Consider the following 72,089-nt stretch of genomic DNA (forward strand, 5'->3'; position numbering starts at 1 on the left):
AGATTTGACACCTTGCATTGACGTTATCGCTTCATATAAGGCCTTGGATCTGTCTTCCTTCCTTCATAAAAAATTGCCCAATACAACATGATTTGGTGAATTTGATTTCCTTCTTTCTTCTAATCGCTTCGTATTGGGGGCTTCCAACAAAACGGGAGTGAATGAGCACTGCGGACGAATGGCACCTCTATCGATCGGATACGTCAGTACTATCAGTCATACGATAGTCATGACGTAAGGATTTGTCAGATGAATAGTAGTGGTGACGTAAGTTTTGAATTCACACTCCCACCAAATGAGAAGTTCTTATATACTTGGGTTGCTGATGTCCACGTGTCACATTCTCATTCACCATGATATTAGGATTTTTTGAATGTTCCTTTTTCCCCTTCGCACCTATTTAAGCCCACTCACAAAATTTCACCCCTTTTTCCTCCTGATTTTCTCCTACGCCAAATGTCTTCCTCTCTGCCCTGCTCGACGCAACGTCTTCCTCTCCCCTTGGCTCCTTTCCCTTCCTAATCACAGACGCTCGTCTCCATCTCCATCCCCTTAAGCCTTAATCATAGACGCCCATCTGTCCATAATCCCATTCCCCTGACATCACCCACTCCGTCGCCCCCACATTCTGTACTCCGTCCATAATCCACGTCCAATATCATTACCAACCCACACGTCATTTCATACGCAATCCATCGTAGAACTTCCTCGTCCTCCACCCCTATCAAAGTCATCTTTCATGCAGGCATGAGAAGATTCCCAAAGTCAATCCCCAAGGCAATGTACAAAAAAGCACCGTGGGTTCAAGAAGGCAAAGTTCTTCTGCAATTTCCAAAACATCGCGATAAGGTGAATAACAAGGGTTTTATCTTTTTCTACTTGCGCCGTTTTGATTTTCCCTTTATCACATCATATTCACGTATTGTCCTCCATTGCACTTCCGAAAGGCAAAGTTCTTTCACAATTTCCATAACAGCGCGATAAGGTGAATAACAAGGTTTTCATTTTTCTCTACTCGCGTTGTTTTGATTTTCCCTTTATCGCATCGTATTCGTCCTCCACCAAAACAAAGCGATAGGGTAAATAACAAGGTTTTCATTTCTCTCTACTCGCGTTGTATCAACCAGACCTCGCGCAAGGTTTTCTCACACACATGTCTTTCTTTTGCATTGTAGTGTAGAATCCCAACCGACTTCTGAACCAGAATGGCATGATGGTGGAGTTTTGAGGTTCGTAAATGCTTCTATTCACATTGTAAAAATTGATCTTTCAACACGGAGCGAGGGTTGCACTTCAAGACCTCTAAACGTTTATATTCACATTGTATAAGCAAGTGGTCTTCAGAGCTATTGATTCAAGATGTCAAGAACAGAAATGTCACACATATCTGCCTCCACATCTATAAAGGGTAAAAGAGTCCTTGAGCCCACAATGACAAAGGAGTCAGTTGCTTCAGATGTTTCAATAGCATCTCATATGTCAGTGAACAGGTGAAGGTTCAAGGAAGGCTTCAAAGAAGGGAAAGGCTTCAAAGTCTCCTGTGAGGGTCCCAGGGCTTTCTCAAATTATAGATGTTACAGCCTCTGAGAAGCTCTTGGATTTTCTCATAGAAAACTATATTGACATTACATTTTTCAATCCAGAGTGGGACCTTGATCAAGTTCTTAATTTCTCAAAGGACTTTTGTAATGAAGATTTTGTAAAGTTTGAAGAGTTGGCATATCATGTTGTTCAGTTGGATTACAAGGAGTATGTTCACACCCGTGTTGGAAGGTCACGCATTGAGAAGTCCTTGTTTACCAATAAATGTGGTTATCAGTCTCTTGATAGATTTATGCAGTTGAGTTATGCTCTTTACACCCAAAAAAATGCAGGCTTATGCTTAAGTCTACTGCATTCATTGTATTTGCCCTTGTGGAATACCCTCTAAAATCTGATGAAAAGCATAAAGAAACCTCAAAATTATCTAGTTGTTTCCTTCTTAAAGAGATAGTGGATGAAGTTGATGTTGAGGAGCAACTAGACACCTAGATGGAAGCACTAGTTGCAAAGGACCTAGATGTTGCTGAATTTAAAGCAGAGACTGTAATTGAAGAAACCATTATAGAGGTTGATGAGCCATCTGACTGTCCTTCAAGCCTTATTGTTCCATCTTTGCCTACTTTCCCAATTAAAGACAAGGAATTTAATGTTATTGTCTAATCTCCAAACTCTTTTCAATTTGAGAGAAGATTATTGCTTGGCAGTTAATTGCAGAGGCATCTGTAGATGCAAAAGGCATAGTGGATGTTGAAAATGAGTCCAAGGAGGACTTACTTAAATTAGATACTCAAATGTCCGATGATATGTTTATAGATGCATCAAATGCTTTATCCTTATGTTTAAGCAAGGTTAAAGATGTTGAGAGAGAGTTGCTAGCTGCTGACAAGCAAGGTTAAAGATGTTGAGAAAGAGTTACTAGCTGTTGACAAAGAGTTTGACCAATTTCAAGAGAAGCTTGGAATTTCCAATTTTGGAAGGGAGGAGTCAAAATATGTAAAGGAGCTCAAGGATATCAAGGAGACATCAATTAGCTTATGGAATCCAAGCAAACTTGAGAGTGATGAAAATCAAATGGTAATGCATTTTTTTGTTTTTGTGGAATCACATACATATTTTCATTTTTTTCATTCTGACTGTTGCTTTTACAATTGGAGATTGCAGATGTGGATAATTTCTTGGGAAGAGACAAAGGATCGAGAGTTGGTGGTAGTTCTCTAAAGGATGTTGCACTTGGGCATTACATATCTAGGATTGATCCCAATATTCTGTTGGTTTTGCATAACACTTTCTCAGAGGAGATCTCATGGCCAATTGTCTGTGTTAAAGCACTTACAAGGCTTCTTGGATACTGAGGTTTGCAATACAATGTGCACAAAGCTATGTTTTTGGAAAAGATAGTAACCATCCAAATATTTGGTTATGGTCCCGGCTTCTCTGCCTCCAGGGCTGGATACTTCCTTGCATACTCATCTTATGTTTTAGTAGCAAACAAAATAGATATCAAATCCATAGCTAGATACAAGAGAAGAAAGTTTTTACATTATAGAGGACAAATGCCCGAGGAGGAAGAGGATGTAAAGGCTCTTAAAAGCTAGCCATGTATATAACATTTTGAAAATGGTATCGGTGTTTTAGATTCCACCGTATTTATTGTGTTCTTTGAAGTTGTCTTCGGAAAAACCAATTGAATAACTCCTGAAGGGCATTGGTTTTTGTTGCTCCTCCTCCATGTCTAGTGCTCCGAAAGAAACACATGCGTGCTTGGTAGTGAGATTTCTCCATACCTTGGCTATTGTAAGTTGTTAGGGGCCCTTGCTCTTCCACACAATAAGGCCCATGAATAAGAAGAATCTGCTATGACAACCCAACAAGCAATAATCAGTTTAAATCATTAAACCTTGTTTTCAAAACAAAAAGGTTCAAATTTATGTCCATCTTACCAAGTAGAAAGTAATATCCTTTTCTCCCCAAGCTTCCTTGATTGCTGGAATAAGATTCACAATTGAACATTTGTACTCTTCCAAATAGTTAGATCTTTTGTTCCCTGAGCATTTTTAAAAATATGTCAAGGTGTCTCCAAACCTCCATTCATAAAAATGCAATTCATTGTGTGCTAGCCACATTTGTTGTGATTGCACACAACTCTCTCCAACACTCCCACAATGCGTTTATTTGTTTACCAGTATGATTTCTTAGAAATCGTCTAGCTTTTGCATCCCCCATAGAGACATCTACTAAGACCTCTCTTGTTTTCCCCGAGGCTTTTGGATCCTTTCTCAAGTGAACTTGACCTCCATGAAAACCCATTTTTGACAGTAAAGCCTCACATTTATCAATACAGTCATCTAACAAAGATACTGGTTTTATTGAATATGCATAGTCAAGATGCAATCTGAGCAACTTATCAATTATTCTAATCTCTGCATGTAATGTACAAATATGAATGTTCCTTAGAGAGATTGAGAGAATGGGATCCCATAAGCCATTTACGTTTTTGAACTTAATCAAATCTATAGAGTTTCAAGTTGGGGCTCTTCTTGCTAGCCGCAAAGTATTCCATTCTTTGGATCCCAAACTCTCCATGCAATAAATACAAGGATATTTTGCATGGCCCCATTACTTACTCCAAGGATACATTTGATAGTTTTTAAGTCAGCATTCATATGCCATTCCACATTAAAACTACCAACACCATCGACTATCAACATTTTACCTTCACTTTGAGACTTTATAATATCAGGAATACCTGTATGAGAGAATAACCATTTCAAGATTTCATGACTTTCAATTGGTACTTGGGTTGCACCAATCCACCAAAGCTCCATCTCAAATTGTATCTTAAATTGTTGTTTTGGCTCCCTGTCGGTACTGTAATCCAATGCCCTGTTCATTATACAGATGGTGACTCTTGCCATCTTTTGTCCCTTTTGAATATGTGCTTCATCCAATTTTAGTGCAAACTTCAAAATACCACAACATTCTTGGATAATAAATTTATACACATGGACCATTGCAATCTGGACTCCTTTAAGACCAATCCAAATATTATTAGATGTGTTGTATTCAAAAAAGGCCTTTATTTTATGTTTTTCATAGGGCATGGATCCTTCTATATGAATATACTCCCCAAAAACATCTGGGATCCTACGATTCATAGTTATCCTAGCAATTGAAACTGCGAGAGGCCGAGGCAAACCAAATGCACTTATTCTATGACATTTAAGATTTGTAAACCATAATTTAGAGAGAGCAGGATAACCTCTACGACTAATACACGTACTATCACATGTCTCCACTATTTCATCTGGTTTAATTGTTCCTTTTAAATCTTTCACTAACTCTTTCAGAGTTTGGCTTCTCAAGTCTATATTTTCAAGTGATTTAAGAATCCTTATAATGTCCTTCTTTGTTATGGTTTCTTTAATAAGCTTAATCCTCTCATCATTCTCTCAAAAATTAATACGTGAAATATCAAAGACACATCTCTTTGCAAGATTTAGTCTCCTTTTCTTCACCCAACTACACAAGTCCGTTATATTTTTAAGTGGTCTTTTTCTCTGTCTAAACCCTATTGGAGTTTCTTTCAAGCGCAGTAATTTTTCTTGCAATGACTAATTAGAGTTTTCTAGATTATCAACCTTGTATGTTAGCTCAAAAATAGTTTTTTGTGCCAATGTTAATGCTTCCTTCATTTAGTGCATTTGTTCTGTAAATGTAAAAGATGCAGAATATAACCTCATGCAATAGCCAAGCATCCCATCACAACCATCTCCAACATACCTTATGAAGTTGTGAATATTGTAAAAAGGAGGATGCTTACCTGTAGAAGGGTCCGGAGGATAAATGTTTCCATCCGTCCATAAGTCTATATGCTTCTTTCCTTGTAATTGCAACCTGTTAACTTCATCCTTGTCCAACAATGCTCGATGGTGTATACTCCTCCAAGATGAATAGACAGGATCTAATTGAATAGTAAGTTTATACTTGCGTGGTGGAGATGCGCTTGTATTGCTAGAAGAGGTACTGGTAAACATTTTGGTAGGGAACCCTAAACGGGACAACAATATCACAAAGAAGGAAATAAAAACCACAGGAAAGAGAGGTGCAGAAAATGAACATCGAGGAACACAAACGAGTGACGTCTTTTGGTGAGAAAATTCAAAAATACAAGATTTTACAATTTTCAAGAGAATAATATTGAAAAGGTGACACTTAACGTCCATTAGAGATTGAAGATATTTAATATCCGACCTCTTAAATGAATCATATATTCTCTCATTAATCACGTCCATGCAGCCAAATTTGGAGGGTTTTTCTTTTCTAAACCTCTTCTAATTAGCAACTTAATCATTTTCTTACGAGTGTCGTTTTGAAACGTTTTTTACCCTAATGAGTTAGGAGGGGGTGGATAGTGTTAGTGTCCATGGTTCAAAAATATTAGATTTTTGGATAAGTTTAACCCAATTTTTGATATTCTAGATATTATCTCTTGTAAAAATCCATAAAACTATAGACAACTTCTAGATTAGGATGACATGTAAAAGAAAGCATGTAGCTTTCAACCAATTTGAGAGGATTTTATGTAAAAAGAGAGGTTGGCCAAATTGTATGACACACGATCATTGTTTTCAGGCAGTGAACAACACTCCAAAGTGGGAGATGAAGAAGGAGTGACTTGGCTGAATTTTGGCTAGGTGTCCTGGTATTTTACCCCCCTTTCGGAGCCAATGAATGTTGAGATATCGAGCTCCACTCGTGATACGCCAGGGTGACCGTTGTGTATTTATGTCACCGACTTGTCAGTTGCAGATGCGGTTGGTACACCGCCCCTGAATAATAGCTACATGATAGCTATCCTTATCTACTCTAGTTCGTGGCTCAGTTAGTATGCCACCTTAGTTAGTTGAGTTTGGTTTGAGACCCATATCTAGGGTTCTTCTATTTCTTTATACTTGAGTTCTTTTGGCTTACACAACTAAGAAGAGAAAAACTGTTTTCAGCCTCCACCTTTGTGTGTATTCCCCCATTGTGCAAGCAAGAAAGCTACAAGTGAGACTCCTTCCTTCTCTCCCACAATCTTGACATGGTATCAGAGCCTTGTTCGTGGTAAGGAGCTCAAGAAAGCAAGCCAAGCTCGCGGTGTTCTGGTAAGAGGAGCAGTGTTGCTTTCATTTTCTGTTTTGGGAGCAGATCTCTGCAGATAGCACAGCCGGAAAGTGCAAGAGTGCATTGTCTCAGGTTGAGACGCCCTTCGCGGTGAAGCAAGAGGGCAGTATATGCTGCGGGCGCGGGCTTTAGCCCTCGGCGACCTTGTTTTTTTTATTTGAGGCCATTTCAGGGTCTGTTTTGGAGGTGGAAGTTTTCTGCATGCATTCAAGAAAAGGCCGAGTTTTATGCTGTGCAGCCACTGTTCTACAGGTCGGTGAATAGTTACTGTAAAAATTGCATTGTATGCTTGTGCGCAGAGACATTGGGAGTTACAGAATCATCCCTGTTGCCTGTTGATGCAAAATCGTCACTAGGAAGTGACTGTGTGGTCAAATACCACTTTCGCCAGTTTTGCAGATTTTCCCGTATGAGGGTGAAGCTGTGGTTTTTGCAGTGACAGAATTTTTTGCAGTCTTCTGTAATGGCATCTGATTCTCTTTCACAGATTGTCACTGAAAAGCTTGACAAGAACAACTTCCAAGCATGGAAGTTTAGAATGACGAATTTCCTTATGGGAAAAGGATATTGGGAATTTGTTGCAGGAAATGAAGAAGAACCAGTTCTTCCTGATGTTCCCAATCAACAGCAAATGCAGGCATTTAAAGCATGGAATGAGAGAGACAGGAAAGTTATGTATTGACTGTCTATTAGCATTTCAGACTCTATGATTGTGCATATTCAGGATGCAAGTACACCAAAGGAGGCATGGGATACTTTGTCAAAAATGTATAGCACAAATACGCAAGCCAGGAAAATGCAGCTCAAGCAAGAGTTGCACAATGTGCAAAGAGAAAATATGAGCATCAACGACTACCACATGAAGGTGAAGAAGATTGCAGATGCACTTGCTTCCATTGGGTCACCAGTGGAAGATGATGATTTAGTTTCTGTGACCTTGAATGGTCTAGGAAAGGATTATGCACAGTTTCGGACATCCATTTCAGTTCGTGAAAGATTTCCTGATTTTGAGGAGTTGATTGCTCTTCTAATTTCTGAGGAACAGAGAAATGGTGGTGCATCTTCTTCAGGAGGAACTTCAAAAGAAGCTGTCTTCCACTCAAATGCTGGAAGAGGTAGAGGCAGAGGTAGAGGAGGCCGATTTGGAGGCCGTGGTAGAAATCAGAATATGCAGCAAACTCAAGAAAACCAGTCCTATGGAGGAGGACGTGGTAACTCTAGAGGCAGGGGGAGCCAAAGAGGTCGTGGTGGATGGCAAAGAGGTCAAAATGCAAACAGTAATGTTGAATGCTACTACTGTGGTAAAATGGGTCATATGGCTAAAGACTGCTATAAAAAGCAGAATGACATCATGAATGGAAAACTACAACAAGGGAATTATGCATCTTCTAGCAGACAGGGTGATGACAGAAATGAGCATTTGTTCATGGTGCAGCACATGAACAATTCTGTGACAAGTGCAGAAGAAAGCAATGATGTATGGTATGTTGACTCAGGTGCATCAAACCACATGACAGGTCATGCAGAATGGATGGAGGATGCAAGGAAAATGGAAAAACCAGGATTTGTGGAGACTGGTGATGATACTGCACATCCTATTGTGCAGATTGGAAAAATTCCCTTGTCTATGCAGGATGGGAAAAAGAAATACATGTCCGATGTATTTCATGTCCCGAATATCCCCAAGAATCTGGTTTCTGTCGGTCAAATGGTTGAGCAGGGCTTGCAGGTCAGATTTAATCCTCATGGATGCTTTGTTGAGGATATGAAAAATAAAGGTCGCTTGATAGCAAAAGGAAAGAAGAAGGGCAGAATGTTTACGTTGGATCCAGACATGTCTGAATTGAGTGCAGCAATGTTTGCACATGGGACCGGTGTAGTTGCAGATATTGATATCTGGCATAAACGCATTGGTCATGTTAATGTACAGCGACTTAAATCAATGCAGGCCCAAAATATTGTTGCAGGATTGCCAAAATTCAAGGTTGCAGAAATGCATAAGGTATGTGAAGCCTGTCAGTTTGGAAAACAGGCAAGGAAACCATTTCCTAGACATGTTCAAGAGAGTGAGAAGCCATTGGAATTAATCCACTCTGATGTGTGGACTACTAAAGCTGCATCTCTTAGAGGCTGTCATTATTTTGTCACTTTTATTGATGACTATAGCAGAAAAGTTTGGGTGTATTTTATGAAAAAGAAAAGTGAAGTTTTTGGGCATTTCAAAACCCTTAAAGCTATGGCTGAAAAAGAAACAGGTCTGCAAATAAAATGCCTAAGGTCAGATGGAGGGGGAGAGTACCTCTCAAATGAGTTTGCAAAGTTCTTGCAGGAGCATGGCATAAAGCAGCAATATTCATGCAGTTATACCCCACAACAAAATGGAATTGCAGAAAGGAAAAACAGGCATATTGGAGAGGTATCTCGTGCCATGCTCAATGAAAAAGACTTGCCAGATTTTTATTGGGCTGAAGCAGTTGCTACAGCAGTCTATATAATGAACAGGACTCCCACTGCAGCAATACATGGGATGACTCCAGAGGAGAGGTATACTGGTAGAAAACCAGATATTTCTCATTTGAAAATTTTTTGTTGCATTGCCTATGTACATGTGCCAGATGAGTTGAGATCCAAGTTGGATCCAAAAGCTGAGAAGTGCATCTTTATTGGTTACTCTCTACAGCAAAAAGGGTATAGATGCTATAACCCTTCTACTCGTAAGTTTAGAGTGAGCAGAGATGTTGTTTTTGATGAGATGAGTAGCTGGTATAAACCAGTAAATGTGATTGATGATGTAGATGCACAAAATGGTAATGCTGCACAGAATTCACAGCAGGAGTCACAAAATATTAGTGGACCTGGAGCGTCTTCTAGCAGTGGTTCACATTCTTCGCCATGGACAGGCAGATTGAGATCAGGAGAATCTTCTCAAAGCAATGCAGATAGTGGTATGCAGGTATCACGAAAAGGAAAAGAGAAGGTTGATCAGCCCATGTTTGATGTGAATGCAGGTCACTCTTATGTGGATGGTGAATCCACTGGCTCAGAACAGAGCATTGATGATGAGTTGGGTATTCCTTCTATTGTTACACCTGGAGTAAGGAAGACCAGGGATGTTTTGAGAGCACCTGGGAGTGAACCTACTTTGCGCAGGTCTACGAGAGCTAGGTATCCTGTGGATAGGCTGAAATATGATGGATTTACAGCCATTCACTATGCATATATGGTCAAAGTGATACAAGAACCAGAACCCACATCTTTTGAGCAAGCCATGGGAAAAGAAAAATGGGAGAAAGCCATGGATGAAGAAATGGATGCCTTGGAAGCAAATGCTACATGGGAGTTAGTACCTTTGCCTAAAGGTAAGAATGCAATTGGCTGTAAGTGGGTTTATAAGGTGAAGCACAATGCAGATGGTTCTGTGAACAGATACAAGGCAAGATTAGTAGTCAAGGGGTATGCACAAACATATGGCATTGACTATGAAGAAACATTCAGTCCAGTTGCAAGGATGGCAACTGTAAGAGCAGTCATTGCTATGGCTGTATCAAAGGGATGGTCTTTACATTAGATCGATGTAAAGAATGCCTTCTTGCATGGTGATTTGCAAGAAGAGGTCTATATGGAGCAGCCACCAGGTTATGTGCATGTTGTTCATCCTGAGTTTGTTTGCAGGTTGAAGAAAGCCTTGTATGGCTTGAAGCAAGCACCTAGAGCATGGTCTGACAAGATAGGACAGTATCTTGTCACTATTGGCTTTCAGATTTCCAAGGCAGATTTCTCACTTTATGTGAGAAAAACAGAGAAAGGTATTATGCTACTTGTCATTTATGTTGATGATTTGATTATGACAGGTGACAGTGATGAAGATATCCTTCATGTGAAAATGCTATTGAAGCAGAAGTTTGAGATGAAGGATTTGGGAGAGCTGCGTTATTTCTTGGGCATTGAGGTGATTAGATCACCAAGTAGGATACAGCTCTTGTAGAGGCAGTATGGATTGGACATGCTGTCCAAATATGGGATGACAGGCTATAAGCCTATTTCAGTTCCTTTGGAGCAGAATGTGAAGCTGAGCACAGATGCAGGTGAGCTTCTAGAAGACCCTACTATGTACAGACGCATAGTAGGAAGTTTGATTTATATGACTATTACCAAGCCAGATTTGAGCTATGCTGTTGGATTGGTAAGTCAGTTTATGCAGGCTCCAAGGAAACTACATTTGGATGCGGCTAGACACATACTCAGGTATGTGAAGTCCACATTGCAGTATGGACTATTTTATGAGACTGGGGTTCAGATACAGTTGCATGGATACACTGATGCTGATTGGGCTGGTAGTATTTCTGATAGACGATCTACCAGTGGATATGTGTTCTCTTTTGGGAGTGCTGCAGTCACTTGGAGCAGCAAGAAACAGCCTACAGTTGCCTTATCGAGCACAAAGGCTGAGTACAGGGGTGCAGCAATGGCTGCATGTGAGGTAGCTTGGTTGCATAAGCTACTTTATGATATGCATCAGTCTTCAGATGGGCCAGTTGTCATTTATTGTGACAACATGAGTAGTATACACTTGGCAAATAACCCAGACTATCATGCTAGAACAAAGCACATTGAGGTGCATTATCACTATGTGCGAGAGAGGGTTTTACTAGGTCTTATTGATCTAGTTTATGTCAGCACAGAGGATCAAGTAGCTGACATATTCACGAAGGCATTGGGCGCAGAGAAGCTGCGTAAGTTCAGAGACCTGCTTGGTGTGCAGGAATTGGGATTGAGCTCGAGGGGGAGTGTTGAGATATCGAGCTCCACTCGTGATACGCCAGGGTGACCGTTGTGTATTTATGTCACCGACTTGTCAGTTGCAGATGCGGTTGGTACACCGCCCCTGAATAATAGCTACATGATAGCTATCCTTATCTACTCTAGTTCGTGGCTCAGTTTTTAGTATGCCACCTTAGTTAGTTGAGTTTAGTTTGAGACCCATATCTAGGGTTCTTCTATTTCTTTGTACTTGAGTTCTTTTGGCTTACACAACTAAGAAGAGGAAAACTGTTTTCAGCCTCCACCTTTGTGTGTATTCCCCCATTGTGCAAGCAAGAAAGCTACAAGTGAGACTCCTTCCTTCTCTCCCACAATCTTGACAATGAAGGCATAAGATTGGTGATCTGAGTAGCATAGAGGAAGAACATGCAATTGGAAGCTCTATCAACATCTTCAAGGACTTAGCTTGAAACCTTCAACCCTTCTCTCATCTCTACCATCTCCGAAGTCTAAGCTCGTGAAACCCCATACATTCTTCTCTATCAAACCCCTATGATTGACCGTGAAGTATCTCTTGAAACTTAAACATTCACTGTAATCTACTTATCCCTTGAAAACACATCTCTATCTATCTTGTCCATTTTTCTTGCTAAACCCCTATGGTGACCTTCAACCCTACGCGCTCTGCGACAACGAATCTGCAAGCCCAAAAAGTAAGATAGATGACCTAAATTGGTAATGGAAAATGCACTGCTAAGTTGGGATTTGGCGGCCAAAATAAGATCAAGATGAGAAGCTACAGTGACACAAAGCCTCAGGTGAGGTAGGGTGGGGTGATTCAGATGAAGTAGAGAAAGGGAAAAAATGCAAATGGGCAGCCATCGATGGGTTATAGGATGAAGAGCGAGAGCCAATAGAGGACCAGACAAAGGCAAAAAGTCTGAGGAAGTAAAAGATGTGGCCAACTGGCTAGGTGGACTAGTTAAAGAAGAGAAAGGAGAACATGTGGTCATTGGAAGAGAGGCAACTGTAGAGTTTTCTTGGGTAAGTTACTCATGAATATATGTGTGCATCACGTGGGTTCAAAATAATGTATTTTTAAAATACCATTTTGATACATTTTTTACATACAAAGGGGTTATTTACAGATTGAATAGAAAATGGTTATGTTTTATTCAGGTAAATTTTACAAATAAGGATATTTATAAATAGGCCTTGAATGCATATGATATAGAGGATATATATATAGTAACTTCCCCGAGAGCGTTTTCAAGTTTGGTTAAGGGTGAAGACGTGGGCACATGAGGGCCTCATGGAATAGTGTGTTTTGAGGAAGGAGATCCACGTATACCTAGACTCATGCTCCATCCAAAATCAAGACATGTAAAGCGAGAAAACACTGCACAGTTTTGGGTTGTGATGAAGATGGTTTGGGTAGAGACAAAGGTGTCTTTAGGGTAGTAGAGCTGAGTTCAAGCTGCAGAATAGCGGTAGGAGCACATATAGGAGGAGGCCTTACTGGGGGAATGTGATGGGAGCTGGTGGAAGGGCTGGAACTACAGGAATGGGAGAAGCCCACCACAGGATAGAGTGTAGTTGGGAATTTTGCTCTTTGATGTCATTGGTGATGCCATTGGTGAGGCAAGGCAAAGATTGATTATTGGATTGTGTATTTGCAAGTAGAAAACAAGAGGAAGAAATCAAGGAATCCTCATCAAAAATAAGGATCTGAGTAAAGAAGAATCTTCACTTATGTGTGTCATAAAGACCATACCCTTTAACACCACGGTATTCTCCATATCCCACAAATATCGCCTTAACAACATGATCTTGCATCTTGTGGCAATCGTCTCATGGAATAAAAGAATAGACAGGTGACCCAAAAGCATGGAGATGTGAGTAGTCGGGTATAGTCCAAAACCATTTTGTATAGAAAATTGCTCCAATGCTTTTAGATGGAACCCGATTTTGTAAATAACATGTTGTTGACTCTTCTTCTTTCCAATTGGACAAAGGAGGACCTGCCACTTCTTTGAGCATACTGCGAGTTGCATCCATTAAAGTACGATTGCAGTGCTAAGCTATGCCATTCTACTACTAGGGATTATCAAAAACACTAAAGCGTTGAGAAATGCCATGATTTTGACAATAAGTACAAAATAGATGAGAGGTATACGCCCACCCGTTATTAGATTGAAGAGTTTTAATAGTATATGGAATTTGATTTTCAACTAGGCAATGAAAGGATCGAAAAACTTGTAGGACTATGTCAGAGGATTTACTTTTTAAGGAAGAAAACTATGGTAAAGCATGTATAATCATCAATACATGTGATGAAATACTCATTATGAGTAATAGATTTAATTGGCATGGGACCACATAAATCAATGTGTATAATTTGTAATGGATGTGGAGGTAGGATGCCAATGTTTAAGGAATTTAGTATCGGCTAATTTGCCAAAAATATAGCCCTCACAAAGTGGGAGATTACTTTGAGAAGGCAGTGTATAGTTGAGAGTAAGTGGAGATTTAAAATCTATAACATGGACCTATGTGGAGCCCCAAGAGGAACACCAAGGAAAAAGTGTTTCTACTGCAAGAAAATCTATCTTGTAACATCAACAAGCTTTTATTTCATCCTTTAGAGAACCACAACAAGGAAAATAACAAATCTTCACGCAGCATCATAGTAGATATCTCCCACGGATTTAATAGAATCAACCATAATCTTCAACATCTTCATAGAGTCCAATCAATAGAACAAGAAACACAAAGGAATACACCATTTTTGAATAATCACATAGTATTCATCTTCATTGTCTTCATAGTTCTCTCTCTTAATCTCTCATAGATAGACACATTGTTTTGATAGAATTGGCTATATCTGACTCTCTCTCTCTCTCTCTCTCTCTCTCTCTCTCTCTCTCTCTCTCTCTCTCTCTCTCTCTCTCTCTCTCTCTCTCAAAATAGTACATCATCTCCTTACTACAATACTCAATAATCACTCTCAATAATCCTTCTTAGGTCATGGATGCACCTCCCAAGAGGCATGGGAGGTATGAAAGGGCACTAGAGCCACCAGAGTGTCTATTCATAGCTCACTTCTGTCTCTGTCACTTCAATCTCCTCTTCAGTCTTCAGCAGCTACTTCTTCCATTTGTTTTAGCCCTTTTGAACTTAGATTCATCCTTTCCAAAAGTTAGAAAACTTTCCCAAAGTCACACCCTCATTTCACAGAACACTTACAGAAGATCTACAGAACAGAATAGAACATAAACAAAGCAGAGACAAAGGCTCTACAAAAGCTCATCAGAGGGTTACAGAAGGTCATCAGAGAACATCAAAACCTCATAACTTATACTAAAACCATTCCAAACTATCAAAAACTATTCAATAAGCTTTCAAAATATTTCAACCTTCATCAATCATCAATCCATGCTTCATACAGAAGAAAATCAGAACAAAACAGAAGCTAAACAAAAGGTATCAAAACCTCAACAGAACATATCAGAACATCACAAAGCTTCATATTTCTACTGAGAATCATCATGAGCTTCCAAAACATGATTAATATCATCCAAAAACATTTCAAACACTTCCAAGACAACCAATCATCACTCAAAATCCATCAAAAATCAACCATTCATGCCTCAAAAACAACAAAAATCAGTCAAAAATTCAGTCTTTTTCCACTCTCAACATATCCCCACACTTAGAAAGGAAGCGTCCTCGCGATTGAAGGAAAAGAAGAATATAAGTTCAATAAAGAGCTCAATTTGATCTTCTTTAGCATCTTTAATAATCACCCCAACCACGACCCCAACTTTGTTACCTATATCTAAGAAAGAATACAACTAAAGGAAAACACCATTATGTGAGAAAAGTCATACGGATAGACCTATCATGTCAAAACACAGTTCTGACAGAGATAAGACCCGTTCACATGGAAAAAACCAAAAAAATCAACCCCGAAACGGAATGCAAAAATTAATATAAAAAGATATGTTCACCGGAACGAAGGGCACTAAAAAGAAAAAGGTTCGGGGAAAGGGGACTGACAGGGTTGGCACATTAAAATGCATATCCATGGGAATGAGGAGGGGTTCGCATGCAAAAAAGGCAAAAATCGAACCCAAAAATGCATTCGGGAATTAATATCAAAAAATCCATGAGCCAAAACGAAGGGAGGAAAGAAGGAAAAATGCGAAAAAATTTGTGCCCAATAATCCTATCACATCAAAACATAGTGCCGAGCAAAAAAAACCCCATTCGCATGGAAAAAACCCAAAAATCGTATCCGAAATGGGATTTGAAAATTAATAGTGAAAGATCCGTGCACCAGAATGGAGGGCAGGAAAAAGAAAAAATATCGAGACATATAGAATCTTCAAGGTTATCACATCAGATCATAGTTCGGATGGGGTTAGGAGGCATTCACATGAAAAAATAATAAAATAGAGCTCGATAATACCAACAAAAATTAATAACAAAAAATCAAGAGGTCAAAACGAGACAAAGAAAAAAGGAGATTTGTACAAAAAGGATGTCCAGATAAGGAAATCCAATCAAAATTGAATTTTGAGGAGAATAGGGCAGGTTCACATGGAAAATGTCAAAAACATACGCGAAAAAGGCACGAAACTACACAAAAATTAATTACGGATAAACTATACATCAAAATGATTGGTGATGAAAATAAAAAATATCCAAGGGAAAGCATAGGAAAGTGCTAGTATGTTAGATCACTATTCCAAAGCGATAAGGGCGCGTTCGCATGGAAATGCATCTAATTGTGCAAGAAAATGTTCAAAAATTAATAATGCAAAAATGGTAAGCCAACATAGGGGGATGTAAAAAGAAAAAGTGTGTCATTCAAAGGGATGATCAGGGCTATAAGGTTGGATCGGGAGTTTGGTGAATGTAGGATATGGTCACATAGAAAAGAGAAAATTTACACAATAAAAGCAACCGCAAGGAAAATGGTCTCGAGGACAAGGGGTACGAGGATGGTGGGTGAGGAAGGGACCCCATCATGGCAGAACTAGTACGTGGTAGACACGCATGATTGGGTAATGACATATGCATGGGGAATGCACAGTTAGACGAGCAGGGGCGCATCCCCACACTTAAGACCTTACTGATTAGGGTAGATTGATCGACACCACCATGGACTTGTCAACCGACTAGACGCTGGCATCCCCACACTTAAGACATAACATGCACTTGCAAACAGAAAGGTAGGGTTAGGAACACTTGGCCCATTTCATAGATGATTGAAGGAAACCGTCATTGTTGATGCAAAAAGATCAAAGCTGTCGTTGAGTGGCAAGAGGAACCAAGGCGCGCCACAGAACACGTCCAACATGGTAGGGACCATGCAACAGCACCTAGGGACGTATCTTTGTTGATAAAGTCCGTCGATTCAAGTGTCGATTGATAAAGAATAGAACTCTCAGTTCTCACGGGCACTCAAGAGGATGATAGAACAGTCGCTCACCCCATGACGCCCATCGCTCAATGAATAAGCATGAAATCCCACAACTTATGGCCGATTTATAATTGAACAAGGGGAAAGTGATTAGGAGGGAGTATGCCAGTGTGCACAATTGATGGTGCATTCATGCGTTCCACGCATTTGGCATAGCTACAAGCATGAAGGCTAGGGAGTCGTATTATGTAGTGTACAAAATAGGGTGGCATGGCTTGTGATGGTGGCAGAGACCTGTCCCGTGTGTGTAGAGAAAAACAGAAATGTACCTGACTCCAATTGTCGTAACATCCCTCAATCTCACCTCTCGCAATTGATTTGAGGAGAAACACCAGTCACACTTAGTCGACCCTCTATCTCATGCTCTATTGAAAGATACAGAGGGCAGCCCATTCTTGAAACCTATTGATATAATCCTCACATTCACTTGTGCAAAGATTGTATGTCTTGTGCGCATTTAATGGTGCAACCGTGCATCCCACCCTGTGCCGGCATACGGTGCGAGAAGGAAGGCCAGGGAGCCTTATACTGCAGTGCACAGGAACAAATCGTGCTTTGTGCAGTGAGAGACCCAACTCGTGTGTGCAACACTCCATTCACACATTGCACCTCTCAATTGAATTGAAGGAAAAGGACAGGTCACTCACCCCACCCTTTGTCTCATGCTCACTAATAGATACAGAAGGCAGACCATACTCACATCCCCATCCGGTTAGGATGAAAACTCATATCACTCAGGGGGTTGTCGATGAAGATCATTGTGTTTGTTGATGAAGAGGCATACCTAGGGAGGTAGCCAACAAATCGGAACGGTATATTGGATATAGAACATGTTGTCTGCTAGAAGACCGCTCGGCAGAGAGGCGCAGGACATAACGCACCAAGGGAGGCGGCTTTGGAACTAGGTCCTAGAGATGTCAACTGATGGATCAACTTTCTAGACTGTTGGATGTTACCACCTTTTCCACAGCCAGCTTCCCGCCCCAAGGGTGTTTGCCACCTTTTCTTAAAACGAGACCTACTATGACAGGGAATTGCTTCCTTTTCTCCCATAGCAGTTTGTTTGTTTTTTTTTCTTTTTCTTTTTTCTTTTTTAATAAAGAGAATGGAAGAAATACCATGTAGCAGGACCATTCTCATCGCCACTGCTGGATTAGATGAGAAGAGAACAAAGTAAGGATGTATCTGAGCGTCTGTGTGACATGTATGCGTGCATGCACTCCATCATCCAGCCTGTGGAAAACCTATCTGCTACGTTGGGTACCAGAAACTCCTCATGCAATGATGCTACTATTTAGTCCTTTCTCCCCTCCGGTATATTCTTCCAATGATCCAAGACGTTGTGCCAAAAAACTTGTTGGCGCAACTCTCTCCTATGAGCCATTACCCTCCTCCTCTCATCATTCATGATGACGGCTTCTATCCTATCATCTACAAGGTATCCATACCCTTATGGGGTATGTCTAAGATGTGTCCTCTGCCACCTGCAACTGCACTCCTGGGCATATCCAAGAGACCCTTGTATATCTAGTGTACCCACGGGGGTGGTATCTCTCGGAGTAGCACCCATAGGGGTGCCATTTATGAACGGTTGAGCAAAAGTTGGAGTGACTGGAGTAGACATCCCCACAGGTGTGACAAATCCCATAGGTGGCACAACTCCAACAAAACGACGAGATGAAGACACTGCGTCAGTACCTCCACAACAACCACCTGAGCCACCATCTCTCGAACTTGCACGAGAGCAAGGAGTAGCACTTGTATCTCAAGCCGACCATGGGCTCACCACATCCACGTCTCCGCAACATCCCCCAAAACCACTCCCTACATTTGGCCCAAGTTTGGAGCGTCAACTTCGTCTATTGGAAATCAAAGCATCAGAACGTACCAAAGTATATCTAACGGAATGGCCTGATGGTGTTCAAGACAGCTCTTGGTCTGCCATATCTCTGAATCGATCCATCTAATCTGGAGACATATGTGTGAAATTCTCATGTAGCTCCTCGTCGCTCATCCCTCAACTCATCATGCGGATCCAAATATCCACAAAGGTCACCTCCATAAACAAAAATTGATGTTAGCATAATCAATATAAATCAAGTAAAGCATGATAATATAAATCTTTAAAAAATGATCTTAGTTAAAATTCATATTCTAGAGTATCCTTATAAACTATTTATCAACAATTTGAGTAGGTGGATGCTCCAAGTATGACGTACCCTATGGTTCCATGTCAATCTCCTGATACAACTCCACATACACTAGAAGGTCGATAGAAAGGTCACCACAAAAGGATGAGTCCACCTCGTTCTCAAATTGGCCTCCTGTCTTTCTATCATTGTTACTCGATTTTGCCTCCTCTACATGCTCCAAGCTTTGGGCGGTCTCCACCCCTTGCAATATCGACCCCTCTATCTGCATACTGTCCTCATCTACGCTTAAAACATTGCTTTTATCATATACTCTCACACTTCGGGGAGCTGATGGTACAACATACCACCCAGGGGTTTGGATAGAAATTTATATATTCAAAACCACATACAAGAGAGATTTAACATTTGTGACATATACTAGGTCGTAATAAAATTAAAAAAAAATATGAGTTCATGCACATGCTTAGATGAACCTCATTGAACAATTTCCTCGGCTCCTTCCAGTACCACTTTGAACCACTACACATCGAATAGGATCATGGAGAAGCTACGGTAGTGGGCTTGAGTTATAGCCCCCAAGCTTCTGGCATTCGAAACATGAGCTGAACCGAAACCAAAATTAATGAAGAATTTGCTATCGTACATCAATTTACAACCTTCCATGGCTTTCAAAAAGCATTTAAAATGAGCTCAATAGATCCCAAATCCGAGCTCCAATGGCTCTTCAAATCTGTGTACTAGTTTCAAAACGATTAGATGAGGATTGTACCTGATTTAATGGTAGACAACAAATTTTCAATTTGATATAGACCTTGATTTGTTGTACTTCTCAATCAGCGGTCCTACTCTGATAACAACTGAAATGATTTGATATAGATGAGCAACGAAATGGGGATGGCACAATATATGGAGGCTCAATTAATCTTCTCCTTCTTCATCTTCATTCTTCTCTCTCCTCCATTCAATAGTCTAATCACAAAGTATCTCAGTAAAGTGATAGATATCTTTTGACTCTAAAGTCTTTTTACACATAGCCTCTCTTTTATTTAGTGCATACATAGGATATAGACTTAGCCTATTTTATATTAGGATGCATGGAGCAACTTGAGGCCAGATCCACATGTGGTGAGGCTTGTCCATGTCTAGCAGGCTCCCCACAATTGACCATGCTCGGGATTAGACCTTCCAAAATCTACATCTCTCCCATTTGCTTCTCTTTGCCAACATTTACTTCCCCCCTTCCTCTTTGGCGGCACTATTCACATATCTACCAATGCATCAAAACATAACCTATAGGAATAAGTGAGAATGCATATAACGTGCATGTATTTTGTGATTTTGAATATTAAGCTCAATTGCTTAAAGAGATGGGAATGGTTGTGTAGCTTATTTGGAAAATATCACCTCATCTCGTTATGATGAAGTGTGCTATTAGTAAATACAATGACATAAGCAAATAACTTTACTTGATTTAAATAACCTATTGAAAGAGTGATGCTAGTCATCCACATAGATGTACTATGTTAATATGTACAATAACAATTTGGTAGATTTTACCATTTCAAGAGTTACATGAAGACATTGATTTTGATCATGTATTATTTGAGTAGTTTTGCAACATTTATAAGAGGCTGCATGAGGGAGAGGGTAATATATACACATGGCCATATTATAGATTTATGGCCCTTTTACATTGTGTGATATGTGTTATGTATTCTTTAATATCAATGCATCACATTTGTTATTGTGGATGTGTGAATGAGAGAAACTTAACATCTTTGCATCTTTACATCCTTTGATTGATGATGCCCTAGATAATATAACTTTTAAATGTGTTATGTGCATGGCAAATAAAGGGCATTAAAAACAAAGATATGCAAAAGTGGGATTAATTCAATTAATTATGCTAATCAATCTTTTATATCTAGCAATGCAAAATAAAGTATCACCTACACAAACATTGCCCCTTTCACTTCATCCTTGATCCTCTGTCAACATTATTTGATGTTTTCGTTATATTATCTTGATGGATCTACACAATATAGTCCCCCCAATGTACATGTGATCTTATGGAAAGAAATTGTATCAACGATAATGGGAACAATTTATTTGAGCTTTGTCTAGACTTATGTAAATAAATTATATAGACTTCAATAGGGATCAAATAATATGAGCTTTGGCTATTGGGTGCAAATAACTTTACTACTTTGTGGATACTAATGTATATGAGGACTTATGACTATGAGTACATTTTCTCTTTAATTTCAAATATCCTTTTATGTAGGTTTCCTATTGATAAGTGGTTCATTTGTTCTTCTAAGGGTTGATGACCATTCACATAAAAGCATTGGTGTTGACCATTCACGTAAAAGCATTGGTGTTGGAATTGCCAATGCATAATGTCATAAATGGTGCAATGGTATTGAAAAATGTGAATTTGTGGGGAAATAACTATTCTAAAAGTTTTTTTGTTGTTTCATGTCTTCATTTTTTGGCTTTCTTAATGATCCATATGAGTGTGCTTAAGGTTGTAGTGTTTTTGTATAAATTTAGCTTTATATGATCATAGCCCATTTAATGATTGTAGGCCGCTTTGCGATAGCTTTAATGCCACAAAGCAACAAGTGAAGTTGCACTCAACAATCCATTTCTCCTCTTTCTCTCTCCTCTCTTCCCTCTATGTTTCTATTTTTTTTTCTCCTCCCTCCCTCCCTCCCTCTATCTCTCTCTTTGCCCCCCTCCAATTCCCTATGTCTAATTCTCTCTCTCTCTCTTTCTCTCTCTCTCTCTCTCTCTCTCTTTGCTTTCTATTTTAGTTTATTTTTCTCCTCTCTTGGTTCTCTCTCCTTGCTTTTCTTCTCTCTCTCTCTCTGTGTCTCTTTCTCTCTCCCCCTCTCTCCTCTCTTTTCCTTCTCTCTTCCTCTCCTCTTTTTTCCTTTTCTTCTTCTTCTTCTTCTATCTCTTCATTCTCATTTTAAATTTTTTTCTTTTCTCACTATTTTTTAAATTTTATATTTCTTCTCTCTATTATTATCTCTCTCTCTGTGTTTATATTCTCTCTTCTTCTTCTCTCACTCTCCTTTTCCTCTCTCTCTCTCTCCTCTCTCTCTCTCTCTCTCTCCCCTTTTCTTCTTCTCCCCTTTCTCCTATTTTTTCTTTTTTTCTTTTCTTCCCCTCTCTCTTTTAAATTTTATATTCTCTCTCTTTCTCCCCTCTCCTCCCCTCTCCCTTCTCCCTCTCTCAAAAAATGCTTACATTTAAAACAAACTTTTCTCTTTCTTCTTTTTTCCCATCTCTCTTCCTCTTTTCCTTCTTCTTCTTCTTCTTCTTCTTCTTCTTCTTCTTCTTCTTCTTCTTCTTCTTCTTCTTCTTGTGTGCAGATCAAATGTTGGACGCGTGCGTAGTGAATGCTGGAAGGTCACCAAGAACAAAGAACTCTACAAACCTTCATAATTTCAAGTATAAAGCAAAAGGAAATTTACATGACATCAGAAAAAAGAGACAAATTGGGTGCAATCTTCCCCCATGCCTTTCGTGAGTGCTTAACAAGGCATGTATTTATAGATTTATTAATCTTTAAGCTAAAAAATAGCCCACTTTACAAATAGCATACTTTTGTGTTTGCGTTTGCCCAAATATAGAATAAAGTATTTAAGCAGCATAAAGCAACCAAAAATTGGGCTGCATCCAAATACAATTATGAGATAATGAATTATTTTGCTGAGCACCTATGTGTCTATAAAATGATAAAATATTTTATCAAGTGCCTTAGTAAATAAGCACATCTAAATAATTATTGGTGCCATGCCTCCACTAATAAGATACGCGCCTATCAAAAATAATAATTATTGTCGGCATTTGGATTAACGTCATCGCCCAGTGCTACCCAATGCTACTGCTACTTGCTTTACACATCAACTGAAGCATTCACAATTATCAGTAAATAAATATATAAAACCCAACAAAAGTGAATACCTAGCAGTCTTCAACTACAAAATAAATCTGACGCCCGAAAAGGATAAGCGTCCCCGTCAACTTCTCGCGTAAGGAATCCACCTTGTATATGAGGCCCAGTAAATAAATAGTTTTATAGAATCCACCGAAAAACCTCTCGAAATCCACCATGGTCACAGTATCCACCGTAAAATATGCCTCCTGGCATCAAACTCCTGGAGTGGATAGCAATTGTCCTCAATCGCTATTAGCTAAATATAGAGCCAACAATGAGGGGTAAGCACTTAGGTCGCGGGCGTGCATCCATTGGGCCTCTTCAACATGATGATTTTTAAACTTAACCAAATATCTAGAATATCTACGGCCAGTTTTAATGGTCATAAAGTCAATATCTAGAATAGTTTCAGGTTCAAGGATTTCAGTTTCTTCTTCTAACAAAGGAGGGTTTTCATAAACATAGTGGATAGGTAATTGGCCTCTAAAAGATCGTAACAAACAGATATGAAAATTATTATGGATCTTCCAATGTTTAGATAGTTCTAATTTAAATGCATTGTCATTTATCTTGTGAATTATTTTGAAATGTCCATAAAACCTATGTGCTAATTTAACAACAGGGTGTTTCTCAACACTTTTCAATATTCTCTTTTCAATGTGTAACCAAACATAACCACCAACATTGAAACTCATGGCTTTTCTTTTCTTATTAGCGTGTTTAGTGTATGATTGCTGGGCTTTCGCAATCATATCTTTAACTTGAGCAAAAATAGTAGCATGCATATTGGCAATATCATCAGCAGCTTTAACTTTATTCGATAATGATGTGATAGGTGTAGGCAGTCTATGTCCATAAATAATTTCAAAATGTGCTTTATGAGTATCTATGTGTAGTATATTATTGTATGTAAATTAAAGTAGATGCAAGTGTGTGTCCCATGTTTGTGGTTTTGAAATTGTGTATGCACGCAAAAGATCTAGAATTGTACTATATGTAGCTCCTATTTGCCCATTGGTTTCAGGATGGAATGCAAATGAGAAATCAATCTTAGTACCCAAATTAGCAAACAAAATAGTCCAAAAATTATTACAAAATCTAGAATCATGATAAAAAATAATAACTTTTGGCAAACCATGATTAGTGAAAACAGTCTTCAAAAACAATTATGCAACTTGAGATGCAATTAATGTTTTCTTGCATGGTAGAAAATATGCTTGTTTACTAAATCGATCTACTATAGTCCAAATCATATCATGATTAGCTTGTGTATTAGGTAAACCAGTTATAAAATCCATTGAAATATGTTCCCATGGACGGTCATGATTTGGTAAAGGCATTAACAAACCATATTGCTTATCATGGTGTCGCTCGACTCTTTGGCAAATTAAACACTCGGTAACAAAGTTAGAAACATCAGATTCCATTTGCGGCTAATAAAAATCTTCAACCAATGTTCTTAAAGTGGAAATAATACCTCTATGACCTTGATATAGAGGACAATGAATTTCGTGCAACACAAATTATCTAAATTGAATAGTGACACACAACATTTTCTCATAAAACATAAATCCATTAGAATAAGACAAAGAATCAATTGGAATCCAGTTATTACCAACTAATTTGTTCTAATCAGCTTAAAAATTGGGGTCATGGTCATAGGTACCCTTCATAGGAGTAAGGGAATCAAAGGATAGAATAGAAACATTATGGATACTTGGTCTCCTACTCAATGCATTGGCAACAACATTTTCTCTTCCTGCTGATATTGGATAAGTAGATGAAAACTTTGAATGAAAGCAACCCATTTAATATGGAGGTAAAAAAATTATGGCTGACTAAGGAGATGTTTGATACTTTATTAGTCAGTTTTAATCATAAATTTGGATCCCATCAAATAGTGTTTCCATTATCTTTAGGATTTGACATACCTGGTAAAGTATCTGAAGCATCGCCAATATCATCATCTGCTTCAGTGAAGTCTTGCATATCTTCATGGTTCTCGTTATCACTTGGTCCCAAGTAATTGATTTGAACAGCTTACTTCTTGGAGTGACAGTTCATTGCTAAGGGTCCAGGCTGATGACACTTGTAGCAAACCATAAGCTTTGCTTTGGAGACATTGTTGGTACGGGCTGGAAGTTTGGGTATATTGGGATTTGGTTGGAGGAAAGGCTTAGGGTTTGAATTAGCAGTTGATGGTAAAGCAGGAGGTCGAGTCCAGGGTTTACGGAAAGAAGAAGGAACAAACTGATTTTTATTGAATTTTAAAAAATTAGAATTGAATTGCTTTGTACCAAAGTTACCATTAACCGAGAGGTATTGCGATCGCTTTTCTTGTCCACGAATTTTATCCTCCGCATCATGCCCTAAAGAAATCGCATCCTCCAAAGTCTTTGGCTTGAACATATTCACTTCCACATAGAAGTGACCAAGCAAACTGGACACGTACTTTGCATTTTTGGGTCACCTTAATAACATCTTCAAGCATTCGAAGTTGAAGTAAGGGACTCCAAGAACGCTTAGTGTATTGCGGGATGGATTCACGATCTCTTTGTTGCAGGAGATCCTATTGTTTGATGACTTTCTCATGGAATTGAGGCAGAATGAAATTCTGTAAAAACTTCTTTTGAAAGGCTTCCTAAGTAGAGGGACCATCAACACTCTTGCAGACAACAGTCCACCATAATGATACTCTGTCTGCTAAATGGTTAGTGACACATTTAAGTTTATCTTTTCCAACATATTGCTCTTCTTGAAAATAGTCATCAAACTAACTAATGAAAGTAAGAACAATTTTGCCATCACCTTGCCTATAAAAAGTGCAAAATTTAAAATTTCTTTTACTTATCTTGGCCTCTTTCCTAAGAGCATATGCATCGATTGTCGCATCAATAGTATGTCGAATAACATTTTCAGGTTGCACTCTGTCTTGCTCAATAGCGGATTGTTAAAGTGCAGCCAATTGTGCTTGCAAGTTTTGATGTTCCCTTTGCTCTTCTTGAAGCTGCATCATGATTAGATCCAATTTTTGTTCCATAGTCGGCTCTGGCAAATCGCCTTCGCCCATAAAAACATTTATGTTGTGATCCGACATTTTGCAAAAATCTCAAACAACCTTACATACTCAAAATCTCGTTAGAAGGATGAGCGTAGCTCAAATTTGGGTTCACAAGGCTTGCTTTTTATGGCTTTTTTTAAAATGTATTTTTTTTTCAAAATAGAAGGAAGCAGCATATGAGTAGGCACTTCAAAATATCGTAGGCGGCTTGTGTTATGCTACCGTCACAATTTTTCTTTTGCAATCCTGGCAATTGGGACGGCCTTGTTCAAGTACAAACGCGATCTTCTTAAGCTTGTGCGTGATAGTACTCTTGGTGAATCTGGTTCAGCAACACTACAAGTGTGAATAGAATTTGAAGAAGCTTCAAAACCAATTCAAAACTACAAGTGTGAATAGAATTTGAAGAAGCTTAAGTAAAATGATTGAATCGGTGCAAGTCGATAGTATGTGTTTGATGGAGTTGCCGTTAGCGTGAAGAACTAGTGTGATGAGTTAGAGCTTAAGCTCTCTAAGCTTCAAAATAAAGCTTACCATTAACATTAACATAAATTATTTAATTATAAATGGTTTTACGTACATCTCCTCTACGAAAAATGACTTGTAAAAGAGACTTCCTGAGTGGTCCTTTACATGCTGCGAGAGGTCCTTCGTGATCTGAGCACACAGATGGTGATTCTTCACTGCCAGGAATACACCTATGCTGTCAATTCGTTACAAGATGACTTGTAGAGCCCGTTTGTTCCAAGAGCTTCGCGTTCGTGCAACATGGCAGATCGAATGCTGGACGCGTGCGTAGTGAATGCTAGAAGGTCTCCAAGGACAAAGAACTCTACAAACCTTCATAATTTCAAGTACAAAGTGAAAGGAAATTTACACGGCATTAGACAAAAGAGACAAATTGGGTATAATCTCCCCCCATGCCTTTCGTGAGCGCTTCACAAGGCATGTACTTATAGATTTATTAATCTTCAAGCTCAAAAATAGCCCACTTTACAAATAGCATGCTTTTGCATTTGCGCTTGCCCAAACATAGAATAAAGCGTTTAAGTAGCATAAAGCGATAAAAAATTAGGATGCGTCCAAATACAATTATGAGATAATGAATTATTTTGCTGAGCACTTATGTGTCTATAAAATGATAAAATATTTTGTCGAGTGCCTTAGTAAATAAGCGCGTCTAGATAATTATTGGTGCCATGCCTCCACTAATAAGATGCGCGTCTATCAAAAATAATAATTCTTGTTGACATTTGGATTAATGTCATCACCCAGTGCTACCGAGCGCCACTACTACCTACTTTACATATCAATTGAAGCATTCACAATTGTCAGTAAATTAATATAAAACCCAACAAAATTGAATACCTAGCACTCTTCAATTAGAAAATAATTAAATAGGTTGGAACTCTATGCTAACCTTACTTTAATTCAAGTACGCACTCTAAACGTGTAAATATCCATTAATTTAATATGTATTTTATGGAATCACTCGCTGTGGAATCACCCATGTGTACATTAAATTAATCTGATGCCCGAAAAGGACAGGTATCCCCATCAACTTCTCGCACAAGGAATCCACCTTGTGTACAAACCCCGACAAATAAATAGTTTTATGGAATCCATCGAAAAATCTCACAGAATCCATCGTGAAATATACCTCATGGCATCATCATCTTCTTCTTTTTTTCTTCTTCTTCTTCTCTCTCTCTCTCTCCCCCCTCTCCCCCTCTCTCCTCTCTTTTCCTTCTCTCACCCTGTCCTATTTTTTTCTTCTCTCTCTCTTCATTCTCTCTTTAAATTTTTTATTTTCTCTTTCTTTTAAATTTTATATTCTCTCTCTCTATAATTCTCTCTCTATGTTCAAATTCTCTATTCTTATTTTTTCTCTCTCTTCTCGCTTTTCTTCCCTTTGTCTCTCCCCTGTCTCCTCTGTTTTTCTTTTATTTTCTCTCTTAAATTTTATATTTTCTCTCTATTCTCTTTCTCTGTTTTCCCTCTCTCTCTTCTCTTCTTTCTTTTTTGCTCTCCCCTTTTCCCTCTCTTTTCCTTTTTTCTTTTGCTCTCTCTCTCTCTCTCCCCTAAATTTTATATTTCCTCTCCCTATAAAATTTTCTCTCTCTTTTCTTCCTTTCTCCTCTTTTTTCTTTTTTGCTCTCTTTGTATCTTTCTTTATATATATTATTTTCTTTTCCTCTCTCTTTCTCTTTTAAGTTTTTTTCTTGCTCTCTTTTCTCTCTATATATTTTTTATTCTCTCTATTTTTCTCTTTCCTCTCTTCCCCTTTCTCTCCCCCTATTTTCTCTCTTTTTTAAATTATATATTTCTCCTTTGTCTCTCTCTCTCTCTCTCTCTCTCTCACTCTCTCTCATAGTCAAAAACTATATCAAACAAGGTTTGATTTAAAAAAGACTATTCTCTTTCCTCTTTCCCCCCTCTCTCCATCCGTTTCTCTTTCTTCTTCTTCTTCTTCTCTCTCTTTCTCTCTCTCTCTCTCTCTCTTTCTCCCTCTCAAAGTGTGTGAAAAACTGTCCAATAAACTTTAAATTTGAAAAATACTTTTAAAAATATTTAATAAAAAAATTTTGAAATTAAAAAGTTTCATCTAAGAGAGAGAGAGAGAGAGAGAGAGAGAGAGAGAGAGAGGGGGGAGAGGAAGGAATTTAATTAAAAATGGGAGAAGGAAGAGAAATGAAGAGATTATACGTGAGAGAGAGGGGAGGGGGGTTTGAGAGAGAGAGAGAGAGAGAGAGAGGGTTTACAATGAGAGAGAGAAGGGGGGTGGAGAGCTTTAATTAAAAAGGGGAGGGAAAGAGAAAATGAGAGATTACATGTGTGAGAGAGGGTAGGGGAGGGGGTTTTAATTTTAAAAAGGGAGGTTTGGAAAAGGGGGTAGGTTCAACAAGCCCTATGGAGTTCAGGGCTTCTCGAACCTACACAAACATTCCCCCTTCGTCTTCATCCTTAATCCTCTATCAACACTATTTGATGTTTTCATTATATTGTCTTGATGGATCTACACAATATAGCCCCCAATGTACATGTGATCTTATGGAAAGAAATTGTCTCAACGATTATGGAAACAATTTATTTGAGCTTTGGCTAGACTCATGGAAATAAACTATATAGACTTCAATAGGGATCAAATAATATGAGCTTTGGCTTTTGGGTGCAAATAACTTTACTTTGTGGATAGTAATGTATATGAGGACTTATGATTATGAGTACACTTTCTTTTTAATGTCAAATATCCTTTTATGCAAGTTTCCTATTGATAAGTGGCTCATGTGTTCTTCTAAGGGTTGATGACCATTTACGTAAAAGAACTGGTGTTGGCATCGCCAGTGCATAATGTCATAGATGTTGCAATGATATTGAGCATGTGATTTGTGGAAAAAAAACTATTCTAAAAGTTTTTGTTGTTTCATGTCTTTATTTTTTGACTTTCTTAACGCTTCATACGGGCATGCTTAAGGTTGTAGTGTTTTTGTACACATTCAATTTTATATAATTATAGCCCATCTTTGTAGCCCATTTAACGATTGTAGGCCGCTTTGTAGCAGCTTCGCTGCCCCGAAGTGGCAAGTGAAGTTGCACTCAACAATTTATTTCTCCTCTTTTCCCTATCTGTTTCTAATTTTTTAATCCTCCCTCCTCTCTCTCTCTCTCTCTCTCTCTCTCTCCCTCTCCAATTTTGTACGTCTAATTTTCTCTCTCTTTCTCCCTCTCTGTGCCTTCTATTTTAGTTTATTTTTCTCCTCTCTTTGTTCTTTCTCTTTCTCTCTCTCCTCTCTTTTCCTTCTCTCTCCCTCTCCTTTTCTTTTATTTTTCTCTCTCTTCATTCTCTTTTTTAATTTTTTCTTTTCTCTCTCACTCACTCACTTTTAAATTTTATATTTTCTCTCTCTTTGTTTATATTCTCTCTCTTTCTCCTTTTTAAATATTATCTTTCTTCTCTTTGTAATTCTCTCTCCATGTTTCCTCTCTCTCTCTCTCTCTCTCTCTCTCTCTCTCTCTCTCTGTGCCCCTTTTTCTTTGTTAGAATATTAAGCTCCCGCTACTTTTCGGTTAGTCTATCTTTATGTATGTGACCGACATTAGCTGGATACAGTTGTATATGTATGTGACATTCAATAAGTCTGTGTAGTTAGTGACTCAATCACAATTAGTCTTTGTTAGTCATACCTATGTGTGTAAGTCTCTTTCAGTTAGTACAATGGAAGAATAATGAAAGAAGAATAACAATGAGCTAAGGCTCATCTTCCACTCCACTCTGTCTCTCTCCCTCTCTTCCAACATTCTTCTCCTCCCCTTTCTCCTAAATTTTCTTTTTTTCTTCTCTCCCCCTCTCTCTTTTAAAATTTATTTTCTCTCTCTTCCTCCCCTCTCCTTCTTCTCTCTCCCCCCAAAAAATGCTTAAATTTAAAAAGACTTTTCTCTTTCCTCATTTTTCCATCTCTCTTCTTCTCTTCCTCTTTTTTCTTCTCTCTCTCTCTATGCTTTTCTTCTCTCTTCCCCCTCTCTCATCTCTTTTACTTCTCTCTCTCTCTCCCTCTCCTCTTTTTCATTTTTTTTCTTCTTTCTATCTCTTCATTCTCTCTTTAATTTTTTTAAAAAACTTTTGAATTTTATATTTTCTCATTATACTTCTCTCTCTATGTTTAAATTCTCTATTATTCCTATTCTTCTTCTTCTTCTTCTTCTTCTTCTCTCTCTCTCTCTCTCTCTCTCTCTCCCCTTTTCTTCTCTTTGTCTCTCCCCTCTCTTTTCCTTTTTTATTTTCGTCTCTCTTAAATGTTATATTTTCTCTCTCTATAATTTTCTCTTTCTTTGTTTCTTCTTTCTCTTCCCCTCTTCTTTCTTTTTTGCTCTCCCCTCTCCTCTCTTTTCATTTTTTCTTTTTCTCTCTCCCTTAACTTTTATATTTTCTCTCTCTTTGTTTTCCCTCTCTCTTTTTTATTTTTTGCTCTCTTTGTATCTCTCTCTCTCTCCACACACACACACACACACACACACACACACACACACACATATATATATATACACTTTTCTTCTCTCTTTCTCTTTTAAGTTTTTTTTCTCGCTCTCTTTTCTCTCTATATATTTTTTCTTCTCTCTATTTTTCTCTTTCCTATTTTTGCCTTTCTCTCCCCCTATTTTCTCTCTTTTTCGAATTATGTATTTTCCCTCTGTCTCTCTCTAAGTCAAAAACTATATAAAAAAAGGTTTGATTTAAAAAAGACAATTCTCTTTCCTCTTTTCCCCCCTCTCCGTATTTTTCTCATTCTTATTCTTTCTCTCTCTCTCTCTCTCAAAGTGTGTGAAAAACTGTCCAAAAAACTTTAAATAAATTTTAAAAAAAATTAATTAAAAAGTTTAAATTAGAGAGAGAGAGAGAGAGAGAGAGAGAGAGAGAGAGAGAGAGAGAGAGAGAGAGAGAGAGAGATTTGATTTAAAAAGAAGTTTGTAATTAAAGAAGAGGAAAAAGAGAGAGAGAGAGAGAAAATCTAAGGCCCACACATGAGAGAGAGAGGGGAGGGAGAAAAAATTAATTAAAAATGGAAGGGGAAGAGAAAGGGAGAGATTATAAGTGAGAGAGAGGGGAGGGGGTTTTAGTTTGAGAGAGAGAGAGAAAGAGAGAGCCTAGGGCCTACAATGAGAGAGAAAAGGGGGGGGAAGGGAGAGGGCTTTAATTAAAAAGGGGAGGGAAGAGAAAATGAGAGATTACACTCATGAGAGAGGGTAAGGGAAGGGGTTTTAATTAGAAAAAGGGAGAATTTAAAAAAAGAGGTAGGTTAGGAAATCCTCCGGGGAGATTCGGGGCTTCCCAAACCTACAACCAAAATAATATAGTAATAAGATAAGATTGTTTATTTGCAATGTATTCTTTGTAAAATGTTTTGTAACATTTAAATAATACATTTCATTGACATTTGTACCCTTTGAGTGCATGTAGTGTGTCATTGAGGAAATATTTTGGTGAGTAAAGGGAAGGAATCACACATTTGCTCATTAAAATCTTTACTATTAGTTTTAACGAGAGGTGGGAGGCGGGTGCCACGTGGTAGCCCCCACCTCCCCCACAAAAAAAAAAGAGAACGCAGGGATGGGTACCATGCGTCCAGCACCCGTTCCCGCCCGCAAAAATCGCACCTGCCCCGGGCTGAGTCTAGGCATGGAGTGCCTAGTGTAAATTGAACAACGTATAGCCTCGTGAACTTCGAAACCATGCCAACAACGCAAAATGCAATAACAAACAGCTCATTTCACGCAGCCTTGTGAACTTTGCGATGTTACCAAGCGTGAGCCGGACAATAGCCGCGTTGGCGTAGCCAGCTAGTTAGAATGTAGCCTATTGTGCGTCAAAATATTCAAAATGTGCTTCGAAGATCGATTTTTCGAACTCAAATTAAGCACCTGTTGCTGCCCACGACTAGCCCTTCTTCTCTTCTCTGTCTGTCTCTCTCTCTCTCTCTCTCTCTCTCTCTCTACTGTTTTGATTCGCTCTATTTGCCGGGTGAGAATAGACAGAGACAGAAGAGGCCCAGTTGCATGGACACCATGTCTCGTCGTCCTGCCATGTCCCTCTCCTGGCTGCTGCCCCTCACGTTCCTCTCTGCTCTGCTCGCTTTCCTTCTTCTCTCTCCTCTCCTACCCACCCCTTCCTCTTGTCCGCCAATGCCCCCTGTCAAAAATCCACCGAGTAGACTCGATTTCCCACCTGGATTTGTGTTCGGCACAGCCTCTTCAGCTTTCCAGGTACGATCTGATCCACAGAGAGAGAGAGAGAGAGAGAGAGAGAGAGAGAGAGAGAGAGAGAGAGAGAGAGAGAGAGAGATCTGTTATTAGACAAAGGGAATAATAGTATGCTATGAAGTTGAGCCTCATCTTCTTAGGAGGCATTTGTCAAGGAAGCACAATGTCTGCGTACTTTCTTAGAGATCGAGAGCAATGCAGCATCGTGAAGCGAGTTCACATGGCTAATGTAGCAGGGGTAGGAAATGCAGAAGTTCATGTAGTAACATTCATGACAGGTCGAGCTTTTGGCTAAATCTACAAGAATACTACGTTTTTGTTTTCAAGGACTTTGAGGACAAGCACTATCTCTGCCCTGTTGAACATTCCAAAATCGATCCATCGCATTTTATTCTGTCATGCATGTTGGAACTTGAAAATGATTTTGAAGAAATTTTCTTAAATTGCCCTTGGCTTTGTTATTGATCAGTATGAAGGAGCGACTAATACAGATGGAAGAGGACCCAGTATTTGGGATTCATTTTCAAAGACAGAAGGTGTTCTTGTGCTTATAGTGTTTCATGGATTTCCCAAGTGCAATTGCCAAAGATGATGGAATATTGGAATGTTCAGGTGAACTTATATACTCTGCTGCATATAGGAAACATCCTTGGCGGGACAAATGCAGATAGGACCTGTGATCAATACCATCGATATAAGGTAAATATGAGACCCAATTGGGACATTGTTGCTCCTGATGATTAATTTCCTTACTTCCTCATTTGCACTTATGCATGAGCATGTTCATGGAAAATGAACTAATCAAGCAATATTTGAAGGTTTGTGGTTAGGTGGAACACCATAGCGTGTTCTAAAAAGATTCATGTGGACTGTTGTTTATGTAGCAGTTAGAACTTAATGTGAAAATTGATCATTTATTTCTGCCTGTTTGTGGAACTTTAGCTGACTGGCTTAGTGACAGAGTATTTCTGTACGTTTGCCTGCAAATTGTGGACTTTGATTGATGCTACGTAAAAAAAAAAAGGCTTTTGTATGGTAAGATAAGTGATTGGTGTGGAAATGCAAGGCTTGCATTGCTTTCACTTTTACTTTCTTTACTGGATATTGCTCTGAGACTCTGAGTTTTAGTGCAAAGCAACGATCCTCTGTAAATCTCATTTCAATCTAGCACTGAGACCGAAATTCAGGTTGTGTGGTGAGGTGGCCAGAAACACTTAAAAATGGATTTTTGTTCTAGTTTTCTTTGGGACAAGCATGCCATGGAGAATATTTTCAATCTTTGGGAAGCCATTCCTGCTGCCAGCTTAAGCAAAGGACTTTATAGTGGGAGAATGCTTTTAGCGTTTGATTCTTGGCACTTGTGGACTGCCGCTTCAGCTTATTTTGTTCAATGTGCAAAGATATCCACTTGCTTTGCTTCTTAGTTTTCCTCTTTATGTTGCAAAGTAGAGTGTCTTGTCAAATTAACTTGTCTAATCGGCATCGTGGCCTTCATTTACCATTTTAAACATGTGAGGAGTGCTTGGATTTGGAGTTTACAAATTTGCATACCTTTGTAATCTAAGCTTCTTAATAATCATTAGTTTTGCACCACTTTTCTTTCTTCTAGGTTCCTCGATCTTGTCATTAGTCCCATGTTGAAGCTTGAAGCATTAGATGTATACTAGCTTGGCTTTGATATGTACCTACATCCTAATAAAACAACACATGATTGCTTTGTCAAATTTACTGTAAACCTGTAGTGGAGCATTGACCATTACTTGGGAAAAGCTAAAGGAAGCTGTACGTGGGCGATACCTCCCACTAGCCTATCGCACAGTGAAAATGAATGAATTCTTTAGCTTGAAGCAATTTGGATTAACCTTGGAGGCTACTATTCTAGATTTACGTCCCTTTTGAAGTATGCCCTACCCATGGATATCGCCTAGCAAGTGTCAAAGTTTTGTCACGGGTTGAATCCTCCACTAGATACTCTTCTCAAACCAATGTGCTCCTCCAACTTACAAGACATTAATTCGAGCAAGGCCCATCATACAAAAACTTCAATCAACATCCAAGAGTAGCAGATTTTGGGAACAAGTTCTCCATACAAAGGGCTTGGAGGATATACCTTTTTTTCCAAAAGAAAGGAAATATGATTATAACACCTCAAGAAAGATCTCGGAGGTAAAATAGAAAATATAAAGTAAGCTCTATAAAGGACTATTAACTACATCATAAATACAATGGCTAGATAAATTACCAATTAGGTGGGTTGTAATGCTAAATTATGTGACTCAAAAAGGAAAAAGGTTTTCAAGTCCTATGTGTATAAAAGTATCTCTTCTTGAGTCCTTCTCCTTCTCATATGCTTAGAGTCACCTTGCAATCTCTCCTATCTTTGAGGGAGAGTGAATATGATTAGTTCGACAATAATTACACCCCTTAGGTTTGTTGTTTGTATCCTTTGAAGGGTTGGAAGAGGATGAACCAGCATGGAAGGCTATCTTTGGTGGAAAAGGAGTGGAAGAAGAAGGATGACTGACATGAGAGTTGGTTGATTTTTTACTAGAAGCCTTGTTTTTTACCTTTGGTTTGGGTTTTTCATGATAATGGGTGGAAAAGGCTTGTTTGGTCTCCATGGTACATTGCAATTGAGCTAGCTTTGTTCTTTTTGTATCAAAAGAGACACAATCTCATCGAAACTATAGTAACTTGGTTACCCATAGTTACCAACCGCATGGTGGTAGCAAAATCTTCATGTGACTTTGGTAGACCATTAAGACTGATAAAAACAAGTTGATTTATTTGGGACCTCTTTTATCAATATTTAATAGTTGTTTTTTAAGATCTTTGATCCTAGTGAGATAGGCATCCATATCACCTTTTCCTTCCATGAGAACATCTTCTAGTTGCTTATATAGGTAAGCAATACGAACTTCATTGTGCACTTGATATAATGATGCAAGCTTATCCCATACTTCCTTGGTTGTCTTGCATGGTCGAATGCGTGGAATGATGGCTCTCTTCTTGGAATAAACAATTAGGGCACGTGCTTGGGCATCATGGCTATCCCATCAAATCTAATCTTAATTGGGAGGCATTGTAGAAGAGGAAGATGATTCGGCATCATGAGAGCCACCTCTCGATGTGGAGACAGGAGGTGGTGCTAGTGTTGGAGAATAGGAATCCACTATGACAAGAGTACAATGGTTGAGTGTTGACTCACACACTCTATAAGTTCCCTCTCTCCACATTGAGTATTTGCAAGTACATAAATGGATAATGGATTGTGGCTACACTCCCTCCTTTTATAGAAAAAAATAAAGGAGTTGTCCTACCACAAAATAGGTTGGCCAATTACCAAATAAAGAATAAGAGAGTGTCCATAAATTAGGCAGTGGGTGCTCGTGAACCTATGATATGATCACTTCTAACATGACCTTGCTAGTGCTAAAGGAGCAATGTGTGGAGAGAGAGAGAGAGAGAGAGAGAGAGAGAGAGAGAGAGAGAGAGAGAGATGCTATCCATGGCCACTTCATTGTTGAACCATATCCATCTTTTTCATTTTCTGTGTTGGATTGGTCTTTGGTATATTTGGTAGATATGCAATGGATTTATTTATTTTATAATTTGTCCTCACATATCCGTGGCCATGTGGGCCATGTTCGAGGATTGATATTGTGGCAAGTTAGTTCCATGGTTTTTGTTGGTGTGATGCTCAGAGAGGTGACTGCTCTAGGGATGGATATTGTTGGCACCACCTTGATTTTGCTGCTTTGTGATCCCCTTCTTCTATTCTTGTATCCATGTGTTTTTTGTAACCTTTTGGCTCCATGTGTTGTTTTCTGTGTGTCTTTGAGTGTGCTTAGTTGGCCAGAAGGCCCTTTGTAAATATTTCAATTCATTAATTCAAACTCCTCACGGACGGAGAGAGAGAGAGAGAGAGAGAGAGAGAGAGAGAGAGAGAGAGAGAGAGAGAGAGCACAAACTTGAATGGGGCTTTTTTTTATAGCAGATGTGATATGCTTGATTCCTGTAGGATGACATTAAGCTCATGTCCAAGTTGGGATTTGATGCATACAGATTTTCAATATCCTGGTCACGTCTATTCCCGGGTGAGTGGACTTATGCTTTAGAGGAGGTGGAATGCATAGTACCTTGCATTTGCAGCCTGTGAATTGAAATTTGTTTGGCGGTGGCTAAAGGAAAAATGAAAGCATGTATTTGAATGTGCCTGCTTGTAAGTTCAGTATTTCCTCTGAAAACTTGCAGTTGTCCGGGTGTACTTAAACCAATGAACATGTGTTATATGGCGAATGTGGTTGCATTATTTTACAGTATCAGGCTTGTGTATGCAAGTTTCTGTTGAAGTATGCTGGAGCTTGTAAGTCAGTGCATACATATGACTGCAAACCAAATTTCTGTGGGTTGCTTTGGCTGAATTGTTAACTGAGGGCTTTATAAAAGGTGGTCAATAGCTTTGGTCAGCGATTCATGCTTGCACTTGGATGCATTCTAACATCAATGGATTACTACAGATGGCAGAGGAAAGGTGAACAAACTTGGTGTTGAATATTATAACCATCTTATCAACTCATTATTGGAAGCAGGTGAGGTGCATCCTTGATCCTTAACTTTGTTCATGATTGAGGAGTTCAAACTTTGATGTATGTGTTTGCAATTGACAATAAAGAGATTGATCCTGACAGCTGTGTTAAGTGGTTGTTAGGAATCAAGCCTTATGCAACTTTGTATCATTGGGACCTCCCGCTGAATTTACATACTACATACGGAGGCTGGCTCAGTCACCTGATTATGTTAGTCCCTCTTTACTTTTAGCGTATTTCTGTTTTTTCCTACACAGGAGCTTACTTTTATGCACAATATGATACAAATGTTAAGATTCAGTTACAGAAAATCAACTGATCCTTGTCCTTTTGTCTGTGCAGAGAGGATTTTGTTGCCTATGCAGACACTTGCTTTCACTTGTTTGGTGATCGAGTGAAACACTGGATAACATTTAATGAACCAAACATCTTCATTCAGATGGGCTATGATATAGGACTGTTCGCACCTCGAAGGTGCTCCTCTTGGATCAAAGACTGTAGTGATGGCAACTCTGCTACTGAACCTTATGTTGCAGCTCACAATGTTCTGCTTTCTCATGCTGCTGCTGTGGATGTCTACAACAGGAAATATCGGGTCTGTTTATTTAAAATGCAATTTTGAAGCAAGCACATTGGACGTCGTGCTGCTATATGTTAGTTTCTGTTCATGTTATAATTATAGCTGGTCTAAACCAAAAATCTCTTTCTTTTGGCAGGAGGAGCAGATGGGATCTCTAGGTTTGTCAATCAGCGTTAACTGGTATGTACCATTGACAAACTCAACTGAAGATGCTGAGGCAGCAAGGAGGATTCTTGAGTTTCAACTTGGCTGGTGAGCCAATAGTATAGTTTAGGTGAGCTTGGTTTTCAATCAAGAATATGCTTGATTTATTCTTTCTGGTTATACAGGTTCTTAGATCCCATAACACATGGAGACTACCCAAGAGTTATTCGGCAGCTTGTTGGAGACCGACTTCCCTACTTCACAAAGGAGCAACAGAAAATGTTGAGGGGTTCTCACGATTTTGTTGGGATCAATCATTACACAACCACCTACACGGCTGCTATTAACTGTACATGGAATGTATCTCAGACAGACTACTTTCGAGATAGTTTAACCAGTTTAACATGTAAGTATCAGCTGTATAGCATGAAAAAGCAACACCTAACAGGCAGAAAAGATTTCAACATTCTGGCATCTACCTTTCAAGTTATAGCTTGAATTTGCATAATTTCGAGCTAATATGTATATGCCTTCTATATATTCTGGCTTTTGACTGCAGCTGAGCGTGATGGTGTCCCAATTGGACCAAGGGTATTGATCTCTTGGCTTTTGGCCATGCTGAATCAGTTTTCGATTGTACAATTTATTGGATTTTCAACCTCCTCATTACAAAAACGTGAGACCTCATATGCATGTTGTCTAATGCAGGCAGCATCAGAGTGGCTATATATTGTTCCATCAGGCATTTACCATGTTGTCAGATATGTCCATCAAAAGTATAGTATGCCTATTGTGATAACTGAAAATGGTAGGGTGAGGTGCCTCATTATCAATGCCACCATCAACATTCTGCTTCACGATTGTAAATTATTAAATGGCCATTGTACTTCTGTAGGTATGGATGATGCTGACAATGGATCATTGCCTCTGGAGGAAGCACTGCAAGATCATAAACGCATCCAATTTCACAGTGACTATCTTTTTCACCTTGCATCAGCTGTCAGGTATAGTGCCAGTTCTGCAGCAGTTAGTCTGCCTGGCTGACATCTCAGCACATGGTTCACAGTTTTGTTATTTAAGGTCTGGACACTGGTGATGGCATGGTAGTTTTTGCGTATGCATGGAATAGATCATTGGAATGGACTGACCGTGTCTTTGACTAGCAATTTGATTTAGCTGTGAAGCAATGCATGACAATGGTAGAGTGGAGAGATTTCTGGGGGACTAGCGATATTCAAGCAATCTGTAGCAAAATTTGATGTTATGATTCTGTGTAGGGAAGGAGCTAATGTTCAGGGCTATTTCGCATGGTCGCTTCTAGACAATTTTGAGTGGGTTTATGGCTATACCCTACGGTTTGGTCTTTTCTATGTTGATTACACCACATTGAAGAGGTACCCTAAAGCCTCAGCAAAGTGGTTTGCGAATTTTCTAGCTCCAAGGAGCTTGCAGCATACGAAGTGGTGGCCCCCTATGTGTACGACAAAGACAAAAGACAATGATATGATGGGAGGGCAAACAAACAGCTTCTCATGAGCAGGGTCCATGGAGGTTCAACCTGCTAGAAGTTCTGTTCACTTAATCTTGTTAACATTGATTGTACTGCTTTTTTATCCAGAAAGGTGAGCAAGCGAGCAGCTCGTGTCCTTCATTAGTTTTGAATCACTGGTCTGACTCCTTGTTTTTCCCAATATATTGAGCTTCATGTATATTATTTTCCAGTCCTGTTAAATTCAGTACTGTGAAAAACATTTGAATTGAATTTATGTTTTTTATTCAGAATCCTGGAGTACATGGGGTCATATATTTATCCAATCCATCAAACAGGCGCTACATCTGCTTTACCAGTTTTTGATGTAGACTGTCTCTTCCTGTGGAGATGGATTAATTGCTTTTTGATCCGTTAAGGCAGAACATAGGCACGGGATGGCCAGTGTCTTTAAGGCCGATAGAGTAGTCTTTCAATGCTTATATGACAATCATTGGTTGGTTGTGGTACGCATCAACCTTTTGAAGCTTTTTGGTCCTTTTGTGAATTCCTGCGTAATTTCTTATATGTTCTTCACCTGCCATATGGCAGTGACATAAAAGCAGATGTGACATTTGATCTAATGTATGAAATTCACTGTCTTTCTTTTCCTGCTACTGTAATGTCTTGCATCACTCTGCATAAAGTCTTCATCTCTCTCGATCTGTAACAGTTTTTAAGTACTCGAAACATGTTTTGTGCATTATTTCACCTTGCAACCTTACAAAATTTGTGAATGTAAAGTTATGGGTCACAACCACCAGAAAGGATGTGAAATGTACTTGAATCATAGCAGCAAGGAGGGTGAGTGGAGGGAGGCTGTGAAATTTGAGGATGTTTCAAAAGTTTCAACTTGCTCAACGGCTAAGGCTACTTCTCATAGAGGCTTAGAACTTTCAGGAGAGACATTAGAGGGTCTATCAAAATTACTAGTGTTAGCCTCTAGACATAATGACAACATTGATGGAGCTCTAATCATTTCAAGAGTTTGAACTCAACAGCTCAATCTACATCTTGTATAGCTAGCTTGTACTCAGCTTTGAGATCCTATGTCTCATCCGCTTCATTCCGAAGAAATGAAAGAAAGCAAGCACCAATCCTATGTCTACCATTGTTGTTCGAATGGAGAAGATGGCCTTAGGATCCAAGTAGTGCGCCCTTGAAGCCACCACCACTCTTTGATCCACAAGTCATCACTTCATGCCTTGAGGATGATAATAGAGAAGTACAAGAGGATGGAAATGGGTCTCACAATATGTTGGCTTGCTCGTTCTCTTAACCTCCCACCATCTCAAGGTATTGAAGCAAGGAGGAAAGAAGAAAAGGAAGTGATACAAGAGGATACAACCTCTCTTGCTAGGCCATCCCCCCTTTTGTGTCTCCCTTACTCTTGAGCTATGGAGGTTGTAAGCATGTGGGTGAGAAGATAGAGAATAAGAGATTCAAAGGGTAGCATACACTAATAAGAGCTATTTATTTCACACATCTACATAGGGTCTAATGGGTAGGGATCCTCAATTGATTTTTGTGACAAGTTCTCTCTTTTATGTGGCACATTTGCTTGTAGTTTACACAATATATTTGTGTATATGGTTTTCTTTGAAATGAATAAGATTTTGCTTGCAAATTGTATAACAATTGTAGGTTTTCTAATTTTGACTTGGGGAGATTAATGAATAGTATTTTGCTTGCAAATTGTATAACAATTGTAGGTTTTCTAATTTTGACTTAGGGAGATATTTTAAACCACATGGGAGTGAGTCCAACTCACTTTTCACAAGATATAAAAAACATATTTGTAGGTGGTGATTGTGAATAAATTAATTATTTCTCCTAATGGACTTGCGGTGCCTAATACTTTTAGCACTTCTTGCTCATGGATTGGCCATTTTGACTTCTTAATGTCTAGCTTTGAGAAGCTTCTTTCTTGTTTTGTCTTTGATTTGTAGTTGTCTATTTGGGTTAACATTATCCCCCTAAGTAGTTGGGTACCAATCCATTGCACTCTTTGTTGAAGGTAGTAGTAGGATGGAGTGAGCATCAGGGTTGCAAAAGTCCTTCGAACTCTAGTAATGGTAAAGGTGGATAGTTGGTTTGCTAATGAGGAATGAGTAAGGCTTTTGTTATTGATGGCTCTAAGATTTTCTAGATTATGTTTGCAAAGGAGAAGAGTGCACTCTTTGAGGGGTGTGCCTATCTAATTATGTAGGGTGATGATGTTTTTGCAATGTGCAATTGGGAGTTAGGTCTAACACTAAGGATTATTTAAGACAATTTAAGATAATAGGTAATGATTATTTAAGATAATAGGTCCATTAAGGATCCTTGAGGTGTTTTACTCTTTTTGTGTATTGGTGTGTGATATGGGGAAAAAGAGCTAGGTATTAGTGATAGAGTTGACTAGTAAAACTAGTAGACATCTCTAACTTGAGAACTCCAAGGTATAGTTGTGTGAGCGTGCCTATTATAGATTGAAGCCTTTGTTCTCTTTTCTTTTTCATTTTCCCCTTTCTCTTGGAAATAGATTTTTAGGGAGTGGATACAATGTTTGAGGTAAATAGATCTCATTTAGGATATGCTCCTTAAGTGACATCCTTAAAGGTATGGATGATTGCCAGAAGAAGGGATGGGAACAATGAGCAAACCAAATGTCCACCATGTCTTCTAGTAACTCTAGGTAGTAAGAGGGAAGGAGCAATGAGCAAAGATGGACCCATGCCATTGTGGCATGGTTGATTCTAGCATTGATGTGGAAGAAGATCCATGGATGCTATCTTTGTATACTTTTTACTTTGAGCCACAAATAGTTATAAAGGGTGATGAAGATAGCTATGGTTTGGGTAGCAATTGAACTTCTTGATGAAGGCATTGAAGGGTTTCTTCATGTCTCCAAAGTTAGAACACATAGATCCTCTTTGGATCCTTCGCATTGGCATTGATATTTGGGATCTTAGGAAAGTTGTACTTTCCATGCTCTTTGGGGCTATATCTAGAATCATGCCATCTTGAATAAGGACAACAATTCACATTAGTCATATACTGTGGAGAGTTGCAATAAAGTTCAAACCAAGCTTACTCATTTTCTTTCTAGGATAGTGTAGTGCTACTTTGGTCACATTTTTCAAGTGTCTAGATGCTTTATATTGAGATTGGCCTTGTGATCCTTGTGGTTCTTGCATGCTTTAACAAATTCCCTCTTGTCTTATTGATTAAGCTATTTCTTTTCGATATGGGTAGTTGTTATGAGGGAGTTGATGGTCTAATTGGGTTTATCTTTTTCAGGCCTTGCTCTTGTGAGAAGTTGAAGTCAAACACCACAAAGTCTTTTAACTTGTAAATTGTTTTGGAACTATTATATGCCTCCATCGAAATCCTTCTTTTGTTCCTCTACTTCAAGCAACTCAAGTAGTAGTGGAAACTCATGCACCTATGGTTGAGCCCTCATGATTTGATCATCTCATCATACTGCTCTTAGGCATATGCAAAGGTCTCCAACTCTTAGGCATATCCAAAATCTTTTGGTTGCTCATAGTTTGGTGTTTTTAGCCCTTGGCCCAAAGTCTTGTAGAGGGATAGATGTGGCTAATGCTAGTTTCAACTTTAGATTCTCCACATCATTATTTGGGGGTTGTGATGAGTCTTTAGATTTAAGTCTTGTTGCATGGCTATGTCATATTCGTAGATTGCTTTCTTTTTCTTTTAGTGATTCCTTTTCCACAATTTAGCACTTGTAGTTAGTGAGTAGATTGTAGCCCTTTGAAGGCTACCTTTAACTATTTATGAGATTTTTGGGTATCTTCAAGGTCTTTGCTCATCAATGCAATTTTGCTGCATTGTTTCCTATTAAATCCTATGGCATATGTGCACTTGGTAAACTAGAGATGGAGGTGGAAGAGGAGCCATGCTTATAGTTGCAATCGTTTGTATCACTCCCATTGTAACTAGGACTTGCTTAGCTATCATCACTTTTCTTTGAGGTGCCATGTTGATTAAATTTCTTGAATATGCTCTTGTAAGAAAAGTTTCTCCATGGATCGCAAAAGACTTGCTAACCTTGAGTACATGTAGCTAGAAGTTCTATGAGTTTATTGGTTGTAATTGAAGTTGCCAAATGCTTAAGACCCTCTTTAATTCATGTATTCTTTACACTAAATAAGGATGGAAGTAAAATTTCAAATTGTAGATGAAACACATGAATGAAATAGAAAGTTTTGAGTATAATGTGAGTAAGATAGACTACTTGAATTGGGTTTAGAAAAGGGGTAATTTCCAACCACAAAGGTTGTTGGAAACAAAGGGATATTAGAGGATTTAATGGTGAAAAATAGGTTAACTTGAATTTTTTGGAGGTTGGACTAAATAGGCGATGATTTAGATTTTTGGTTGTGGAAGCTAGGAGCTCTTGCTTCATGCACTCGTTTTGTCTTCTCATGTCCTCTTCATAGGATAGCCTTAAGGATGCTAGGTGCCCTCATGTTCTTTATCTTTAGCTACTTCACTAGCTTCAAAGTCTTTCTTGGATTGTTCAAGGGAAACTTGATATTCTACTGCTTCCTAAGGATTACTCCTTGCTATTTGCATTCCAAGCTCCTTATCTTGCTAGTTCTTTTTTACTGTTGGATTTCTTTTTCTTTTCTTGTCAGTAGCTCATGCTCCTCCCGATTTTTGAGTATTCTTATTGCTTTTTCTTCGAAGATGGTTGGGATTCTACTACTAGAGCTTACAAGTTCTATGGGTGAGTTCCCCATTGGTGGGGCTATGTGATGAAATGAGGCTATTTTTCCTCTTAAAATTGTATATCATAGATATATCTTTTTGAGGGTATTATTGGGGCCTTCCATGATGATCATGTGATGCTGCTTCTTGTTGTCTGTGGTACCATGCAACTTGTATAAGTTGATAATTTCTATCTTAAGCTAGTTTGTTGTAAAATGGGTTTCCTTGGGAGCTCAAATGCTGCTAGCATTTAGCTTTGTGGAAGAGGTGTTTAGACTGGTGTTGACGATCCTATACATGGCCCTGTAGGGGTCACCTCTTGTTGGTATCTTTGATGTCTTGTTGGGGCTTTTGTGAAGGCTTGTGGGCTACTAGCATACATGTAATTGTCATCATTTGTGGCTTGCCAACATTTAAGGGTAGTGCACTTGTTGTACTAGGTTGGTTGGGTGGGTGATAGAGAAAAGTTTGCATTCGTGAGTATGGTATTGGTGCACCTTTAATGGCATTCTAGTATCTTACATAGATAGGTTTTAGCTATAGAGGCTATGGTGTGTTGCTCTATTGACTCCCATCACTGTGTGTTCGTATAAGATTTGATGGTGATCAAGTGGTAATCTAGATAAATGCTAGATGGAGGACGATAAGTGTAGAATATATGAGATTTTAATAGCTATGTTGTATTTATATATGCATGAGCTTGATAAATAGTTTAGCATGGTAGGTGGTAGAGGAAAAGTTGGATTCATAAAGTGGATAAGGGATCCTCATGACATGGTAGGTGAGGAAAAGGTGGATAAGGGGACCTCATGAAGTGCTCAACATGGTAGATGAGGGTAAGATGGATCTATAAAGTGGACAAGGGGATCTATACAATGAAAGGTAGAAAAGGGAGGTGGATGGATAAGATTGCAGAGAAGTAGTATTGACTATTAAAGCTTACACATGTAGCATATTAAAGATGCTCCAACATAGTTTTCCTTGACTCACGACTCCCATGGTTCGCCTTGACTCATTGCCTTCCACGTGGTCCAACTGATCTACTCGTTGCCACTACCCAAGTTTATGATAGTCTATGAAATATTTTTCAAACCATATAACTTGTCACTTAGTGTATATCACCAACTTCATTAACTCTTTCCCACTTGATGCAACACTCGAGTCCACATAGGTAATCTCATAACCATTTGATCTATTGAATACCTTGAGGGCTATCATTTTGACTTGTATGCTTCCAAAGATTCATCCAAGCACTATGGAAAGACCCCCAAGACCTAGCTTGAGTCAAGCAAATCAAGCATAGCTTTTGTAGCACCCTAGAGGATCCCTAGCAAGACATAGTTTGAGCCTACATTCCTTATGACCTTTAAATTACCCATGAACCCTAATACTAATACTCTCAAGCTAGTAAGGTGTAAAATACTATGAGGCTTACTAATTCATATCATTATACGCCTTGATATCTAATATTTGAGCACTTCATGTGTTGGCATTGAAGATCTAAAAGACACCTTACAAAATTGGCTTGAGTATGCTAACATACATTGGAATATCCCAAGTCCACACAAGCAATTTATCTGAACGTTATTGACCAAACATACAAAGAACCAAGTAGACCTAGTCAAGCTAGAGAGACCCTATGGCTTAAAACTAGACAAGATGGGAGAGAGATGACACACCCAAGAGCACACACACACAAAAGCAATGGACACTTGAGAACACATAGAGATAGGGTTGAAATCTTCTTCTTCTTTCTTCTTCTTCTTCACACAAAAGAGGTGGTACAATGAGTGTGCCATAACTAAAGATGGACTACGTGGGTGTAGTCCAGCTATAGAATCATTAGCGTATCCTCATGTTGATAACCTAACACACCAATGAATAATATCATGCCACATCACCAAGGCACGTAGTGGATGCCAGCTCATGTAGAGCTTTACATCTCAACACTCCCCCTCGAGCTCAGCATGAGCTCATGAACTCCAAGCATAGTCTTGAAGCATTGAAGCTTCTTAGGTCCCAAGGCCTAGGGTGAAAGTATTAGTACCTTGATTCTCTGTGTTGACATAAACCAAGTCATTTGCTAGAACCTGATCTCACGAAAAATTGAATGGCACACCTATACCATAGAATAAAGCATAGTCCAATGTGAATTTGACATAGCACAATGTGCACCGCACTACATCCAAATGTGGCTTTCGTGGAAGTTGCATAAATTGACTCTCCAAACCAACTATGTAGTTTAGGTCTGGCCTAGTGATCATCAAATAGATAAGGTTGCCTACAATCTTCAATACATATTGACATCCTCAATCAAGTCACCTTCATGTGCACTAAGCTTAGCATTAACATCCAAAGGTGTAGAGATAGGCTTGCAATCAACCATACTATACTTCTTCAACATATCCAATGCATACTATCTCTGTGACAATCATATACCCTTTAGAGTGACCCTGATTATTTCTATACCGAGAAAATAGCATAGGTCTCCCAAATCCTTCATCCCAAATTAAGCCTTGAGAAGACCCTTCACATTGTCAATCTCTGTCTCAGTATCACCCACAATGATAAAATCATCCATATATATAGATTATAATGACCACAATACCTGCATCACTCTTATATACATAGAGTGAGTGATCATCATGTGCTCTATGAAATCCAATGCTAGCAAGATATTCTGCAATCTTATTATGCCATGCCCTAGGTACTTGCTTTAGTCCATAGAAGGCCTTAAAAAACGTGTATACATAAACAAGACGATTCTCATTCATATAACTAGGTGGTTGCTCCACATAAACTTCCTCTTGCAACTCCCCCCACAAAAAGGCATTCTTAACATCCATTTGATGCATGATCCAACCTTTTGATGAAACTATTGCTATGATAGTCCTTATAGTGGCCAATTTAGAGACTAGAGTAAAGGTCTCCTCATAATTAGTATCATGAATTTGTGCATACTTTTTGGCAACAACTAGTCGTGTCTTATAATGCTCAATAGATCCATTTGACTTATGCTTGACCTGTAAATCCATTTGCAACCAATAGCTTTCTTGCCTTCAAGTAAGGGCACCAACTTCCATGTGTCATTATCCATAAGTGCGGCCATTTCTTCATTCATAGCACGATTCCAATACTCATTACCCAGCATATCCTCAAAACAAGTGGATTCCACATCTTGCACAACCTTAGCCATGTATGTATAGTGATGAGCCATATAGCTATCATATGTCAATCGCTGGGTTGTCTTTCTCACTCTACTTGACCTATGTGGACTTGGATCACTACCAGGTGCTTTAGCATCCTCTTATGCCTTCTGCACACTAGGTGTTTTAATAGATGAAATCCCAAACTCCTCATCCAAGCTTTGCTCAGAGCTATCTGAATCAACATCAATATAAGAGAAACATGATGATACATTTGTCACAATAGATGAGTCCCCAACTTTCTGAAGGGGATGCAATGGTAGTGGAGAAGGAGAAGAGGAAGATGCGGGAGAGAAGAGCACACACAATGTAGGCGCTGTCCAAAATGAACTAACAATCTTATTGCACTATCATGAATAAAGAATGGGCGATCACAGTATACACGGGTAGGCCTAGAGGCCTTTTACCCCAACAACCTCCCACTAAAAGGAAAATGCGGCTAGGGAGTGAAAACAAAGAAAAGAAAAGAAAAGACAAGGAATCATATCTCACCCAACGCCCAATCAAAAAGCGAGCTGTGCATGTCGGGAATCTCTACAAAAGAAGAGACAAGCATCTCCGAGTCCATGACATCCGCAGCTCTATATAATGGAGCAATCCAAGAATGCTTCTCATGAAGCAAGCACAACTCATCAGTGCACAACTGTAAAGCATCAGAGTCATGCATAGCATCAATGTGGCGCATACAAGTCAATAGAGAGCAATCAAACTCTCTAGGGTCAATCACTGAAAGAGAGCCAACATCCCAGACACTCTTCCAACGAGGTCTCAAGACTACATGTGGCCTCAGCGAAGCGGAAGACTGACATATGGCTGGCTGTCCAGCCTGCAAAACTACAAGAAAACAACTCCCATGAGCCTGCAAGGGGTCTAACAACTGACCACCAACATCTTGACCCTGACTGCTATGCATAGCTATGTCATCTGGGCTAATAAGTGCCTCATTTTCAGCATAAACATCTTGCTGTAATGGCACTGTAGTTGCTGTAAAATCAGCCATAAAGCGTACTAAACGCTCATCAAGAGGCCTGAGAGGTGTCTGCGTCTTATACAAGATAGCATGACGGTTGCATATGACTTGCTGGGCATCCAAATCCCATAATCTGTAGGCCTTGAAGTCACCATCTCCATAACCAAGGAGGATACATCTACGTGACATAGGCACAGATGCCTGGCAGCCAAACATCCTCAAGTAATCATAGGAGGGCTGCATGCCACTCCATGCCTCAAGGGGTGTAATATGATCCAAGGTCAAGCACAGCATCCTGTTAACCAAATAGATTGCCGTCATAAGGGCCTCAGTCCAAAAGCCATAAGACAACCTAGCTGTGGTAAGCATAGAAGCAACCTTTGCCTGTAAGGTCAGGCACATGCCATGAGCAATCCCATAATATCATGGGCACAATAAATCAATGCCATATTGCTGACAAGAGGTCTGAAATCTGGGAGAGAGAGCATGACTCTCATAATCCATCTGCAAGCACCTAGGCCTGCTACCAGTAGAATCCATAAACCTGTCAAGCATAACTGCAGCATCCTCAATTTGCACCAAGGGAAAAGCCCAAACATAGTGGGTAGCATGATCAACAAAGGTCACAAAGTACGATGCTCCACCAAGTGACTGGGAAGGCATAGGTCCATATATTGCACAATGGACAAGATCTACAGGAGCATGCCTCATACGATAGCCATAAGCCAAGGGGGCTCTGCAAGGACCAAGAGTACAATCAGGGCAAGCATCAAGATCTGTAAGTGACATAGGAGGCAGCAATGAGTTTGAATGAGACAAGATCTCCATCTCTCTATGATGCATATGGCCTAGGCGATAATGCCATAACAATGTATGTGGTATTCGGATAACTGCAACCATAGAATCTCCCACATGAGAGACATACACTGGGTAAAGAACCTTTGGCCAAAACCAAGCAACCACGACAGATCTGCCATGACCTATCCTGAAGAGAAACAAAGTAATATGCATCATGCAATTGACTGACAGAAATCAAGCTCTTACTGAGCATGGGAACATGTAAAATATCCTTGAGTATAAGAGAAGTCCCATTAGGCAAAGCTAGGTGTATATCCCTTGTACCAACAATAGCATAAGACTGCTCAAGGCCTAGATCAATACATCCATCAACCTCCCTGTAAGAAGAGAACCATGCTTTATGAGGGGTAACATGACAAGATGCCATAGAGTTGAAAAGCCAATCAAAGGCATGGGCCTGATCATTGAGCAAGTAAGTTGTAGGGAAACTAGATGACAAGAGGACATGCTCAACTGCATCATCATGGGTAACTGCATGTACCTCACCACTAGAAAGAGTGGTAATACCTGCTGCATCGCTGACTCTCTGCTCATATCTAGTCCGTCTCTATCTTTGCTGCTCTCTAATCCGTCTAAAACATTTTCTTTTAACATGCCCAAGCTTTCCACAATGGAAGCATACAACATCTATAACTAAATAACCTGTAGAAGACGACGAGGAATCCGAGTCATCATGAATAGGGCTATCCATAGCATCCACATAGCTCAAGGAGTCGAGGGCTGTCCTAATGGAGGGAACCTGCTCATAAAGACAATCATCTATAAAAGTACATCAGTGGTAAAAGCATGCTGCCAAGGCTCACAAAACCTCAATGGATGGGAGGACATAAAGGCATCAACTAAGGATGCAAAAGCTCCCACATGAAGAAGCGTCATAGCCAACTGCATGACATAACCAACCACAGTCCAGTAAAGCATAAGACATCTGTCATAAGAGCATATGGTATTTAGCCATGAAATCAGCCCATAACCATACGCATACGCATATCTCTGCAGTACATCATGCCACCTAGGAACATCCAAGTCAAGTAAAGATCGACAAGTGGCAAAGCATCCTGAAAGAGTCAAGCTCCAAGAGAAGCCCAAATACCTATACAACATCATCCATACAAATGGCTTTGTAAGGTATACAACAGTAGACCATGTGCATAGACGGGTAAGCATCAAGAGCAACTGCTCTCTGACTTGTATGGGCAAAAGCAACCCAACTAGCATAGAAGCTAGGCAACACAGAAGAAACAAAGCCATAACTGCTAAACCCAAGCACTATCAAGAAGTCCACTGATCAAGGATTAACCCGCAGAGAACCAAGCATCAATGAGAAATGAAAGCTCAATAACCAACTGCCAAGACAATGTAGCAAGCACTGCTCAAACATATATCTGCATCCAAGTAAATCCAAGATCCATAATCGGGGCATTAAGGGCCAAATAGCATCCAAGCTGCATAAGTGATAAGCCAACCAAATGCAAACTGCTCCACAAAATTCTCAAATGCAAGTTGATTCAAGCCCAAACATCTTCCATACTGCAGCCGAGCCCAAAAGCATCCACATCAGACATCAGTCCCATAATGGGTAGCACGGGGCATAAACCTTGTCAAGTAAAATGCCAGTTGCAAAGAAAATGACAGTGAACCAAGAATTGAGCTCTACTCTTGGCTCAAGAAGCATCCACGAGAATAAACATCAAAGTGGCATCATCCAAATACATCAGCATATCATCCCGAGTAGTTGGCGGCACTCGTAGACCATAGGCATAACCAAACTGGAGGTAAAATAACCTGTCAACCAAGGTAGAATAAATCCCAATCAACAACAAAGTGTCCGCATCCAAATCAAGGCCCAATAGCTCTCGAATAGCATATCCATGCATAAACCATGATGACCAAGTATCAATACATTCAACAGGACACCCAAATGTCAAAAAAGAGCATTATGTATAAGCCGTCCCTGATAAAACCTTGCTACCTAAACAATCTACAACAGTAAATCCCTGTATAAATCAAGCTATGGAAGCTCAAACTAAGTCCCAAAGCATCTCAAAACTTTGGGCAAACATCCCCAAAGCATTTGGGCATCAAATACCAAGCCTCAGGAGCATCACATAAGCTAAGAGTATGACATTTTCTTGTTGTAAAGCAACTCAAATATGTTATAGAAAATTCTGTGATCAAAATTTGGTAGATCTGACATCACCATTGCGTCTGGAGTGTGCCAAAACCCCAAGTTAGACTCTTACCTTGCCTAAATCGGGTTTTGGATGCTCGAGATATGAGAAAAAATGGGATTTTTGAGCCAGATTTTGAAACAGACACAAAAAAACGTGAGTTGCTACTATGGAGTATGTTGGTTATGCTGAGGATAATGGGGCAAATGGGGGCATACAAGGTGTCCAATGAAGCCAAGGAACACCTGCAAAGAGCCTATGAGGGCCGAGGAGAGGCAAGAGATGAAATCTTACCTCGGGGGGAAGAAGCCATGGATGGCATTGAAGCTCCAAGCTCTAGGTCTTCAATCCGGGCTGAAGTAATGCCGGGCCAAGCTCCACAATCAAGCTATGATCCAAAGCTCTGGTACCAATTGAAGGGGATGCAATGGCAGTGGAGAATGAGAAGAGGAAGATGCGGGAGAGAAGAGCACATACAATGTAGGTGCTGTCCAAAATGAACGATAGCCTTGTTGCACTATCATATTATATATGAATAAAGAATGGGCAGTCACAGTGTACACGGGCAGGTCCAGAAACCTTTTATCCCAACACTTTTTCTTTATCTTTTCTTGACATATGTGATATACTTGGTGGAGTAACCTATGACCTCAATCCACCACTCTAAGATCTATCAACAGAACCATGACTAGGAGACTCTTGTGGTCCACTCAATATCTATGACTACTGACCTATTTTCTATATAGTCACACTCACACTCATAAATTCCAACTTTATTTTACACATTATTATACCAGTTACTCATTTCATAAAAAACAACATCTTGGCTAACTCTCAACCCACATGCAACAAACATCTATTCATTCTACTCAAGATAATATTCAATAAATACATATTTTTCCTACTTTGGGATCCAATTTACTATATAACTCATCAGGAATATGCACATAAGCAATACATCCAAATACTTTCAAATGGGACGGATTTGGCTTTCTACCCATCATAAACTTGTCTTTAGGTGTCATACCATGTACAACATCAATGGGTGTCCTATTCATAGTGTATATAGTAGTAGCATTTGCTTTAGCCCAATAGTAATGATTCAAGTTTCTTGTTGACATGAGTGCACGAGCCACCTTTGCAATATGCTCATTTTTTCGCTCAATAACTCCATTTTGATGTGGAGTATATCTACATATGTACTCTCTGTATACATTTTTCTGCAAAAAATAAAAAAACTCATTGGAGGGATACTCTCCCCCTCCATCCGACCTTAGGCATTTAATATGTAACATTGTCTCCTTCTCAACCAAAATCTTAATTTAGCTTTTAAAGTGAGTGAACACCTCACTTTTCTCACGCATAAAGTAAACATATACTTGTGAGTATGATAATCAATGAAGGAAACATTATACATGCAACCACTCAAAGTTGCAGTCTTTGTAGAACCCCACACATCAGAGTGTATCAATTCAAGTGGCTTCTTTCATACGTGCTTTTAACGTGGAAATGCATACATTGTTTGCTTTCCAAATTGACATGTGTTACATACTTTATGCATCCCATCAATCCTTGAAAGGTGAGAGGGATCGAAGCTTGCACGCGAGCTATGGCGGGAGAGCAAGAGCAGGAAAGAGAGAGACAAGAAATGGGAACTCCATCAGTCACAATGTGTGACCGGGCCTTCCTTTATTCAAACTATCACTAAAAGAATAAAGAATAAAGTGACGTGACGGGCGCCCGCCACCTGCAGTGTGCAGTGGCGGGTACTGTCAGTATAGTAATACACGGGGCGGCACGGCGGAGGTGCCTTTACCCCCAACAACCTCCCACTTAAAGGTGAATCTGCCCTAGTGAGAGAGAAAAGAAAGAAGAAAAGACAGTACAAATGTACATAGGTACAAGGGATGAGGAAAGGTGACATCTCATCCAACGCCCATCAACCTCCTGAGGAAGGCAAAGCGCTCAGTAGTGAGGCTCTTCGTGAGTAGATCTGCAGGATTCTCGTCAGTGGAGATCTTGACAAGGTCAACAGACTTGTCCTCCACGACACCACGTATGAAGTGATACCTCACCTCAATGTGTTTCGTCTTCGCATGGAAGACCGGATTCTTAGCCAACTGAATGGCACTCATAGAATCTGAATGCAGTGTAGGTGTAGCATCAATCCCAAGGTCAGCAACTAGACGGCCTAACCATATGGCCTCCTTGCAAGCCTCAGTGGCTGCAACATACGCGGCCTCAGTGGTAGACAAAGCCGTACACTTCTGAACCCTGGACATCCAAGAGACAGCCCCTCCAGAATAGGTGAATACATAGCCAGAAGTGGACTTCCTACTATCTGCATGTCCTGCATAATCGGAGTCAGTGTACCCCACGACCCCTGTATCCTGGCTGCCATAGCAAATACACATATCTGTTGTGCCCTTCAGGTACCTCATGATACCCTTCACGGCATCCCAATGTCTGCTGCCAGGTGTAGCCATATAGCGTGCCACAACACCAACTGCATGCGCAATATCTGGACGAGTGGCTATCATGGCATACATCAAACTGCCCACGGCTGAAGCATAAGGGATCTTGGCCATCTCGGCCCTCTGCTCATCTGTCTGCGGACAATCGGCCTGTGATACCTTCACATAAGAAGGTAATGGACAGCCAATAGGCTTTACGTCCTGCATGCGGAAGCGCTCAAGGACTTTATGAATGTACTCCCGCTGTGAGAGATACAAAAGCCCCTGATGCCTATCGCGCTTAATGCGCATCCCAAGTATATATGAGGCCTGTCCCAAATCCTTCATCTCAAAGCTCTTCTTCAGCTGAGATTTAAGAGCATCTAGCTCATCATGAGCTTTCCCTGCTATCATCATATCATCAACATAGAGTACCAAGATAAGCAAACTACCATCACGGGCTTTCTTCGTGTAAAGACACGGATCCATAGCACTCCTGCTGTAGCCCTGTGACTACATAAAGGCATCAAACTTATGATACCATTCCCTAGGTGTCTGCTTCAAGCCATACAAGCTCTTCTTCAACTTGCACACTAGGTGCTCCCTGCCAGGTTCTACAAAGCCCTTAGGCTGATCCATATAGATCTCATCATGCAAGTCCCCATGTAGAAAAGCCGTCTTGACATCCATCTGATATAGATCTAAGTCAAGCTGTGCAACTAAAGCCAAGACTAAGCGCAGGGTGGTCATCTTAACCACAGGAGAGAAGACCTCATCAAAGTCCACACCATGTTCCTGCTTAAAACCCTTTGCTACCAATCTAGCCTTGTATGCCGGCTTGGGGTGTCCAGGGGTACTTTTCAGCTTGTATACCCACTTGCATGGCAAAGCCTTCTTGCCCTTAGGCAAGGCAACCAAATCCCAAGTCTCATTCTTATGCAGGGAGTCTATCTCAGACTGCATAGCCCTCTCCCAAGAGTGACTGTCACCCCTGCGCATAGCCTCATCATAAGTGAAAGGCTCTCCTGCATCTGTAACCAAAACATAATGCATAGAGGGATGAAATCTATCAGGTGGACGTCTGTCTCTAGTAGACCGTCTCACCGCAGGCTCTACTGCCTGGCTAACTGCCTGTCCAACACCCTGGCCCTGTGGAGGAACTGCTGCAGGCTGTACTACTGGCTGTGCTGGAGCTCTAGGCTCCTCCTGAAAGATCACTCTGCGGATCTCAACCACCTTCTCAGGCTGCCTGTGCATCTTGTCTTCATGGAAGACGACATCATGGCTGCGTACTATTTTCCGTGCCTGCGGATCCCATAGGCGATAGCCCATCTCTCCTGACTCACCATAGCCAAGGAATATGCATTTAATGCTCTTTGGATCCAATTTACTCCTCTTGTCCTTGGGCACATGGCAGAATGCCTCACATCCAAAGACACGGAGATGCGCATAAGAGGGTGGCTTACCAGCCCAAACTTCCTCTGTAACCTGGAAATCCAATCCACTGGAAGGCGATCGGTTTATGACATGCACTGCCGTACTAACTGCCTCAGCCCAAAAACTCTGTGGTAGGCCTGCATGGCTAAGCATAGAGCGCACACGCTCCTAAATAGTCCTGTTCATGCGCTCAGCCAAACCATTTTGGGGTGGGGTGTAAGGGGCGGTCAACTGACGCTTAATACCCCTATCATCACAAAACTGCTCAAAAGCATGCGAGACATATTCTCCCCCATTATCTGTCCTAAGGCATTTCAGCCTATACCCAGTCTGGTTCTCAACAAGAGCAAGCCATCTGTGAAAAACTGCCAAGACATCGGACTTCTGCTTTATGGGATAAGCCCACACTTTCCTAGAAAAATCATCAATGAAGGTAACGAAGTACTTCGCGCCACCCATAGACATGCAAGGCATAGGCCCACAAACATCGGAATGCACCAATGCCAAGGGCTCACTCATGCGTGGCCTACCCGATTTCTTATGCGTAGACCTATTCTGCTTACCATAAAGACAATGATCACACGAGTCAAAACATGCATAATCCAAAGGCGGAAGATACTGCAAACCAGATAACATTTTCATTCCCTTCAAAGACATGTGCCCTAAACGAGCATGCCAAAGTGATACATGTGGGATAGAACCCACTGCCAAAACATGGTCAACTGAGGACCCAGATACAACAAGAGGATAGAGGCTGCCAGACTTGGCGCCTCTAGCAAGCACAAGTCTGCCTTTGGTAATTTTCCAGGCAGAATCCCCAAAACAGACATGAAACCCTGCATCATCCAACTGTCCTGCAGACATAAGACTGCGCGTAAGCGCAGGTACATGACGTACATCCCTGAGCAAAAAGGAACTGCCAGTGGAAAACTGCAACTGAATATCTCCACAGCCCACAATATCAAGAGACCTGTCATCTCCAAGTTTGACTGATCCAGATACAGTACGGTAAGAGTGAAACCACTCACGGTAAGGCGTCACATGGAAGGACGCACCTGAATCCAATAACCAGCACTGTGCATACATACTAGATGTCTCAGTCAAGTGTGAAGCATAAGAAGAACTAGCTGCAAGTATAAACTCATCACCACCATCGGACTCCTCAGTCTGCGTGACATTAATTTCCTCAATCTTGACGCTGGACTTCGCAGGTACTATGCTGCGATCAGAGGACTTCTCCTGCACTTTATCTTTTCCCTTATCCTTGCGCTTCTCATTGCGCAACTCATGACACTGTGGTCTGATATGGCCCTTTTTCCCACAATGATGACAAGTGACATTTGCATTGCGCCCACGCGACTTACTACGCGACTTGCCACGAGATTTAGACCGACCCTTTTGCGAGTCACGGCCGCGGCCATTACCACGGTCATACCTGTCATTCCTGCCTCTAACTGTCAAAGCATGACTACCACGAGAGGCATCCAAGTTTTTGCGATTCACCTCTTCCTGAAGAAGAGCACTCTCAACATCTGCCAATTTTAGAGTAGCACTAGAGGCACAAAGAGCAGTACGGAAAACATCCCATGACTCATTCAGAGTCCCAAGCAAGAAAAGAGGAGTTACTTCCTCTCCAAAGGTGATATCCTGCGAAGTCAGGTTCTTCAGTATAGCATGGAACTGGCTCAAGTGAGCAGACATAGTCGCATTATCCTTCATGCGCAGATCCATAAGCTGCTTCAACCAGTATATCTGACTCGCCGGACTTTTCTTATCATAAAGATTCTCGATCTTATTCCATAGATCCCATGCACTCTGTGCTTCCTCAAATACATTATAATGTACCTGTTCAGTGAGAGACAATACAATCGTGGACTTGCATAGCTCATCAAGTTCAAGCCAGTCGTCATTGTCCATAGTTTCAGGCTGCTCCCCACTCAACCGAAGTGACTTAATCTGAGATTTTTGCACCAAGACCTGCCAAATTTGACTCTTCCAATAAGAGTAGTTGGTACCATCCAACTTTGTAATGTTAAAGATGGCACTATCATGCGAAGATGAAGCCATTATGCAGGCTGGAAATGCCCAAACAGCCCAAAACTGCTTGCTATTTTACTGCAGAAACTGCCCAAAAATGACCAAAACGGGGTCCAAAGGGCGAGCAAAGTGTGCCAAAAGTTGCTGCCCACTTAGTACTAGGTGCGGTACACCAAATCAGGATATTTCAGCATGAAAAGTACACCTCAGTCCACCAATAACTGCTTGCTGTAATAAATTGCAGGTATGCAGTCTAGAGAGCAAACTGTCCCAAAATAGGATCCAATGTCAAGCAAACAATGCTAGGTCCAAAGCCGGCATGAAACGGACATAAGCAAGGCCAATGACAGTGAAAAGAACATGAGCTCAACACCGAAGCATTTCAAAATAACATCTGCCAGTGAAAGGCACACCCCCAGACACTCTAGGCAAAGTGTTCCTGTAACTGCCAAAACCTGACACAAATAGGTGTCTGCTCAAAAAGAAAGATCCAAATATGAGACTTAGCTCATAAGCATCCTGTGAACCAAGAGTACATCAACGCATATCCATAAAGATCGGAGTATGATCCCAAAGTCTCAATGCATATGTAGCTGCTCAAGACATAAACTGCTCCAAATACATGTAAGTGCTCCAATAGCATGCAACTGTCAAAGGTCAAGCAAGCATGTAAAATGCTCGCACTGGCACAAAAGGCGTACAAAGCAAGCTCAGAAGCTCAAACAACCCAAGAGAAAGCACCAGTGATAAGTGACCCTGTCAATGCATCAAGCGCATCCAAGAGAGCATGACATACATGAAGCACCGGTCGTATTAACCATGAAGCAATACATAAGCCCAAATAAGCTCTCGGTCAACTCAATGACATCCAAATAGCAACCAAGATCAGTGATCAAGTAAGCCGGGAATGCTCAAATACATCCAAATCCAAGCTCCAAATGTCGGTATGGCATACACGAACCAAATAGCATATGTCACGAACCAAAGCATGTAATGCAAAAGCCTAACTGTCAAGCAGAGACATGAGGCATAGGCAATCCACGAGCATGCCAAGTTGGTCCAAATGCCAGTGAATACGGAGCTAATGCGAAGCTCAAAAGCATCCCATAATCTCATACATATGCTCCAAGCCGTCCCCAAATGTCAGAGACATCATGCCAAAGCTCAAAGCATACATCCGGTATTGGTAGGTAAGTGCCAAAGCATGTAAAGTACCTTCAGCCCACTGTTATTCCAGCATGTATTTACTGTTCTAAATAGTAGATTTCAGCCCCAAATTCAAGCCAAAATCATGGTCAAACCAAATGCATACATCCCCAATACATCCGGGTAGGAAGTAGACCGCATACAGGCATCAAATAAGGTAACCGGAGTAGAGTATAAGCATCAAATGCCAATGCCAAGTGTGGCTGCCCTGTTTCCAGCACTGTATAACAGTAAATAACAGTCCCAAATCAGCCAATATTTCAGGCCAAAATCATGGCATAATCATGTGCACACATTCCCAAGGCACTAGGCATCATGTAGACCGCATACGGGCATCAAATAGCACAACCGGAATGGAGTATAAGCAACAAATGCTAATGCCAATGGTGCTGGCCTGTTTTCAACCTGTTATGACAGTTTATGACAGTCCCAAATCTGAAGAGATCAGCCCCGAATGATCAAGACCAATGCCCAAAGCTTGAATGACATCAAACATGAAGTCTATAGCCCTCTTGATCAAGGTAGAGAGCAAGAAGCAATGGCTAAGTGTGGAGCTGAAGTAGATGAGTGCTCACAGCCTGGAAAAAAATGATGCAATCTGCCCTGTTGGTGCTGAACTTGCTGCTGCTCCACATGGGTTGAAAAGGGGGTAATGGGGGGCTCAATGATGGCCCAAGGTAGGCACATACCAAGCCATGAAGGCCCAATGCAAAGGGGAGGGAAGATATGAGCTATGGAGCTCAAGAAGAGTGGTTGCCCTTTGTTCCTGCCCTGTTTCAATCTGAGAATATACTCAAATGCCTGCAAATGCTGAAGCAATACCTCAAGGGCAAGGCCCTGATGAAGCTCAAGAAGGCCGGGATGGAGCTCGGGAAGCCGGGGAGAGTCAGGAGCTCGAGAGGTCGGCTATGGCTGCCGGGATGGAGATCCAATGCGTGAAGCGAGTCGATGCGAAGGTCGGGAAGCACCAAGTCGAGCTCGAGCAAGAGAATGCCAAGCTCTGATACCAGTTGAAAGGTGAGAGGGATCGAAGCTTGCACGCGAGCTATGGCGGGAGAGCAAGAGCAAGAAAGAGAGAGACAAGAAATGGGAACTCCAACAGTCACAATGTGTGACCGGGCCTTCCTTTATTCAAACTGTCACTAAAAGAATAAAGAATAAAGTGACGTGACGGGCGCCCGCCACCTGTAGTGTGCAGTGGCGGGTACTGTCAGTGTAGTAATACACGGGGCGGCACGGCGGAGGCGCCTTTACCCCCAACAATCCTAAACTTGGGTAAGCCATCTATAATTTGGTTCAAAACATACATCATTATTTGATGAACCATGAACAATCATAGTGTTCATGAAGTATTGTATAACAAATGATTGTTCACTTTTGTTATCATTATTTTTGCTACTAGATGTATAGTTACCTTGCTGCTTTTTTCCATTTCTAATTGTAGACTTTTTTTGGAAGCAATTTTTAGAAATGTGGTCTTTTTGACCACAAAGCCAGCACTTTTTGCTATTATCAAAATTCATTGCCTATTAGAATTAGCATCTTGCCCTCTTTGGCTCCCGCTTCCTCGAGATTGTCCTCCTCTATTTTGCTGTGCATCATAACCTTGGCCATGACCACCAACTTGGCCTTTGCCATGACCTCTACCTTTGCTGGTAGAGTAAAACACCTATTCAAACTTATTCTTGCTTTGAGAAGAAGAGGAATGCAAGCCAAAGTTCTTCTCCTCAAGTATTAGCATAGACATCAAGTTCGCAAAATTAGGGACATCATCCCTCGCATTCATACATGACCTGAAGCTCTTGTATTCATCTCCAAGTCCATCTAAGCATGCACACACAACATCATCATCATCAACTACTACATTGATAGATCTAAGAGCTTCTACAATACTCTTGATCTTTAAGGCATAATCATTAATGGACAGGTTTCCTCTTTTCACTTGGTTCAACTCTGACTGACTTGAGTTTCAGCTTTCTAGCCTTTGTATTTACTTCGAACAACCTTGCCAAATTCTTTCATGCAATAGCGGGGGTTTTTGAGTTCTGCAAATAGGCCATCATGTTACCTATGATACTTATAGACAACCAATGCATGAATTTACTTAGTGTTTACTCCTAATCTTTCTCAATCTTTAATTGTTATGTAGTAGCATTTTGTGTAGGAACTTGAGGTGCTATTGCCATGTCTCCTTCAATATAATTCCAAACACCTTTGCCCTTCAAGAAATTTATCATCTTGAACTTTCATGCACAATAATTGTTCTTATCAAGATTTTCGCCGACAATTTGATTGAAGTTAGACATTTTGATAAAATAGAAAACCTTGCAAAAAACCTGCAACCTACAAGCAAGCTAATAATAGGTGTACCACAACTAAACACGTAGCCCTTTTCACTAACTGCACAACAATAACTGTAATCTATAAAAAAGTATATTGGATTTTATATATTTTACTTAGTAAAAAAATTTAAAATTATTTAATGACAATATGATTACTAACATTATATGCTTATATTACTTCTTATAGTTTAATAAAATAAATCAAAATAAAGTTTTAATATTTTGAGTATATTAACTTTTATTTTTAAATACAATTATTAATTTCATAGCAAGTTCAATAAGTAAAAGTTGATATTGGTTATATGTATATTATGGTATCATACTAGTTCTCTTATTAGATTCAAATGGTCTTATGAATGTAATATATAGTTGAATACGATCATATATATTATTTAAATATAAAATTTATATTAAAATATTTATATAAGTATATGAAAATTAATACAACATACATGTAGACATTGCTAAATATGTATCATAATTTATATTTAAAAAATGTTATAATGACATTTGAGTATAACACATATACATGAAGAAAATAAATTGATGTAAATATACCTCAAGATTGTGAGCTACAGTGTAAGGCTCCTACTCTCATGAATAAGAGGTTTCTAAATTATAAATTTTGGCAAGTCTCTTGTTAAAAATCTATTTAAACTATAATAACTAGAATTGTGTAAGTTTAGGCGTATGATAAGAAGTCAAAGAAATATGTTAATACCTAAAAAGTTTTGTCCTTGTGTAACATTGCATTGAAAAATAAAGAGAATTTATAGTCTATTAAAATGAAACAATATATTAGAGTTTCAAATACTTAAATAATATTTATCAAATTAAAGAGTTGATTTTTAATAGTTTAATATAATTTGTACAATGTTTGGGTTTCATTAAGAACTTTGATCATATTTATTAAAATTTGAAACTTACGCCTTTTTAAATGCTGAAATTCTTGGGATGTAAGAATCTGAGAAGAGTTATAATTTTTAAAGTGTTTAAGAAATAATGCACGACAAGGGGCAGACTTAGCTTTGGAAAAAGCTAAAGGTGGATAACAATCAGGCTTTTGCTGAAAATAGGGTTTGTCTGTCGATTGCAAGACAGATTTAGGTGGTAGTGGTCATGATGAAGGGATGACTGTTCTGGAGGGGTAGACTGGAGTTGGTGCAGTATATGTGGTGTTAAGGCTAGCATATAGCTACAGTACAGACGTTGTGAGCTGAAGGTGATGGGAATGGCTGCAACTGCGATGAATTTTACTTCGTGGTGGCTGTTGACGTGAAGGGCCCCATGCTGATGTTGGAGTTGCGACGACCGTCACCCCACCGTGATGAGCTCGGGGAAGGCATAGTCCATATATTAAGGAGCATGATGAATGGATTTTGTGAGTTCGGAGCTGTGGCGCTCCATGGAGGTAGTGTTTACTGCTACAAGCGGTAATTAACTTGAAGACTCTGGCCTTACTTGGTGGACGCGGTCCATATCAGTTGGTGGCAGCGATGATCGTGATTATGAAGCGTCGCCCCCATCAATTGACATAAGGAGATCCAAGTACCACTGGTGCTGCAGCATGATTGGAAGGAAGGCTATCGTGAATATTGCACAGGAAGCATGCTGTGTTTGAAGGCGTACTCGTCGAGGATGTCAGTTGTAGCCTAGAGAGTGATGGTTGTGATGATGATGGCGCACTTTCTCTTCCGCCATGTATATCTGAGCTCTGATAAAAGCAGGTATTTGGAGTTGTTACAAAGCTTAAGGAAAGACAATTGCATCTGATCGAACAAACTGGGCCCATTGCTGCATGTGATTGCAACTGTAGTACACTAAAGAATCGAGGGGAGAACTGATGCTCTCGAATACACTGACACACATTATAAGGATCATTGTGTAACAAGCAATGTAGTGGTATTTGGAGATGATGACACGACTGCCATGGCCAATAATTTTGAGTGCGATTGGACATCAATCAGTGGTGCACCGAGGGGAGTTACTCTGTTGCCACTCCAACTTTGGCAAGCCAGACAACTCTTGTGCTTATTGTTCACCGCCATAACTTATTATGTATGGGGGGCTCTTGAGAAAGCTTTGTAAATAAAACCTTACCTTTATGTATCATGCATCTTTATTATGTATGGGGGGCTCTTGATCCATCAAATAGGTAGTCTATATGTTGCCCAGGGTATCAAGAACCATCTCCAGTAGGTGGCTTGGAGAGAAATGATCATGGCAAAGAGAAATAAGAAGAAATCTCCACTGCCATTTTTAGCAAGAAGCTTGGAAAGAAGAAAGAGAAGCTTGCTTCAAAAACTAACCAAGGTTTAACTCCTGTAATCCTTGTTTAGACTCTAGTTAGGTTCAAGGACCTTCAAAATGGGCATCCATTTGACCATGACCTACTATTTTGGCCAAGAACCTCCATCTTCTTCAAGATCTCCTTCGAGAAACCTCCAAAATTAATCCCAACTTGTTGAGAGAACTTTGGCTAGGCTTGAACTGAACCAAACCCTGTGACCAAATCTTGGCACTCCAGTTACTAGCTACTTGTCCCTATGACTAAATTCTCCATGAAAATGACTCTTCCCATGGATCAAAATCCATGCTCTGATACCAATGTAAAGAAGGTTGCCACTTCAATAGAAATTTACACAAGGACTAAAATGAAATGCTAGAAAACAAGAAATGTTGGAAACCATAGCTTGCCATTTCTTAATTCAAGATGTCTTATAACCAAGAATTACAAGAGATGTTGAACCATGGAAGCTTGATAATCATTTGATGACAGCTGCTGTAAGGAACTCACCCCTTATGATGGTGGGGAAGGAAATACCTTCAAGCTCCAAGAAGTGGAGATGTGAAAAATGATTAAAAGATAATTTACATGGGCACCCTCTTGCCTTTTATACTCTAGCTTGAAATAGGCTGATTGTCTAACTAAGATAGCATGAAAATTGCTTTATTACACCAATAGAAAAACTAGTGGCAATACCCTATGCTAATAGACTAGGAAGCACCCACACAACATACACATGGAGCTAGCGTATCGCCTGATATTGCATCCAATCCTCCACCATCCCCAAGGGGTTCTAGTGCAGCCCCCTGCACAACTTGGCCAACGCCTTCCCACTAATCCACTTTGCTCTAGACACAAAGCTGGCACTCAAGGAGAGAGTGATAGCCCTAGAATCATCATCCTTGGCTTGCAAAATGGTTGGAGATGGTCGACTGATCCATAGTATCAAGGACTCTATCCAATCAGCTCTTATCGGCACCCCAGCCCAACAGGATCACACAAGTAGTGCCCCTTGGAAAGGGATGATTAAGACTCCAATTCAGCTCACTGAAGCAAATGGAGGTAGCACTCACTACTAGGTTGCTTGATATTAAGATGTCAGTGGCATACTTCAACAAATGGATTGAGGGTTGGGACTATTCATTGCTTGGAGATGGCACTGCCATCACCATCTCTTTTCCTAGCCTTGATGAGTATTTTATGCCATACCTTTTTGAGATTGGCAATGCATTTGACCACATCATTTAGAGGGATAGGACCTTTGTTGATGCAATCTTAGAAGGCCCACACAGATACCCATCGATCTGAGTGATAGTACCCACAAAGTCTTTGTAGTTCTTTCCCCAAACTATCAGGATTCCCTCCATTCATAGGGGCTTTCTTATCCAACTAGTCTTTAATACAGGCCTCCCTGGTCAATGCTTTGCTTGCAGGATGATTAGACATCTTACAATGGAAAGCCCTAGGACACGTTGACACCAAACCTCCTTCAAGGATGAGGGAGGTGGTAGACCCGAGATGTGTAGGAGGAGTGAGGCAAAACGCCAGAGACAATGCAAGGCTAGACAAAGGAGAAGATAACGTCAGCGAAGAGAATGCGTTCATGAGAGTCAAGGGCACAAGGGCCTAGAGCTAAAGAGATGGATAGAGGAATGGTGGAGAGTGATCAAGGACCTCAGGCCATCAACCCATATGCAGAGCCACCATAGCCCCCCATTGCTCCCATAGACACTCCTCTTGATGCCCAAGAGCCAGAGGTCCCATAGCCATCGATAGTGGTAGCACTACAGATTGATGTGATACAAGCCACGGAGGCAGTGCCACTAATAGCTTCTCAGGAGCTACAATAGGCTACAGATACACCACATTCCCCTAGACCATCGCCTCATTGGTTTGAGCTCCCAGAGATTAGCCCATCTCAGGTACCTAACACTCAGCAAGAAGGAAGGGGAGGTTGTGACGGCCCAAGATAGTGAGCAGGAGGTAGAGGACTCATATGCCTACTCTAAGGACTTTCCCCCATTACACTCCACAACAATGATAGTGGAGAGGAAACATGATAGAGTATATACTAGGAGGTAGCAAAGGCAAGAATGGGTTGTAGAGCCACACTGGTTAAAGAGGTTGAGACACACTCCATGAGGACACTCTCATGGAATGTACGAGGCTTCGTAGGCCATCATTTCAGTAGGGTCGAAGTCTCATGAGATAGGATTTTCACAAAGCTCTAGTAGAAGGATTGATTGATTTTCTTATGTTATAAGAGCACCATCTTTTAGCAGACATGATATCCCCATGTTGCAGGAAGTTGCTGCCAAGTCAGAGTCACACTTATTGGGCAGCAACTGAAGGTGTTACCAAGATACATGCTTGAGTATGCATATGTGTTGGGGAGTAGTGGACCCAGTCAGTATAAGGCTAGGGTATTTTGATTCCAGGGAGAGCCATGTGGGTCTCGGTGAGAGTGGAGGAGGCACTCCTTAGTTTGTTGGCCATTTACACCCCAAATGGCCAACGAGACAGGAGATAGTTTTGAACTACCCTTAGTTAGTCTGTACCATAGGTTGATCATTGGATGGTAGGGAGTGACTTTAACATTGTGGAGACTCTTGAGGAAAGGAGAGGCAGATGCATAGAAATCATTAGGGGGGAGGAGAGCACGCTGCTTGGGAGGAATTCTTATTGATTAGAGGCTAGGACCCATGGTTCACAGTAGAGTTTGGGAGGACCACATGCTCACTTCAGTTCTCTAGGAGAGACATGGTGGTAGGAGCCAAGATCTTCTCCAAGATTGATCGATTCTGTGTGGATGATTGGGACGTGACAAAGGCAGCCTTATAGGCATCATACCTAGCATGACCCTCTAGGACCACTCGCTGATTCAGACACTTCTTTTTGCGAGAGTAGGGGGACCCCATTACAGTGTCAGGGTTCTAGAGCACTTATTCTACGAGGACGATCTTAGAGAAACAATCACACAAGCATGGAGATCTAGACCCTTCTTAGCTGGACATGCATCTAGTGACTTGGATGAGAACCTATAGGAGATTAGTTCCTTCTTCAAGGAGTAGGCCACAAGGAGGAGACATAGCCTTCTAGAGAAGGAAAGAGCTATGAGGGCATCATTGGTTGCCTTACAGAGGGAGGAGGAGAGACAACCAGGATGCAGATGGATAGTTGAGAGGATGCATACTGCCAGGGTAGAGATAGACTCCATAAAGGAAGCTAGATTAGAGTACATATTTCATATCAGAGCACACGATAGGGTTAATAGGGAGTTTTTCTGCACCACCATAGGGCCTAAACACTTTAGACAAGGTGTTTGGAGACTCAGAAGAGCTAATGGATCCATTGCACAAGGCCCTCTAGAGGGGGCAATACCAATGGCCACACAATACTACACATCCCTACTAGGTTCCACCACTAGACCCCTTGGATACGAGAGAGAGAGAGAGAGAGAGAGAGAGAGAGAGAGAGAGAGAGAGAGAGAGAGAGAGAGAGAGAGAGAGAGAGAGAGAGAGAGAGAGAGAGAGAGAGAGAGAGAGAGAGAGAGAGAGAGAGAGAGAGAGAGAGAGAGAGAGAGAGAGAGAGAGAGAGAGATTGGCATAGCACATAGAGGGTGGTCACAAATAGGATGAGCAGACATCTGATGGCCCATTTTACAAAGGAGGAGTTTGAGGAGACACTTCTGGCACTACCCTCACAGGCAAGTGTCCAAGGTGAACTAGATAAGTCCTTCTTTGTGAGCTACTAGGATCTTATCAGAACATGCCTTCACTCATCCTTTCAGGAGATTATGGCATCAAGGATTATGCCAAAGAGACTTTCTAAGGGGTTGATTCATCTTATCCCCAAAGGAAGTGGAGATAGATTGGAGATCACATTGTTAACCCTCAAACGAACAAAGGTGGAAAATCTAGAAAAGCTAAAGTAGAAGACAAAGACAAAGGCCAAGGCAAAGAGAAACGGAAGACAAAGATGCACAAGGAGAAGAGTCCTAAATAAGGGAGAAAGGCGCACAAGGAAAAGCGCAAGTCAAAACTTTTGTAAAAGAGCACAAGCGCATCATGGTTTAATTCAAGGAGTGCCGGGCTCTCACTCGTGCAATTTGTAGATGTAGACGGGCGTTGGAAAGGAAGCTAGGAAGATAGAAGGACAATGGGAAAAAGGGCCTAGGCTATAGTCGGCCATGTAAAAAAGGGGAAAAGGGGATGACTACCCAAAAGGGATTTAGGGTTTTGTATATAAAGTTGAAAAGTGAATGAGAAGCTCATTCTTGTGTGTGGCCAAAAGTAGCTCTCCTCCTCTTCTTCTTCTTCTTGTTCTTGCTTGCTTAAACTTGTGCTTGAGAGAGGGAGTGTGAGAGTGTGAGGGAGTGAGTGTGTGAGGATGAGGGACCGTGGGGTGGAGAAGCTCTCCATCTTTGCCTCTCTTCTTCTCTTCTCTTCTCTTCTCTTATCTTGCTCGCGGCGATGGAGCTTGGAGCTTGGAGCGGGAGGATCGAGCTTGCTTGAAGCTTGCACTTGGATCGTGGAGCTACCGGAGTGTGCGGGAGAGGAGGCAACTCGATCGGCATGAAGGTAAGCTCACTACACTCATAGGATCAACGGCATGTTGGCTAGGTGAGAGATAGCCATTAGAGCTCGCTTGAAACGCTTGAAGCAATAAGCGGTTTGTGGGTCTTAGCGGTTGAGTGAAAGCTCCCACATTTTGGTTCCGTTTGCCGGGACCAATGGATTCAAGCTTGAGCACTTGCGCGCCTCATATCGAGCATCGAAGTAAGGGATTCATCCTCGAAACGGAGCTTGAGATAGATAGGAAGTTTGGGTGTTTTTGATCTTCAAAACAAGTAAGTATTTTGGGATATTTTGTTTGTTTGATGATTGGGAAACATGGAGAAATTGTTTCAGTTTTTTCCTTTCGATTCTTGTTGCATTTAGCGTAGGTTAGGACTAGGAAATCGCACCGGAGAAGGGTAGGGTTTACTGTTGCAAAATAGGGCAAAATAGGGCAAAAATCGTGCAAAAAATGGTAAAAAGCTCGCTTGTGATTCCTAAGATCGGGAAGTGAGTGATTGGGGGCATCAACACCATACCCGAGAAGGGGTATAAGAGCCAAGAGGCCAAGGGAGAGCTCATTTGTGACCATTTGAGAGAGAGAGAGAGAGAGAGAGAGAGAGAGAGAGAGAGAGAGAGAGAGAGAGAGAGAGAGAGAGAGAGAGAGAGAGAGAGAGAGAGAGAGAGAGAGAGAGAGGAGAGAGAGGGAGAGAGAGAGAGAGAGAGAGAGAGAGAGAGAGAGAGAGAGAGAGAGAGAGAGCCATCGCACGATTTGATCCAATCTCTTCATCGACGAGCCTACCACTCTATTCAGGTATATGAATCCCTTCCCCTATTCCCCTAGATAGCATCTGGAGGTTTATGCTTGCTATGATTGATTAAATCGCAAGAATCGAGCAAAATCGACCTCTCACTGTTGTCGTCGCGCAGTGTTCGGCTAGTCCGAGCGGTCGCTTCTGGACTGAGTCCCAGAATCGGCCCTCGGCCCTCTTTCGTTCGGCCCACTCGGCTCGAAACCTTAATCGGCCCTTGGCCCAGACCTACTCTGCCTATACGAGTCGACCATTCGGACCATCGACTAATTCGGGTCCGAGCCAAACCGTCCGAGCCATAGGATTCGACCCTCGGCCACGTGTCATATTCGGCCCTTGGGCCAAGTGCCTCGGCCTATCCGAGTGACCTCGTCTGAATTGACCATTCGGCTTGTTCGAGCCAACCTATCCGAGCAACTTTGTTTGACTCTGTGCCTCGGCCCGTCCGAGTGACCTCGTCAGAATCACGAATTCAGCCCTCGGCCCGTCCGAGTGACCCACTCGGACTCATTTGTGACCATTTGAGAGAGAGAGAGAGAGAGAGAGAGAGAGAGAGAGAGAGAGAGAGAGAGAGAGAGAGAGAGAGAGAGAGAGAGAGAGAGAGAGAGGAGGAGGGAGAGAGAGAGAGAGAGAGAGAGAGAGAGAGAGAGAGAGCCATCGCACGATTTGATCCGATCTCTTCATCGACGAGCCTACCACTCTATTCAGGTATATGAATCCCTTCCCCTATTCCCCTAGATAGCATCTGGAGGTTTATGCTTGCTATGATTGATTAAATCGCAAGAATCGAGCAAAATCGACCTCTCACTGTTGTCGTCGCGCAGTGTTCGGCTAGTCCGAGCGGTCGCTTCTGGACTGAGTCCCAGAATCGGCCCTCGGCCCTCTTTCGTTCGGCCCACTCGGCTCGAAACCTTAATCGGCCCTTGGCCCAGACCTACTCTGCCTATACGAGTCGACCATTCGGACCATCGACTAATTCGGGTCCGAGCCAAACCGTCCGAGCCATAGGATTCGACCCTCGGCCACGTGTCATATTCGGCCCTTGGGCCAAGTGCCTCGGCCTATCCGAGTGACCTCGTCTGAATTGACCATTCGGCCTGTTCGAGCCAACCTATCCGAGCAACTTTGTTTGACTCTGTGCCTCGGCCCGTCCGAGTGACCTCGTCAGAATCACGAATTCAGCCCTCGGCTCGTCCGAGTGACCCACTCGGACCCTGCAATTCGGACCAACTGGGCTGAGTGTAAATTTCTATTAAATTCTCAGAAATTTGACTTGACCCGGCTAGAGCTCAGCAGCGCAAACTGCCGAAAGTCCTTCTGACGCTCAGAACTTGATTCTGGCACACGGAATAGACGAAATCATAGGGAGCAGCCGCTTAGTAGCTTGAAGTAGGCAACAGCGAGACCCAGAGACCTAGACGCAAAGCGCTGAGCAGTTAAAACCTGATTGGCAAAAAACAAACGATGCAACATATTAGAAAAACCATGAACCCTATCAAGGCGGCCAGAAAATTGACCAACAAGCCTATCAGGCCAGCCCGAAACAAAGCGAGAGTGCGTAAGACACTTCGAGATTGTTTGATGCACTCACCTTGAATTTCCGCACTCAAATACACTTAAGGAAATTGAAAGTCTGATTGAGCACAAGTGCACGAGAAGCGACACGCACACTGAGTGACCATAAATTGAGGATTGTATTCAATAATTGAAGGAACTCACTCAGATAAACCACCCAGAGTCGGACCACAAAGGATCGGACCAACCCGAAATTGGACGTTCGATTCTGATAATCGAACTCCTGAAAATCGGACATCTGAGAATCGGACAGAAAACCATCAAAATCGGAAAGGTATCTAGAACACAAATTTTGACGCATTTGAATCCCAAAATTGACCCCAAAGGCTACGTAGAGCTAAAGGCACATAACAGATCCATCACTAGGCTGAAACTTAGAGCAAGTAGTTCAAAATTTGGCTAAAAGGTCCTCCAAATTGCGTATGGTGTTTACCGTAACGGTCCTACGGGCCGAAGGGGACTGTCCCCCGGGACCCCCACAGAGAGGGCTCTGCCCCCTCCGCACCTCCCCCAAGTAGGTTGGAGAGAAAACGCGTGCCGTGACAGGTCCTCCAAATTAGACCCTAGTGTAGTAATGGCTCTACATGAACATGGATTCTCACTGACAAAAGAGCAACCAAAAGCCCATACCTGAACCGAGAGAAACAGAGACCCTAGAACCTCAATGGGCCAATCTAGCCAACAAGGGCAAAAAGGCCACACTGCAAAAATACATACATGTTGCATTCGGACTCCATCTAGTTCAAAGCGGAAAGCAACAATATCAAGCTACAATAGCGAGAATGACTAGATATGACAGTATTGACAATAGATGCTCCTTGAATAGCACTGCACTGGACGAGCCAAGACATCAGTGGAGAATCCACATTTGGGGACTCAAGGGCATTTGTCAGAAGGCTTAAATTTACAAGCCAAGACTCGGAAGATGAAGACATAGTACCACCTACTTATCTTAGGGTCAAACTCACCGCGAAAAGAGAGCATACTATCGATGCTTTGATTGATGAAGGAGCATATTTTAATGTCTTGACCTATGAGGCATGGACCCTACTAGGCCAACCAGAGCTGACACCGACTAATGCAACTCTTAGCCCTTATGGGGACCTCCACAAGCACTCATAAGGAAGTGCAATATCCTTGCAACAATTGAAACTGAAAGCTTGCCTATTCTATTTCATGTTCCTCCAAATAGTGCTAAATATAGTAAGGAAACCCTCTTGGAAAGACCCTTCAAAAGGGCGACCAAATGTGAGGTTGACTATGTAGCACAGAGGATACACCTGACACTACCGGGTGTGAGGATAGTCACAACCTTCAGCAAGGGTGACCTCATCGAACCTTGAGGGAAAGGCAAGGAAGATGCTGACGTAACAGTCAAGCCTACTAACAAGAGCAAGGACTTGTTGGAAGAGTTGATACAAGCACAGGTCGAACAACGAGAACCAATGAGTGAGGCCATGCTTGAAACAAGAAGGTTAAGAGAAAATGCCAAGGACGGGCTTTGGACTTACAAATATTGTAGAAGACCCCAAAAGAAGCCCAAGCCTTATAGACGAAGGCATAGATGGAGGGTCAGCACAACGCCGTGATGGATATCCAAAGCGTTGCTACGTGCTCAAGGGTATTACGCAGGTAACCGATGGATTTGGGTACCAAAATCCCTTGCTAAACCATCTCTATTAGTTGAAGGCAAGATTGCATCAAAAGCAACGAAGCATAGGAGGAAATCTAAGAGAAACTCTAGGTCTC

General features: G+C 40.7%; 1 protein-coding gene across 2 annotated transcripts; it reads left to right on the forward strand.

Moving 5' to 3' along the window:
* The first annotated feature begins 32,382 nt into the window (after nt 1-32,382).
* On the forward strand, nt 32,383-40,327 carry LOC148037009 (beta-glucosidase 34-like). 2 transcript variants are annotated; one of them, XR_015690546.1, is made up of 14 exons: nt 32,383-32,879; nt 33,346-33,412; nt 33,517-33,575; nt 36,898-36,973; nt 37,397-37,468; nt 37,588-37,675; nt 37,808-38,060; nt 38,182-38,297; nt 38,375-38,595; nt 38,749-38,780; nt 38,898-38,997; nt 39,085-39,193; nt 39,467-39,811; nt 39,970-40,327. XR_015690546.1 is itself a non-coding variant. In XM_087675947.1 (13 exons), the coding sequence occupies exons 1-13, from the start codon at nt 32,673-32,675 to the stop codon at nt 39,723-39,725; spliced, it is 1,659 nt and encodes a 552-aa protein (XP_087532073.1). In that variant the 5' UTR covers nt 32,383-32,672; the 3' UTR covers nt 39,726-39,963. The 2 variants fall into 2 exon arrangements, 1 of the variants encoding a protein (XP_087532073.1); XM_087675947.1 differs by lacking the exon at nt 39,970-40,327 and having other exon boundaries at nt 39,467-39,963.
* The last annotated feature ends 31,762 nt before the right edge of the window (nt 40,328-72,089 follow it).

This window comes from Lygodium microphyllum, chromosome 4 (assembly GCF_053477565.2).
Source record: "Lygodium microphyllum isolate KBCC chromosome 4, Lygodium_microphyllum_v1.1.10, whole genome shotgun sequence".
NCBI classification, from domain to species: Eukaryota; Viridiplantae; Streptophyta; class Polypodiopsida; order Schizaeales; family Lygodiaceae; genus Lygodium; species Lygodium microphyllum.

Bases quoted from the DNA above. Each gene is read 5' to 3' on its own strand.
- LOC148037009 (XM_087675947.1), top strand. From the start codon at position 32,673: ATGGACACCATGTCTCGTCGTCCTGCCATGTCCCTCTCCTGGCTGCTG. The intron at 33,413-33,516 runs GTGTTCTTGTGC...TGCTGCATATAG, and splicing joins TTCATTTTCAAAGACAGAAG to GAAACATCCTTGGCGGGACA. The intron at 38,298-38,374 runs GTGAGCCAATAG...CTGGTTATACAG, and splicing joins CTTGAGTTTCAACTTGGCTG to GTTCTTAGATCCCATAACAC.